Here is a 60,948-nt window from a genome sequence, read left to right as displayed (position 1 = left end):
AAGTGGGCGTTTCCTGCAAATGTCATTTCTCACAAAATCAGGTGATAATGTTCGCCCAGCAATGCAACTATCTCTTTATCTATAGAGACAAAAGAAAGATATTACAGAATGATCACTCTGAATGGCCGCCCATCCATGTAAATATCTCTATTTGTAAAGACAAAAGAATGAGGTTTAATCACCGTCTTAATGTGTAGTGACTGGGTTTATTTGTGAAGATACTGATGAATGAAAACATGGTGCAACCCAAAAGAAAACCTGTCAGCTTGAGCTTTATTTTATATAGCTTTGTTCTTTCAACTTTATGTACAAAAGCAAATAGAAATAACTATATTTTTTAAAAATAAATTCCTGAATTTTGCGCCATCTGGCTTTCTCTATGGTTCCCTACTGCCATCTAACTCCACCTGCCACCTGAAAGAAAAAAATAATAAATTTAAAGGAAGCAAGGAGCCACAAACCGTAGAGGCTAAGCGAAGAAGACCTTCATCGACGTCGAACTCTACCTGCCGCCATATACCGCCATATACCGCCAACCCACCGCCATATAGCTCAAACCTACCACCTGAAAGAAAAAATAAATGTAACAGTAACAATGAGCCACGAGCTCGTCCTCGTGAAATCCTTTGAAACCAACCAAGCCTGTAAAATCAAAGCGCTATTCATTGTATGGGGGCGAGGGAATCTCCTCAACCACCACCATCTGGATGATGGACTAAAACCCACAGTAGGAAAAAAAGAGCAAGTAATCATATAAGAATGATAAGAAATCCAGAAAACTTTGAGATTATCACTTGTCACCTTACAGGAAAATAAAGCCATGAATATGAGAACCTGTATTAAACTAAATCGATCAACCAATTTTTAAAAATTATTATTTCATTCATTTCTTTAACATTTTTGATTAAACACTGACCTTTACTTTCATTGAATAGACTTATTATTTATTGTAGGCTGAATGTTTAAATGTTAGCAATTACCGCAGACGTTAGCAAAAAGTGGGCGTTTCCTGCAAATGTCATTTCTCACAAAATCAGGTGATAATGTTCGCCCAGCAATGCAACTATCTCTTTATCTATAGAGACAAAAGAAAGATATTACAGAATGATCACTCTGAATGGCCGCCCATCCATGTAAATATCTCTATTTGTAAAGACAAAAGAATGAGGTTTAATCACCGTCTTAATGTGTAGTGACTGGGTTTATTTGTGAAGATACTGATGAATGAAAACATGGTGCAACCCAAAAGAAAACCTGTCAGCTTGAGCTTTATTTTATATAGCTTTGTTCTTTCAACTTTATGTACAAAAGCAAATAGAAATAACTATATTTTTTTAAAATAAATTCCTGAATTTTGCGCCATCTGGCTTTCTCTATGGTTCCCTACTGCCATCTAACTCCACCTGCCACCTGAAAGAAAAAAATAATAAATTTAAAGGAAGCAAGGAGCCACAAACCGTAGAGGCTAAGCGAAGAAGACCTTCATCGACGTCGAACTCTACCTGCCGCCATATACCGCCATATACCGCCAACCCACCGCCATATAGCTCAAACCTACCACCTGAAAGAAAAAATAAATGTAACAGTAACAATGAGCCACGAGCTCGTCCTCGTGAAATCCTTTGAAACCAACCAAGCCTGTAAAATCAAAGCGCTATTCATTGTATGGGGGCGAGGGAATCTCCTCAACCACCACCATCTGGATGATGGACTAAAACCCACAGTAGGAAAAAAAGAGCAAGTAATCATATAAGAATGATAAGAAATCCAGAAAACTTTGAGATTATCACTTGTCACCTTACAGGAAAATAAAGCCATGAATATGAGAACCTGTATTAAACTAAATCGATCAACCAATTTTTAAAAATTATTATTTCATTCATTTCTTTAACATTTTTGATTAAACACTGACCTTTACTTTCATTGAATAGACTTATTATTTATTGTAGGCTGAATGTTTAAATGTTAGCAATTACCGCAGACGTTAGCAAAAAGTGGGCGTTTCCTGCAAAGTCATTTCTCACAAAATCAGGTGATAATGTTCGCCCAGCAATGCAACTATCTCTTTATCTATAGAGACAAAAGAAAGATATTACAGAATGATCACTCTGAATGGCCGCCCATCCATGTAAATATCTCTATTTGTAAAGACAAAAGAATGAGGTTTAATCACCGTCTTAATGTGTAGTGACTGGGTTTATTTGTGAAGATACTGATGAATGAAAACATGGTGCAACCCAAAAGAAAACCTGTCAGCTTGAGCTTTATTTTATATAGCTTTGTTCTTTCAACTTTATGTACAAAAGCAAATAGAAATAACTATATATATTTTTTTAAAAAATTCCTGAATTTTGCGCCATCTGGCTTTCTCTATGGTTCCCTACTGCCGTCTAACTCCACCTGCCACCTGAAAGAAAAAAATAATAAATTTAAAGGAAGCAAGGAGCCACAAACCGTAGAGGCTTAAAAAGGTGTGGCCTCGCACAAATCAGTGTTTTCTTGGCTATTGCTGGAGGTAGTCCAGCATGGTGTTGGCTTGTCAGTGAATCAGTCCTGAGAATTTGTCTGAAGATAAGAGCATCTCATGGCCCGTACGGGGATCGAACCCGTGACCTTGGCGTTATTAGCACCACGCTCTAACCATCTGCGCTAACCGGCCTAAGGGACACATTAAGACTTTTGCCTGGCTCCGTACCGTGAGCTAGGACGGGGCTAAGCGAAGAAGACCTTCATCGACGTCGAACTCCACCTCCCGCCATATACCGCCATATACCGCCAACCTACCGCCATATAGCTCAAACCTACCGCCGGCTAACTCCACCTGCCACCTGAAAGAAAAAATAAATGTAACAGTAACAATGAGCCACGCGCTCGTCCTCCTAAAATCCTTGGAAACCAACCAAGCCTGTAAAATCAAAGCGCTATTCATTGTATGGGGGCGAGGGAATCTCCTCAACCACCACCATCTGGATGATGGACTAAAACCCACAGCAGGAAAAAAAGAGCAAGTAATCATATAAGAATGATAAGAAATCCAGAAAACTTTCAGAATATCACTTGTCACCTTACAGGAAAATAAAGCCATGAATATGAGAACCTGTATTAAACTAAATCGATCAACCAATTTTTAAAAATTATTATTTCATTCATTTCTTTAACATTTTTGATTAAACACTGACCTTTACTTTCATTGAATAGACTTATTATTTATTGTAGGCTGAATGTTTAAATGTTAGCAATTACCGCAGACGTTAGCAAAAAGTGGGTGTTTCCTGCAAAGTCATTTCTCACAAAATCAGGTGATAATGTTCGCCCAGCAATGCAACTATCTCTTTATCTATAGAGACAAAAGAAAGATATTACAGAATGATCACTCTGAATGGCCGCCCATCCATGTAAATATCTCTATTTGTAAAGACAAAAGAATGAGGTTTAATCACCGTCTTAATGTGTAGTGACTGGGTTTATTTGTGAAGATACTGATGAATGAAAACATGGTGCAACCCAAAAGAAAACCTGTCAGCTTGAGCTTTATTTTATATAGCTTTGTTCTTTCAACTTTATGTACAAGAGCAAATAGAAATAACTATATTTTGTAAAAAAAAATTCCTGAATTTTGCGCCATCTGGCTTTGTCCATGGTTCCCTACTGCCGTCTAACTCCACCTGCCACCTGAAAGAAAAAAATAATAAATTTAAAGGAAGCAAGGAGCCACAAACCGTAGAGGCTAAGCGAAGAAGACCTTAATCGACGTCGAACTCTACCTGCCGCCATATACTGCCATATACCGCCAACCTACCGCCATATAGCTCAAACCTACCACCTGAAAGAAAAAATAAATGTAACAGTAACAATGAGCCACGAGCTCGTCCTCGTAAAATCCTTTGAAACCAACCAAGCCTGTAAAATCAAAGCGCTATTCATTGTATGGGGGCGAGGGAATCTCCTCAACCACCACCATCTGGATGATGGACTAAAACCCACAGTAGGAAAAAAAGAGCAAGTAATCATATAAGAATGATAAGAAATCCAGAAAACTTTGAGATTATCACTTGTCACCTTACAGGAAAATAAAGCCATGAATATGAGAACCTGTATTAAACTAAATTGATTAACCAATTTTTTAAAATTATTATTTCATTCATTTCTTTAACATTTTTGATTAAACACTGACCTTTACTTTCATTGAATAGACTTATTATTTATTGTAGACTGGATGATTAAATGTTAGCAATTACAGCAGACGTTTGCAAAAAGTGGGCGTTTCCTGCAAATGTCATTTCTCACAAAATCAGGTGATAATGTTCGCCCAGCAATGCAACTATCTCTTTATCTATAGAGACAAAAGAAAGATATTACAGAATGATCACTCTGAATGGCCGCCCATCCATGTAAATATCTCTATTTGTAAAGACAAAAGAATGAGGTTTAATCACCGTCTTAATGTGTAGTGACTGTGTTTATTTGTGAAGATACTGATGAATGAAAACATGGTGCAACCCAAAAGAAAACCTGTCAGCTTGAGCTTTATTTTATATAGCTTTGTTCTTTCAACTTTATGTACAAAAGCAAATAGAAATAACTATATTTTTTTAAAATAAATTCCTGAATTTTGCGCCATCTGGCTTTCTCTATGGTTCCCTACTGCCATCTAACTCCACCTGCCACCTGAAAGAAAAAAATAATAAATTTAAAGGAAGCAAGGAGCCACAAACCGTAGAGGCTAAGCGAAGAAGACCTTCATCGACGTCGAACTCTACCTGCCGCCATATACCGCCATATACCGCCAACCCACCGCCATATAGCTCAAACCTACCACCTGAAAGAAAAAATAAATGTAACAGTAACAATGAGCCACGAGCTCGTCCTCGTGAAATCCTTTGAAACCAACCAAGCCTGTAAAATCAAAGCGCTATTCATTGTATGGGGGCGAGGGAATCTCCTCAACCACCACCATCTGGATGATGGACTAAAACCCACAGTAGGAAAAAAAGAGCAAGTAATCATATAAGAATGATAAGAAATCCAGAAAACTTTGAGATTATCACTTGTCACCTTACAGGAAAATAAAGCCATGAATATGAGAACCTGTATTAAACTAAATCGATCAACCAATTTTTAAAAATTATTATTTCATTCATTTCTTTAACATTTTTGATTAAACACTGACCTTTACTTTCATTGAATAGACTTATTATTTATTGTAGGCTGAATGTTTAAATGTTAGCAATTACCGCAGACGTTAGCAAAAAGTGGGCGTTTCCTGCAAATGTCATTTCTCACAAAATCAGGTGATAATGTTCGCCCAGCAATGCAACTATCTCTTTATCTATAGAGACAAAAGAAAGATATTACAGAATGATCACTCTGAATGGCCGCCCATCCATGTAAATATCTCTATTTGTAAAGACAAAAGAATGAGGTTTAATCACCGTCTTAATGTGTAGTGACTGGGTTTATTTGTGAAGATACTGATGAATGAAAACATGGTGCAACCCAAAAGAAAACCTGTCAGCTTGAGCTTTATTTTATATAGCTTTGTTCTTTCAACTTTATGTACAAAAGCAAATAGAAATAACTATATTTTTTTAAAATAAATTCCTGAATTTTGCGCCATCTGGCTTTCTCTATGGTTCCCTACTGCCATCTAACTCCACCTGCCACCTGAAAGAAAAAAATAATAAATTTAAAGGAAGCAAGGAGCCACAAACCGTAGAGGCTAAGCGAAGAAGACCTTCATCGACGTCGAACTCTACCTGCCGCCATATACCGCCATATACCGCCAACCCACCGCCATATAGCTCAAACCTACCACCTGAAAGAAAAAATAAATGTAACAGTAACAATGAGCCACGAGCTCGTCCTCGTGAAATCCTTTGAAACCAACCAAGCCTGTAAAATCAAAGCGCTATTCATTGTATGGGGGCGAGGGAATCTCCTCAACCACCACCATCTGGATGATGGACTAAAACCCACAGTAGGAAAAAAAGAGCAAGTAATCATATAAGAATGATAAGAAATCCAGAAAACTTTGAGATTATCACTTGTCACCTTACAGGAAAATAAAGCCATGAATATGAGAACCTGTATTAAACTAAATCGATCAACCAATTTTTAAAAATTATTATTTCATTCATTTCTTTAACATTTTTGATTAAACACTGACCTTTACTTTCATTGAATAGACTTATTATTTATTGTAGGCTGAATGTTTAAATGTTAGCAATTACCGCAGACGTTAGCAAAAAGTGGGCGTTTCCTGCAAAGTCATTTCTCACAAAATCAGGTGATAATGTTCGCCCAGCAATGCAACTATCTCTTTATCTATAGAGACAAAAGAAAGATATTACAGAATGATCACTCTGAATGGCCGCCCATCCATGTAAATATCTCTATTTGTAAAGACAAAAGAATGAGGTTTAATCACCGTCTTAATGTGTAGTGACTGGGTTTATTTGTGAAGATACTGATGAATGAAAACATGGTGCAACCCAAAAGAAAACCTGTCAGCTTGAGCTTTATTTTATATAGCTTTGTTCTTTCAACTTTATGTACAAAAGCAAATAGAAATAACTATATATTTTTTTTTAAAAATTCCTGAATTTTGCGCCATCTGGCTTTCTCTATGGTTCCCTACTGCCGTCTAACTCCACCTGCCACCTGAAAGAAAAAAATAATAAATTTAAAGGAAGCAAGGAGCCACAAACCGTAGAGGCTTAAAAAGGTGTGGCCTCGCACAAATCAGTGTTTTCTTGGCTATTGCTGGAGGTAGTCCAGCATGGTGTTGGCTTGTCAGTGAATCAGTCCTGAGAATTTGTCTGAAGATAAGAGCATCTCATGGCCCGTACGGGGATCGAACCCGTGTCCTTGGCGTTATTAGCACCACGCTCTAACCATCTGCGCTAACCGGCCTAAGGGACACATTAAGACTTTTGCCTGGCTCCGTACCGTGAGCTAGGACGGGGCTAAGCGAAGAAGACCTTCATCGACGTCGAACTCCACCTCCCGCCATATACCGCCATATACCGCCAACCTACCGCCATATAGCTCAAACCTACCGCCGGCTAACTCCACCTGCCACCTGAAAGAAAAAATAAATGTAACAGTAACAATGAGCCACGCGCTCGTCCTCGTAAAATCCTTGGAAACCAACCAAGCCTGTAAAATCAAAGCGCTATTCATTGTATGGGGAGGAGGGAATCTCCTCAACCACCACCATCTGGATGATGGACTAAAACCCACAGCAGGAAAAAAAGAGCAAGTAATCATATAAGAATGATAAGAAATCCAGAAAACTTTCAGAATATCACTTGTCACCTTACAGGAAAATAAAGCCATGAATATGAGAACCTGTATTAAACTAAATCGATCAACCAATTTTTTTAAATTATTATTTCATTCATTTCTTTAACATTTTTGATTAAACACTGACCTTTACTTTCATTGAATAGACTTATTATTTATTGTAGGCTGAATGTTTAAATGTTAGCAATTACCGCAGACGTTAGCAAAAAGTGGGTGTTTCCTGCAAAGTCATTTCTCACAAAATCAGGTGATAATGTTCGCCCAGCAATGCAACTATCTCTTTATCTATAGAGACAAAAGAAAGATATTACAGAATGATCACTCTGAATGGCCGCCCATCCATGTAAATATCTCTATTTGTAAAGACAAAAGAATGAGGTTTAATCACCGTCTTAATGTGTAGTGACTGGGTTTATTTGTGAAGATACTGATGAATGAAAACATGGTGCAACCCAAAAGAAAACCTGTCAGCTTGAGCTTTATTTTATATAGCTTTGTTCTTTCAACTTTATGTACAAAAGCAAATAGAAATAACTATATTTTGTAAAAAAAAAATTCCTGAATTTTGCGCCATCTGGCTTTGTCCATGGTTCCCTACTACCGTCTAACTCCACCTGCCACCTGAAAGAAAAAAATAATAAATTTAAAGGAAGCAAGGAGCCACAAACCGTAGAGGCTAAGCGAAGAAGACCTTAATCGACGTCGAACTCTACCTGCCGCCATATACTGCCATATACCGCCAACCTACCGCCATATAGCTCAAACCTACCACCTGAAAGAAAAAATAAATGTAACAGTAACAATGAGCCACGAGCTCGTCCTCGTAAAATCCTTTGAAACCAACCAAGCCTGTAAAATCAAAGCGCTATTCATTGTATGGGGGCGAGGGAATCTCCTCAACCACCACCATCTGGATGATGGACTAAAACCCACAGTAGGAAAAAAAGAGCAAGTAATCATATAAGAATGATAAGAAATCCAGAAAACTTTGAGATTATCACTTGTCACCTTACAGGAAAATAAAGCCATGAATATGAGAACCTGTATTAAACTAAATTGATTAACCAATTTTTTAAAATTATTATTTCATTCATTTCTTTAACATTTTTGATTAAACACTGACCTTTACTTTCATTGAATAGACTTATTATTTATTGTAGACTGGATGATTAAATGTTAGCAATTACAGCAGACGTTTGCAAAAAGTGGGCGTTTCCTGCAAATGTCATTTCTCACAAAATCAGGTGATAATGTTCGCCCAGCAATGCAACTATCTCTTTATCTATAGAGACAAAAGAAAGATATTACAGAATGATCACTCTGAATGGCCGCCCATCCATGTAAATATCTCTATTTGTAAAGACAAAAGAATGAGGTTTAATCACCGTCTTAATGTGTAGTGACTGGGTTTATTTGTGAAGATACTGATGAATGAAAACATGGTGCAACCCAAAAGAAAACCTGTCAGCTTGAGCTTTATTTTATATAGCTTTGTTCTTTCAACTTTATGTACAAAAGCAAATAGAAATAACTATATTTTTTTAAAATAAATTCCTGAATTTTGCGCCATCTGGCTTTCTCTATGGTTCCCTACTGCCATCTAACTCCACCTGCCACCTGAAAGAAAAAAATAATAAATTTAAAGGAAGCAAGGAGCCACAAACCGTAGAGGCTAAGCGAAGAAGACCTTCATCGACGTCGAACTCTACCTGCCGCCATATACCGCCATATACCGCCAACCCACCGCCATATAGCTCAAACCTACCACCTGAAAGAAAAAATAAATGTAACAGTAACAATGAGCCACGAGCTCGTCCTCGTGAAATCCTTTGAAACCAACCAAGCCTGTAAAATCAAAGCGCTATTCATTGTATGGGGGCGAGGGAATCTCCTCAACCACCACCATCTGGATGATGGACTAAAACCCACAGTAGGAAAAAAAGAGCAAGTAATCATATAAGAATGATAAGAAATCCAGAAAACTTTGAGATTATCACTTGTCACCTTACAGGAAAATAAAGCCATGAATATGAGAACCTGTATTAAACTAAATCGATCAACCAATTTTTAAAAATTATTATTTCATTCATTTCTTTAACATTTTTGATTAAACACTGACCTTTACTTTCATTGAATAGACTTATTATTTATTGTAGGCTGAATGTTTAAATGTTAGCAATTACCGCAGACGTTAGCAAAAAGTGGGCGTTTCCTGCAAATGTCATTTCTCACAAAATCAGGTGATAATGTTCGCCCAGCAATGCAACTATCTCTTTATCTATAGAGACAAAAGAAAGATATTACAGAATGATCACTCTGAATGGCCGCCCATCCATGTAAATATCTCTATTTGTAAAGACAAAAGAATGAGGTTTAATCACCGTCTTAATGTGTAGTGACTGGGTTTATTTGTGAAGATACTGATGAATGAAAACATGGTGCAACCCAAAAGAAAACCTGTCAGCTTGAGCTTTATTTTATATAGCTTTGTTCTTTCAACTTTATGTACAAAAGCAAATAGAAATAACTATATTTTTTTAAAATAAATTCCTGAATTTTGCGCCATCTGGCTTTCTCTATGGTTCCCTACTGCCATCTAACTCCACCTGCCACCTGAAAGAAAAAAATAATAAATTTAAAGGAAGCAAGGAGCCACAAACCGTAGAGGCTAAGCGAAGAAGACCTTCATCGACGTCGAACTCTACCTGCCGCCATATACCGCCATATACCGCCAACCCACCGCCATATAGCTCAAACCTACCACCTGAAAGAAAAAATAAATGTAACAGTAACAATGAGCCACGAGCTCGTCCTCGTGAAATCCTTTGAAACCAACCAAGCCTGTAAAATCAAAGCGCTATTCATTGTATGGGGGCGAGGGAATCTCCTCAACCACCACCATCTGGATGATGGACTAAAACCCACAGTAGGAAAAAAAGAGCAAGTAATCATATAAGAATGATAAGAAATCCAGAAAACTTTGAGATTATCACTTGTCACCTTACAGGAAAATAAAGCCATGAATATGAGAACCTGTATTAAACTAAATCGATCAACCAATTTTTAAAAATTATTATTTCATTCATTTCTTTAACATTTTTGATTAAACACTGACCTTTACTTTCATTGAATAGACTTATTATTTATTGTAGGCTGAATGTTTAAATGTTAGCAATTACCGCAGACGTTAGCAAAAAGTGGGCGTTTCCTGCAAAGTCATTTCTCACAAAATCAGGTGATAATGTTCGCCCAGCAATGCAACTATCTCTTTATCTATAGAGACAAAAGAAAGATATTACAGAATGATCACTCTGTATGGCCGCCCATCCATGTAAATATCTCTATTTGTAAAGACAAAAGAATGAGGTTTAATCACCGTCTTAATGTGTAGTGACTGGGTTTATTTGTGAAGATACTGATGAATGAAAACATGGTGCAACCCAAAAGAAAACCTGTCAGCTTGAGCTTTATTTTATATAGCTTTGTTCTTTCAACTTTATGTACAAAAGCAAATAGAAATAACTATATATATTTTTTTAAAAAATTCCTGAATTTTGCGCCATCTGGCTTTCTCTATGGTTCCCTACTGCCGTCTAACTCCACCTGCCACCTGAAAGAAAAAAATAATAAATTTAAAGGAAGCAAGGAGCCACAAACCGTAGAGGCTTAAAAAGGTGTGGCCTCGCACAAATCAGTGTTTTCTTGGCTATTGCTGGAGGTAGTCCAGCATGGTGTTGGCTTGTCAGTGAATCAGTCCTGAGAATTTGTCTGAAGATAAGAGCATCTCATGGCCCGTACGGGGATCGAACCCGTGACCTTGGCGTTATTAGCACCACGCTCTAACCATCTGCGCTAACCGGCCTAAGGGACACATTAAGACTTTTGCCTGGCTCCGTACCGTGAGCTAGGACGGGGCTAAGCGAAGAAGACCTTCATCGACGTCGAACTCCACCTCCCGCCATATACCGCCATATACCGCCAACCTACCGCCATATAGCTCAAACCTACCGCCGGCTAACTCCACCTGCCACCTGAAAGAAAAAATAAATGTAACAGTAACAATGAGCCACGCGCTCGTCCTCCTAAAATCCTTGGAAACCAACCAAGCCTGTAAAATCAAAGCGCTATTCATTGTATGGGGGCGAGGGAATCTCCTCAACCACCACCATCTGGATGATGGACTAAAACCCACAGCAGGAAAAAAAGAGCAAGTAATCATATAAGAATGATAAGAAATCCAGAAAACTTTCAGAATATCACTTGTCACCTTACAGGAAAATAAAGCCATGAATATGAGAACCTGTATTAAACTAAATCGATCAACCAATTTTTAAAAATTATTATTTCATTCATTTCTTTAACATTTTTGATTAAACACTGACCTTTACTTTCATTGAATAGACTTATTATTTATTGTAGGCTGAATGTTTAAATGTTAGCAATTACCGCAGACGTTAGCAAAAAGTGGGTGTTTCCTGCAAAGTCATTTCTCACAAAATCAGGTGATAATGTTCGCCCAGCAATGCAACTATCTCTTTATCTATAGAGACAAAAGAAAGATATTACAGAATGATCACTCTGAATGGCCGCCCATCCATGTAAATATCTCTATTTGTAAAGACAAAAGAATGAGGTTTAATCACCGTCTTAATGTGTAGTGACTGGGTTTATTTGTGAAGATACTGATGAATGAAAACATGGTGCAACCCAAAAGAAAACCTGTCAGCTTGAGCTTTATTTTATATAGCTTTGTTCTTTCAACTTTATGTACAAGAGCAAATAGAAATAACTATATTTTGTAAAAAAAAAATTCCTGAATTTTGCGCCATCTGGCTTTGTCCATGGTTCCCTACTGCCGTCTAACTCCACCTGCCACCTGAAAGAAAAAAATAATAAATTTAAAGGAAGCAAGGAGCCACAAACCGTAGAGGCTAAGCGAAGAAGACCTTCATCGACGTCGAACTCTACCTGCCGCCATATACCGCCATATACCGCCAACCCACCGCCATATAGCTCAAACCTACCACCTGAAAGAAAAAATAAATGTAACAGTAACAATGAGCCACGAGCTCGTCCTCGTGAAATCCTTTGAAACCAACCAAGCCTGTAAAATCAAAGCGCTATTCATTGTATGGGGGCGAGGGAATCTCCTCAACCACCACCATCTGGATGATGGACTAAAACCCACAGTAGGAAAAAAAGAGCAAGTAATCATATAAGAATGATAAGAAATCCAGAAAACTTTGAGATTATCACTTGTCACCTTACAGGAAAATAAAGCCATGAATATGAGAACCTGTATTAAACTAAATCGATCAACCAATTTTTAAAAATTATTATTTCATTCATTTCTTTAACATTTTTGATTAAACACTGACCTTTACTTTCATTGAATAGACTTATTATTTATTGTAGGCTGAATGTTTAAATGTTAGCAATTACCGCAGACGTTAGCAAAAAGTGGGCGTTTCCTGCAAAGTCATTTCTCACAAAATCAGGTGATAATGTTCGCCCAGCAATGCAACTATCTCTTTATCTATAGAGACAAAAGAAAGATATTACAGAATGATCACTCTGAATGGCCGCCCATCCATGTAAATATCTCTATTTGTAAAGACAAAAGAATGAGGTTTAATCACCGTCTTAATGTGTAGTGACTGGGTTTATTTGTGAAGATACTGATGAATGAAAACATGGTGCAACCCAAAAGAAAACCTGTCAGCTTGAGCTTTATTTTATATAGCTTTGTTCTTTCAACTTTATGTACAAAAGCAAATAGAAATAACTATATATTTTTTTTTAAAAATTCCTGAATTTTGCGCCATCTGGCTTTCTCTATGGTTCCCTACTGCCGTCTAACTCCACCTGCCACCTGAAAGAAAAAAATAATAAATTTAAAGGAAGCAAGGAGCCACAAACCGTAGAGGCTTAAAAAGGTGTGGCCTCGCACAAATCAGTGTTTTCTTGGCTATTGCTGGAGGTAGTCGAGCACCGTGTTGGCTTGTCAGTGAATCAGTCCTGAGAATTTGTCTGAAGATAAGAGCATCTCATGGCCCGTACGGGGATCGAACCCGTGACCTTGGCGTTATTAGCACCACGCTCTAACCATCTGAGCTAACCGGCCTAAGGGACACATTAAGACTTTTGCCTGGCTCCGTACCGTGAGCTAGGACGGGGCTAAGCGAAGAAGACCTTCATCGACGTCGAACTCCACCTCCCGCCATATACCGCCATATACCGCCAACCTACCGCCATATAGCTCAAACCTACCGCCGGCTAACTCCACCTGCCACCTGAAAGAAAAAGTAAATGTAACAGTAACAATGAGCCACGCGCTCGTCCTCCTAAAATCCTTGGAAACCAACCAAGCCTGTAAAATCAAAGCGCTATTCATTGTATGGGGGCGAGGGAATCTCCTCAACCACCACCATCTGGATGATGGACTAAAACCCACAGCAGGAAAAAAAGAGCAAGTAATCATATAAGAATGATAAGAAATCCAGAAAACTTTCAGAATATCACTTGTCACCTTACAGGAAAATAAAGCCATGAATATGAGAACCTGTATTAAACTAAATCGATCAACCAATTTTTTTAAATTATTATTTCATTCATTTCTTTAACATTTTTGATTAAACACTGACCTTTACTTTCATTGAATAGACTTATTATTTATTGTAGGCTGAATGTTTAAATGTTAGCAATTACCGCAGACGTTAGCAAAAAGTGGGTGTTTCCTGCAAAGTCATTTCTCACAAAATCAGGTGATAATGTTCGCCCAGCAATGCAACTATCTCTTTATCTATAGAGACAAAAGAAAGATATTACAGAATGATCACTCTGAATGGCCGCCCATCCATGTAAATATCTCTATTTGTAAAGACAAAAGAATGAGGTTTAATCACCGTCTTAATGTGTAGTGACTGGGTTTATTTGTGAAGATACTGATGAATGAAAACATGGTGCAACCCAAAAGAAAACCTGTCAGCTTGAGCTTTATTTTATATAGCTTTGTTCTTTCAACTTTATGTACAAGAGCAAATAGAAATAACTATATTTTGTAAAAAAAAATTCCTGAATTTTGCGCCATCTGGCTTTGTCCATGGTTCCCTACTGCCGTCTAACTCCACCTGCCACCTGAAAGAAAAAAATAATAAATTTAAAGGAAGCAAGGAGCCACAAACCGTAGAGGCTAAGCGAAGAAGACCTTAATCGACGTCGAACTCTACCTGCCGCCATATACTGCCATATACCGCCAACCTACCGCCATATAGCTCAAACCTACCACCTGAAAGAAAAAATAAATGTAACAGTAACAATGAGCCACGAGCTCGTCCTCGTAAAATCCTTTGAAACCAACCAAGCCTGTAAAATCAAAGCGCTATTCATTGTATGGGGGCGAGGGAATCTCCTCAACCACCACCATCTGGATGATGGACTAAAACCCACAGTAGGAAAAAAAGAGCAAGTAATCATATAAGAATGATAAGAAATCCAGAAAACTTTGAGATTATCACTTGTCACCTTACAGGAAAATAAAGCCATGAATATGAGAACCTGTATTAAACTAAATTGATTAACCAATTTTTTAAAATTATTATTTCATTCATTTCTTTAACATTTTTGATTAAACACTGACCTTTACTTTCATTGAATAGACTTATTATTTATTGTAGACTGGATGATTAAATGTTAGCAATTACAGCAGACGTTTGCAAAAAGTGGGCGTTTCCTGCAAATGTCATTTCTCACAAAATCAGGTGATAATGTTCGCCCAGCAATGCAACTATCTCTTTATCTATAGAGACAAAAGAAAGATATTACAGAATGATCACTCTGAATGGCCGCCCATCCATGTAAATATCTCTATTTGTAAAGACAAAAGAATGAGGTTTAATCACCGTCTTAATGTGTAGTGACTGGGTTTATTTGTGAAGATACTGATGAATGAAAACATGGTGCAACCCAAAAGAAAACCTGTCAGCTTGAGCTTTATTTTATATAGCTTTGTTCTTTCAACTTTATGTACAAAAGCAAATAGAAATAACTATATTTTTTTAAAATAAATTCCTGAATTTTGCGCCATCTGGCTTTCTCTATGGTTCCCTACTGCCATCTAACTCCACCTGCCACCTGAAAGAAAAAAATAATAAATTTAAAGGAAGCAAGGAGCCACAAACCGTAGAGGCTAAGCGAAGAAGACCTTCATCGACGTCGAACTCTACCTGCCGCCATATACCGCCATATACCGCCAACCCACCGCCATATAGCTCAAACCTACCACCTGAAAGAAAAAATAAATGTAACAGTAACAATGAGCCACGAGCTCGTCCTCGTGAAATCCTTTGAAACCAACCAAGCCTGTAAAATCAAAGCGCTATTCATTGTATGGGGGCGAGGGAATCTCCTCAACCACCACCATCTGGATGATGGACTAAAACCCACAGTAGGAAAAAAAGAGCAAGTAATCATATAAGAATGATAAGAAATCCAGAAAACTTTGAGATTATCACTTGTCACCTTACAGGAAAATAAAGCCATGAATATGAGAACCTGTATTAAACTAAATCGATCAACCAATTTTTAAAAATTATTATTTCATTCATTTCTTTAACATTTTTGATTAAACACTGACCTTTACTTTCATTGAATAGACTTATTATTTATTGTAGGCTGAATGTTTAAATGTTAGCAATTACCGCAGACGTTAGCAAAAAGTGGGCGTTTCCTGCAAATGTCATTTCTCACAAAATCAGGTGATAATGTTCGCCCAGCAATGCAACTATCTCTTTATCTATAGAGACAAAAGAAAGATATTACAGAATGATCACTCTGAATGGCCGCCCATCCATGTAAATATCTCTATTTGTAAAGACAAAAGAATGAGGTTTAATCACCGTCTTAATGTGTAGTGACTGGGTTTATTTGTGAAGATACTGATGAATGAAAACATGGTGCAACCCAAAAGAAAACCTGTCAGCTTGAGCTTTATTTTATATAGCTTTGTTCTTTCAACTTTATGTACAAAAGCAAATAGAAATAACTATATTTTTTTAAAATAAATTCCTGAATTTTGCGCCATCTGGCTTTCTCTATGGTTCCCTACTGCCATCTAACTCCACCTGCCACCTGAAAGAAAAAAATAATAAATTTAAAGGAAGCAAGGAGCCACAAACCGTAGAGGCTAAGCGAAGAAGACCTTCATCGACGTCGAACTCTACCTGCCGCCATATACCGCCATATACCGCCAACCCACCGCCATATAGCTCAAACCTACCACCTGAAAGAAAAAATAAATGTAACAGTAACAATGAGCCACGAGCTCGTCCTCGTGAAATCCTTTGAAACCAACCAAGCCTGTAAAATCAAAGCGCTATTCATTGTATGGGGGCGAGGGAATCTCCTCAACCACCACCATCTGGATGATGGACTAAAACCCACAGTAGGAAAAAAAGAGCAAGTAATCATATAAGAATGATAAGAAATCCAGAAAACTTTGAGATTATCACTTGTCACCTTACAGGAAAATAAAGCCATGAATATGAGAACCTGTATTAAACTAAATCGATCAACCAATTTTTAAAAATTATTATTTCATTCATTTCTTTAACATTTTTGATTAAACACTGACCTTTACTTTCATTGAATAGACTTATTATTTATTGTAGGCTGAATGTTTAAATGTTAGCAATTACCGCAGACGTTAGCAAAAAGTGGGCGTTTCCTGCAAAGTCATTTCTCACAAAATCAGGTGATAATGTTCGCCCAGCAATGCAACTATCTCTTTATCTATAGAGACAAAAGAAAGATATTACAGAATGATCACTCTGAATGGCCGCCCATCCATGTAAATATCTCTATTTGTAAAGACAAAAGAATGAGGTTTAATCACCGTCTTAATGTGTAGTGACTGGGTTTATTTGTGAAGATACTGATGAATGAAAACATGGTGCAACCCAAAAGAAAACCTGTCAGCTTGAGCTTTATTTTATATAGCTTTGTTCTTTCAACTTTATGTACAAAAGCAAATAGAAATAACTATATATATTTTTTTTAAAAATTCCTGAATTTTGCGCCATCTGGCTTTCTCTATGGTTCCCTACTGCCGTCTAACTCCACCTGCCACCTGAAAGAAAAAAATAATAAATTTAAAGGAAGCAAGGAGCCACAAACCGTAGAGGCTTAAAAAGGTGTGGCCTCGCACAAATCAGTGTTTTCTTGGCTATTGCTGGAGGTAGTCCAGCATGGTGTTGGCTTGTCAGTGAATCAGTCCTGAGAATTTGTCTGAAGATAAGAGCATCTCATGGCCCGTACGGGGATCGAACCCGTGACCTTGGCGTTATTAGCACCACGCTCTAACCATCTGCGCTAACCGGCCTAAGGGACACATTAAGACTTTTGCCTGGCTCCGTACCGTGAGCTAGGACGGGGCTAAGCGAAGAAGACCTTCATCGACGTCGAACTCCACCTCCCGCCATATACCGCCATATACCGCCAACCTACCGCCATATAGCTCAAACCTACCGCCGGCTAACTCCACCTGCCACCTGAAAGAAAAAATAAATGTAACAGTAACAATGAGCCACGCGCTCGTCCTCCTAAAATCCTTGGAAACCAACCAAGCCTGTAAAATCAAAGCGCTATTCATTGTATGGGGGCGAGGGAATCTCCTCAACCACCACCATCTGGATGATGGACTAAAACCCACAGCAGGAAAAAAAGAGCAAGTAATCATATAAGAATGATAAGAAATCCAGAAAACTTTCAGAATATCACTTGTCACCTTACAGGAAAATAAAGCCATGAATATGAGAACCTGTATTAAACTAAATCGATCAACCAATTTTTAAAAATTATTATTTCATTCATTTCTTTAACATTTTTGATTAAACACTGACCTTTACTTTCATTGAATAGACTTATTATTTATTGTAGGCTGAATGTTTAAATGTTAGCAATTACCGCAGACGTTAGCAAAAAGTGGGTGTTTCCTGCAAAGTCATTTCTCACAAAATCAGGTGATAATGTTCGCCCAGCAATGCAACTATCTCTTTATCTATAGAGACAAAAGAAAGATATTACAGAATGATCACTCTGAATGGCCGCCCATCCATGTAAATATCTCTATTTGTAAAGACAAAAGAATGAGGTTTAATCACCGTCTTAATGTGTAGTGACTGGGTTTATTTGTGAAGATACTGATGAATGAAAACATGGTGCAACCCAAAAGAAAACCTGTCAGCTTGAGCTTTATTTTATATAGCTTTGTTCTTTCAACTTTATGTACAAGAGCAAATAGAAATAACTATATTTTGTAAAAAAAAAATTCCTGAATTTTGCGCCATCTGGCTTTGTCCATGGTTCCCTACTGCCGTCTAACTCCACCTGCCACCTGAAAGAAAAAAATAATAAATTTAAAGGAAGCAAGGAGCCACAAACCGTAGAGGCTAAGCGAAGAAGACCTTCATCGACGTCGAACTCTACCTGCCGCCATATACCGCCATATACCGCCAACCCACCGCCATATAGCTCAAACCTACCACCTGAAAGAAAAAATAAATGTAACAGTAACAATGAGCCACGAGCTCGTCCTCGTGAAATCCTTTGAAACCAACCAAGCCTGTAAAATCAAAGCGCTATTCATTGTATGGGGGCGAGGGAATCTCCTCAACCACCACCATCTGGATGATGGACTAAAACCCACAGTAGGAAAAAAAGAGCAAGTAATCATATAAGAATGATAAGAAATCCAGAAAACTTTGAGATTATCACTTGTCACCTTACAGGAAAATAAAGCCATGAATATGAGAACCTGTATTAAACTAAATCGATCAACCAATTTTTAAAAATTATTATTTCATTCATTTCTTTAACATTTTTGATTAAACACTGACCTTTACTTTCATTGAATAGACTTATTATTTATTGTAGGCTGAATGTTTAAATGTTAGCAATTACCGCAGACGTTAGCAAAAAGTGGGCGTTTCCTGCAAAGTCATTTCTCACAAAATCAGGTGATAATGTTCGCCCAGCAATGCAACTATCTCTTTATCTATAGAGACAAAAGAAAGATATTACAGAATGATCACTCTGAATGGCCGCCCATCCATGTAAATATCTCTATTTGTAAAGACAAAAGAATGAGGTTTAATCACCGTCTTAATGTGTAGTGACTGGGTTTATTTGTGAAGATACTGATGAATGAAAACATGGTGCAACCCAAAAGAAAACCTGTCAGCTTGAGCTTTATTTTATATAGCTTTGTTCTTTCAACTTTATGTACAAGAGCAAATAGAAATAACTATATTTTGTAAAAAAAAAATTCCTGAATTTTGCGCCATCTGGCTTTGTCCATGGTTCCCTACTACCGTCTAACTCCACCTGCCACCTGAAAGAAAAAAATAATAAATTTAAAGGAAGCAAGGAGCCACAAACCGTAGAGGCTAAGCGAAGAAGACCTTAATCGACGTCGAACTCTACCTGCCGCCATATACTGCCATATACCGCCAACCTACCGCCATATAGCTCAAACCTACCACCTGAAAGAAAAAATAAATGTAACAGTAACAATGAGCCACGAGCTCGTCCTCGTAAAATCCTTTGAAACCAACCAAGCCTGTAAAATCAAAGCGCTATTCATTGTATGGGGGCGAGGGAATCTCCTCAACCACCACCATCTGGATGATGGACTAAAACCCACAGTAGGAAAAAAAGAGCAAGTAATCATATAAGAATGATAAGAAATCCAGAAAACTTTGAGATTATCACTTGTCACCTTACAGGAAAATAAAGCCATGAATATGAGAACCTGTATTAAACTAAATTGATTAACCAATTTTTTAAAATTATTATTTCATTCATTTCTTTAACATTTTTGATTAAACACTGACCTTTACTTTCATTGAATAGACTTATTATTTATTGTAGACTGGATGATTAAATGTTAGCAATTACAGCAGACGTTTGCAAAAAGTGGGCGTTTCCTGCAAATGTCATTTCTCACAAAATCAGGTGATAATGTTCGCCCAGCAATGCAACTATCTCTTTATCTATAGAGACAAAAGAAAGATATTACAGAATGATCACTCTGAATGGCCGCCCATCCATGTAAATATCTCTATTTGTAAAGACAAAAGAATGAGGTTTAATCACCGTCTTAATGTGTAGTGACTGGGTTTATTTGTGAAGATACTGATGAATGAAAACATGGTGCAACCCAAAAGAAAACCTGTCAGCTTGAGCTTTATTTTATATAGCTTTGTTCTTTCAACTTTATGTACAAAAGCAAATAGAAATAACTATATATTTTTTTTAAAAAATTCCTGAATTTTGCGCCATCTGGCTTTCTCTATGGTTCCCTACTGCCGTCTAACTCCACCTGCCACCTGAAAGAAAAAAATAATAAATTTAAAGGAAGCAAGGAGCCACAAACCGTAGAGGCTTAAAAAGGTGTGGCCTCGCACAAATCAGTGTTTTCTTGGCTATTGCTGGAGGTAGTCCAGCATGGTGTTGGCTTGTCAGTGAATCAGTCCTGAGAATTTGTCTGAAGATAAGAGCATCTCATGGCCCGTACGGGGATCGAACCCGTGACCTTGGCGTTATTAGCACCACGCTCTAACCATCTGCGCTAACCGGCCTAAGGGACACATTAAGACTTTTGCCTGGCTCCGTACCGTGAGCTAGGACGGGGCTAAGCGAAGAAGACCTTCATCGACGTCGAACTCCACCTCCCGCCATATACCGCCATATACCGCCAACCTACCGCCATATAGCTCAAACCTACCGCCGGCTAACTCCACCTGCCACCTGAAAGAAAAAGTAAATGTAACAGTAACAATGAGCCACGCGCTCGTCCTCCTAAAATCCTTGGAAACCAACCAAGCCTGTAAAATCAAAGCGCTATTCATTGTATGGGGGCGAGGGAATCTCCTCAACCACCACCATCTGGATGATGGACTAAAACCCACAGCAGGAAAAAAAGAGCAAGTAATCATATAAGAATGATAAGAAATCCAGAAAACTTTGAGAATATCACTTGTCACCTTACAGGAAAATAAAGCCATGAATATGAGAACCTGTATTAAACTAAATCGATCAACCAATTTTTAAAAATTATTATTTCATTCATTTCTTTAACATTTTTGATTAAACACTGACCTTTACTTTCATTGAATAGACTTATTATTTATTGTAGGCTGAATGTTTAAATGTTAGCAATTACCGCAGACGTTAGCAAAAAGTGGGTGTTTCCTGCAAAGTCATTTCTCACAAAATCAGGTGATAATGTTCGCCCAGCAATGCAACTATCTCTTTATCTATAGAGACAAAAGAAAGATATTACAGAATGATCACTCTGAATGGCCGCCCATCCATGTAAATATCTCTATTTGTAAAGACAAAAGAATGAGGTTTAATCACCGTCTTAATGTGTAGTGACTGGGTTTATTTGTGAAGATACTGATGAATGAAAACATGGTGCAACCCAAAAGAAAACCTGTCAGCTTGAGCTTTATTTTATATAGCTTTGTTCTTTCAACTTTATGTACAAGAGCAAATAGAAATAACTATATTTTGTAAAAAAAAAATTCCTGAATTTTGCGCCATCTGGCTTTGTCCATGGTTCCCTACTGCCGTCTAACTCCACCTGCCACCTGAAAGAAAAAAATAATAAATTTAAAGGAAGCAAGGAGCCACAAACCGTAGAGGCTAAGCGAAGAAGACCTTAATCGACGTCGAACTCTACCTGCCGCCATATACTGCCATATACCGCCAACCTACCGCCATATAGCTCAAACCTACCACCTGAAAGAAAAAATAAATGTAACAGTAACAATGAGCCACGAGCTCGTCCTCGTAAAATCCTTTGAAACCAACCAAGCCTGTAAAATCAAAGCGCTATTCATTGTATGGGGGCGAGGGAATCTCCTCAACCACCACCATCTGGATGATGGACTAAAACCCACAGTAGGAAAAAAAGAGCAAGTAATCATATAAGAATGATAAGAAATCCAGAAAACTTTGAGATTATCACTTGTCACCTTACAGGAAAATAAAGCCATGAATATGAGAACCTGTATTAAACTAAATTGATTAACCAATTTTTTAAAATTATTATTTCATTCATTTCTTTAACATTTTTGATTAAACACTGACCTTTACTTTCATTGAATAGACTTATTATTTATTGTAGACTGGATGATTAAATGTTAGCAATTACAGCAGACGTTTGCAAAAAGTGGGCGTTTCCTGCAAATGTCATTTCTCACAAAATCAGGTGATAATGTTCGCCCAGCAATGCAACTATCTCTTTATCTATAGAGACAAAAGAAAGATATTACAGAATGATCACTCTGAATGGCCGCCCATCCATGTAAATATCTCTATTTGTAAAGACAAAAGAATGAGGTTTAATCACCGTCTTAATGTGTAGTGACTGGGTTTATTTGTGAAGATACTGATGAATGAAAACATGGTGCAACCCAAAAGAAAACCTGTCAGCTTGAGCTTTATTTTATATAGCTTTGTTCTTTCAACTTTATGTACAAAAGCAAATAGAAATAACTATATTTTTTTAAAATAAATTCCTGAATTTTGCGCCATCTGGCTTTCTCTATGGTTCCCTACTGCCATCTAACTCCACCTGCCACCTGAAAGAAAAAAATAATAAATTTAAAGGAAGCAAGGAGCCACAAACCGTAGAGGCTAAGCGAAGAAGACCTTCATCGACGTCGAACTCTACCTGCCGCCATATACCGCCATATACCGCCAACCCACCGCCATATAGCTCAAACCTACCACCTGAAAGAAAAAATAAATGTAACAGTAACAATGAGCCACGAGCTCGTCCTCGTGAAATACTTTGAAACCAACCAAGCCTGTAAAATCAAAGCGCTATTCATTGTATGGGGGCGAGGGAATCTCCTCAACCACCACCATCTGGATGATGGACTAAAACCCACAGTAGGAAAAAAAGAGCAAGTAATCATATAAGAATGATAAGAAATCCAGAAAACTTTGAGATTATCACTTGTCACCTTACAGGAAAATAAAGCCATGAATATGAGAACCTGTATTAAACTAAATCGATCAACCAATTTTTAAAAATTATTATTTCATTCATTTCTTTAACATTTTTGATTAAACACTGACCTTTACTTTCATTGAATAGACTTATTATTTATTGGTGGCTGAATGTTTAAATGTTAGCAATTACCGCAGACGTTAGCAAAAAGTGGGCGTTTCCTGCAAAGTCATTTCTCACAAAATCAGGTGATAATGTTCGCCCAGCAATGCAACTATCTCTTTATCTATAGAGACAAAAGAAAGATATTACAGAATGATCACTCTGAATGGCCGCCCATCCATGTAAATATCTCTATTTGTAAAGACAAAAGAATGAGGTTTAATCACCGTCTTAATGTGTAGTGACTGGGTTTATTTGTGAAGATACTGATGAATGAAAACATGGTGCAACCGAAAAGAAAACCTGTCAGCTTGAGCTTTATTTTATATAGCTTTGTACTTTCAACTTTATGTACAAAAGCAAATAGAAATAACTATATTTTTTTTAAAAAAATTCCTGAATTTTGCGCCATCTGGCTTTCTCTATGGTTCCCTACTGCCGTCTAACTCCACCTGCCACCTGAAAGAAAAAAATAATAAATTTAAAGGAAGCAAGGAGCCACAAACCGTAGAGGCTAAGCGAAGAAGACCTTCATCGACGTCGAACTCTACCTGCCGCCATATACCGCCATATACCGCCAACCCACCGCCATATAGCTCAAACCTACCACCTGAAAGAAAAAATAAATGTAACAGTAACAATGAGCCACGAGCTCGTCCTCGTGAAATCCTTTGAAACCAACCAAGCCTGTAAAATCAAAGCGCTATTCATTGTATGGGGGCGAGGGAATCTCCTCAACCACCACCATCTGGATGATGGACTAAAACCCACAGTAGGAAAAAAAGAGCAAGTAATCATATAAGAATGATAAGAAATCCAGAAAACTTTGAGATTATCACTTGTCACCTTACAGGAAAATAAAGCCATGAATATGAGAACCTGTATTAAACTAAATCGATCAACCAATTTTTAAAAATTATTATTTCATTCATTTCTTTAACATTTTTGATTAAACACTGACCTTTACTTTCATTGAATAGACTTATTATTTATTGTAGGCTGAATGTTTAAATGTTAGCAATTACCGCAGACGTTAGCAAAAAGTGGGCGTTTCCTGCAAAGTCATTTCTCACAAAATCAGGTGATAATGTTCGCCCAGCAATGCAACTATCTCTTTATCTATAGAGACAAAAGAAAGATATTACAGAATGATCACTCTGAATGGCCGCCCATCCATGTAAATATCTCTATTTGTAAAGACAAAAGAATGAGGTTTAATCACCGTCTTAATGTGTAGTGACTGGGTTTATTTGTGAAGATACTGATGAATGAAAACATGGTGCAACCCAAAAGAAAACCTGTCAGCTTGAGCTTTATTTTATATAGCTTTGTACTTTCAACTTTATGTACAAAAGCAAATAGAAATAACTATATTTTGTAAAAAAAAATTCCTGAATTTTGCGCCATCTGGCTTTCTCTATGGTTCCCTACTGCCGTCTAACTCCACCTGCCACCTGAAAGAAAAAAATAATAAATTTAAAGGAAGCAAGGAGCCACAAACCGTAGAGGCTAAGCGAAGAAGACCTTAATCGACGTCGAACTCTACCTGCCGCCATATACTGCCATATACCGCCAACCTACCGCCATATAGCTCAAACCTACCACCTGAAAGAAAAAATAAATGTAACAGTAACAATGAGCCACGAGCTCGTCCTCGTAAAATCCTTTGAAACCAACCAAGCCTGTAAAATCAAAGCGCTATTCATTGTATGGGGGCGAGGGAATCTCCTCAACCACCACCATCTGGATGATGGACTAAAACCCACAGTAGGAAAAAAAGAGCAAGTAATCATATAAGAATGATAAGAAATCCAGAAAACTTTGAGATTATCACTTGTCACCTTACAGGAAAATAAAGCCATGAATATGAGAACCTGTATTAAACTAAATTGATTAACCAATTTTTTAAAATTATTATTTCATTCATTTCTTTAACATTTTTGATTAAACACTGACCTTTACTTTCATTGAATAGACTTATTATTTATTGTAGACTGGATGATTAAATGTTAGCAATTACAGCAGACGTTTGCAAAAAGTGGGCGTTTCCTGCAAATGTCATTTCTCACAAAATCAGGTGATAATGTTCGCCCAGCAATGCAACTATCTCTTTATCTATAGAGACAAAAGAAAGATATTACAGAATGATCACTCTGAATGGCCGCCCATCCATGTAAATATCTCTATTTGTAAAGACAAAAGAATGAGGTTTAATCACCGTCTTAATGTGTAGTGACTGGGTTTATTTGTGAAGATACTGATGAATGAAAACATGGTGCAACCCAAAAGAAAACCTGTCAGCTTGAGCTTTATTTTATATAGCTTTGTTCTTTCAACTTTATGTACAAAAGCAAATAGAAATAACTATATTTTTTTAAAATAAATTCCTGAATTTTGCGCCATCTGGCTTTCTCTATGGTTCCCTACTGCCATCTAACTCCACCTGCCACCTGAAAGAAAAAAATAATAAATTTAAAGGAAGCAAGGAGCCACAAACCGTAGAGGCTAAGCGAAGAAGACCTTCATCGACGTCGAACTCTACCTGCCGCCATATACCGCCATATACCGCCAACCCACCGCCATATAGCTCAAACCTACCACCTGAAAGAAAAAATAAATGTAACAGTAACAATGAGCCACGAGCTCGTCCTCGTGAAATCCTTTGAAACCAACCAAGCCTGTAAAATCAAAGCGCTATTCATTGTATGGGGGCGAGGGAATCTCCTCAACCACCACCATCTGGATGATGGACTAAAACCCACAGTAGGAAAAAAAGAGCAAGTAATCATATAAGAATGATAAGAAATCCAGAAAACTTTGAGATTATCACTTGTCACCTTACAGGAAAATAAAGCCATGAATATGAGAACCTGTATTAAACTAAATCGATCAACAAATTTTTAAAAATTATTATTTCATTCATTTCTTTAACTTTTTTGATTAAACACTGACCTTTACTTTCATTGAATAGACTTATTATTTATTGTAGGCTGAATGTTTAAATGTTAGCAATTACCGCAGACGTTAGCAAAAAGTGGGTGTTTCCTGCAAAGTCATTTCTCACAAAATCAGGTGATAATGTTCGCCCAGCAATGCAACTATCTCTTTATCTATAGAGACAAAAGAAAGATATTACAGAATGATCACTCTGAATGGCCGCCCATCCATGTAAATATCTCTATTTGTAAAGACAAAAGAATGAGGTTTAATCACCGTCTTAATGTGTAGTGACTGGGTTTATTTGTGAAGATACTGATGAATGAAAACATGGTGCAGCCCAAAAGAAAACCTGTCAGCTTGAGCTTTATTTTATATAGCTTTGTTCTTTCAACTTTATGTACAAGAGCAAATAGAAATAACTATATTTTGTAAAAAAAATTTCCTGAATTTTGCGCCATCTGGCTTTGTCCATGGTTCCCTACTGCCGTCTAACTCCACCTGCCACCTGAAAGAAAAAAATAATAAATTTAAAGGAAGCAAGGAGCCACAAACCGTAGAGGCTAAGTGAAGAAGACCTTAATCGACGTCGAACTCTACCTGCCGCCATATACCGCCATATACCGCCAACCCACCGCCATATAGCTCAAACCTACCACCTGAAAGAAAAAATAAATGTAACAGTAACAATGAGCCACGAGCTCGTCCTCGTGAAATCCTTTGAAACCAACCAAGCCTGTAAAATCAAAGCGCTATTCATTGTATGGGGGCGAGGGAATCTCCTCAACCACCACCATCTGGATGATGGACTAAAACCCACAGTAGGAAAAAAAGAGCAAGTAATCATATAAGAATGATAAGAAATCCAGAAAACTTTGAGATTATCACTTGTCACCTTACAGGAAAATAAAGCCATGAATATGAGAACCTGTATTAAACTAAATCGATCAACCAATTTTTAAAAATTATTATTTCATTCATTTCTTTAACATTTTTGATTAAACACTGACCTTTACTTTCATTGAATAGACTTATTATTTATTGTAGGCTGAATGTTTAAATGTTAGCAATTACCGCAGACGTTAGCAAAAAGTGGGTGTTTCCTGCAAAGTCATTTCTCACAAAATCAGGTGATAATGTTCGCCCAGCAATGCAACTATCTCTTTATCTATAGAGACAAAAGAAAGATATTACAGAATGATCACTCTGAATGGCCGCCCATCCATGTAAATATCTCTATTTGTAAAGACAAAAGAATGAGGTTTAATCACCGTCTTAATGTGTAGTGACTGGGTTTATTTGTGAAGATACTGATGAATGAAAACATGGTGCAGCCCAAAAGAAAACCTGTCAGCTTGAGCTTTATTTTATATAGCTTTGTTCTTTCAACTTTATGTACAAGAGCAAATAGAAATAACTATATTTTGTAAAAAAAATTTCCTGAATTTTGCGCCATCTGGCTTTGTCCATGGTTCCCTACTGCCGTCTAACTCCACCTGCCACCTGAAAGAAAAAAATAATAAATTTAAAGGAAGCAAGGAGCCACAAACCGTAGAGGCTAAGTGAAGAAGACCTTAATCGACGTCGAACTCTACCTGCCGCCATATACCGCCATATACCGCCAACCCACCGCCATATAGCTCAAACCTACCACCTGAAAGAAAAAATAAATGTAACAGTAACAATGAGCCACGAGCTCGTCCTCGTGAAATCCTTTGAAACCAACCAAGCCTGTAAAATCAAAGCGCTATTCATTGTATGGGGGCGAGGGAATCTCCTCAACCACCACCATCTGGATGATGGACTAAAACCCACAGTAGGAAAAAAAGAGCAAGTAATCATATAAGAATGATAAGAAATCCAGAAAACTTTGAGATTATCACTTGTCACCTTACAGGAAAATAAAGCCATGAATATGAGAACCTGTATTAAACTAAATTGATTAACCAATTTTTTAAAATTATTATTTCATTCATTTCTTTAACATTTTTGATTAAACACTGACCTTTACTTTCATTGAATAGACTTATTATTTATTGTAGACTGGATGATTAAATGTTAGCAATTACAGCAGACGTTTGCAAAAAGTGGGCGTTTCCTGCAAATGTCATTTCTCACAAAATCAGGTGATAATGTTCGCCCAGCAATGCAACTATCTCTTTATCTATAGAGACAAAAGAAAGATATTACAGAATGATCACTCTGAATGGCCGCCCATCCATGTAAATATCTCTATTTGTAAAGACAAAAGAATGAGGTTTAATCACCGTCTTAATGTGTAGTGACTGGGTTTATTTGTGAAGATACTGATGAATGAAAACATGGTGCAACCCAAAAGAAAACCTGTCAGCTTGAGCTTTATTTTATATAGCTTTGTTCTTTCAACTTTATGTACAAAAGCAAATAGAAATAACTATATTTTTTTAAAATAAATTCCTGAATTTTGCGCCATCTGGCTTTCTCTATGGTTCCCTACTGCCATCTAACTCCACCTGCCACCTGAAAGAAAAAAATAATAAATTTAAAGGAAGCAAGGAGCCACAAACCGTAGAGGCTAAGCGAAGAAGACCTTCATCGACGTCGAACTCTACCTGCCGCCATATACCGCCATATACCGCCAACCCACCGCCATATAGCTCAAACCTACCACCTGAAAGAAAAAATAAATGTAACAGTAACAATGAGCCACGAGCTCGTCCTCGTGAAATCCTTTGAAACCAACCAAGCCTGTAAAATCAAAGCGCTATTCATTGTATGGGGGCGAGGGAATCTCCTCAACCACCACCATCTGGATGATGGACTAAAACCCACAGTAGGAAAAAAAGAGCAAGTAATCATATAAGAATGATAAGAAATCCAGAAAACTTTGAGATTATCACTTGTCACCTTACAGGAAAATAAAGCCATGAATATGAGAACCTGTATTAAACTAAATCGATCAACAAATTTTTAAAAATTATTATTTCATTCATTTCTTTAACTTTTTTGATTAAACACTGACCTTTACTTTCATTGAATAGACTTATTATTTATTGTAGGCTGAATGTTTAAATGTTAGCAATTACCGCAGACGTTAGCAAAAAGTGGGTGTTTCCTGCAAAGTCATTTCTCACAAAATCAGGTGATAATGTTCGCCCAGCAATGCAACTATCTCTTTATCTATAGAGACAAAAGAAAGATATTACAGAATGATCACTCTGAATGGCCGCCCATCCATGTAAATATCTCTATTTGTAAAGACAAAAGAATGAGGTTTAATCACCGTCTTAATGTGTAGTGACTGGGTTTATTTGTGAAGATACTGATGAATGAAAACATGGTGCAGCCCAAAAGAAAACCTGTCAGCTTGAGCTTTATTTTATATAGCTTTGTTCTTTCAACTTTATGTACAAGAGCAAATAGAAATAACTATATTTTGTAAAAAAAATTTCCTGAATTTTGCGCCATCTGGCTTTGTCCATGGTTCCCTACTGCCGTCTAACTCCACCTGCCACCTGAAAGAAAAAAATAATAAATTTAAAGGAAGCAAGGAGCCACAAACCGTAGAGGCTAAGTGAAGAAGACCTTAATCGACGTCGAACTCTACCTGCCGCCATATACCGCCATATACCGCCAACCCACCGCCATATAGCTCAAACCTACCACCTGAAAGAAAAAATAAATGTAACAGTAACAATGAGCCACGAGCTCGTCCTCGTGAAATCCTTTGAAACCAACCAAGCCTGTAAAATCAAAGCGCTATTCATTGTATGGGGGCGAGGGAATCTCCTCAACCACCACCATCTGGATGATGGACTAAAACCCACAGTAGGAAAAAAAGAGCAAGTAATCATATAAGAATGATAAGAAATCCAGAAAACTTTGAGATTATCACTTGTCACCTTACAGGAAAATAAAGCCATGAATATGAGAACCTGTATTAAACTAAATTGATTAACCAATTTTTTAAAATTATTATTTCATTCATTTCTTTAACATTTTTGATTAAACACTGACCTTTACTTTCATTGAATAGACTTATTATTTATTGTAGACTGGATGTTTAAATGTTAGCAATTAAAGCAGACGTTTGCAAAAAGTGGGCGTTTCCTGCAAATGTCATTTCTCACAAAATCAGGTGATAATGTTCGCCCAGCAATGCAACTATCTCTTTATCTATAGAGACAAAAGAAAGATATTACAGAATGATCACTCTGAATGGCCGCCCATCCATGTAAATATCTCTATTTGTAAAGACAAATGAATGAGGTTTAATCACCGTCTTAATGTGTAGTGACAGGGTTTATTTGTGAAGATACTGATGAATGAAAACATGGTTCAACCCAAAAGAAAACCTGTCAGCTTGAGCTTTATTTTATATAGCTTTGTTCTTTCAACTTTATGTACAAAAGCAAATAGAAATAACTATATATTTTTAAAAAAATTCCTGAATTTTGCGCCATCTGGCTTTCTCTATGGTTCCCTACTGCCGTCTAACTCCACCTGCCACCTGAAAGAAAAAAATAATAAATTTAAAGGAAGCAAGGAGCCACAAACCGTAGAGGCTTAAAAAGGTGTGGCCTCGCACAAATCAGTGTTTTCTTGGCTATTGCTGGAGGTAGTCCAGCATGGTGTTGGCTTGTCAGTGAATCAGTCCTGAGAATTTGTCTGAAGATAAGAGCATCTCATGGCCCGTACGGGGATCGAACCCGTGACCTTGGCGTTATTAGCACCACGCTCTAACCATCTGCGCTAACCGGCCTAAGGGACACATTAAGACTTTTGCCTGGCTCCGTACCGTGAGCTAGGACGGGGCTAAGCGAAGAAGACCTTCATCGACGTCGAACTCCACCTCCCGCCATATACCGCCATATACCGCCAACCTACCGCCATATAGCTCAAACCTACCGCCGGCTAACTCCACCTGCCACCTGAAAGAAAAAATAAATGTAACAGTAACAATGAGCCACGCGCTCGTCCTCCTAAAATCCTTGGAAACCAACCAAGCCTGTAAAATCAAAGCGCTATTCATTGTATGGGGGCGAGGGAATCTCCTCAACCACCACCATCTGGATGATGGACTAAAACCCACAGCAGGAAAAAAAGAGCAAGTAATCATATAAGAATGATAAGAAATCCAGAAAACTTTCAGAATATCACTTGTCACCTTACAGGAAAATAAAGCCATGAATATGAGAACCTGTATTAAACTAAATCGATCAACCAATTTTTTTAAATTATTATTTCATTCATTTCTTTAACATTTTTGATTAAACACTGACCTTTACTTTCATTGAATAGACTTATTATTTATTGTAGGCTGAATGTTTAAATGTTAGCAATTACCGCAGACGTTAGAAAAAAGTGGGTGTTTCCTGCAAAGTCATTTCTCACAAAATCAGGTGATAATGTTCGCCCAGCAATGCAACTATCTCTTTATCTATAGAGACAAAAGAAAGATATTACAGAATGATCACTCTGAATGGCCGCCCATCCATGTAAATATCTCTATTTGTAAAGACAAAAGAATGAGGTTTAATCACCGTCTTAATGTGTAGTGACTGGGTTTATTTGTGAAGATACTGATGAATGAAAACATGGTGCAACCCAAAAGAAAACCTGTCAGCTTGAGCTTTATTTTATATAGCTTTGTTCTTTCAACTTTATGTACAAGAGCAAATAGAAATAACTATATTTTGTAAAAAAAAAATTCCTGAATTTTGCGCCATCTGGCTTTGTCCATGGTTCCCTACTACCGTCTAACTCCACCTGCCACCTGAAAGAAAAAAATAATAAATTTAAAGGAAGCAAGGAGCCACAAACCGTAGAGGCTAAGCGAAGAAGACCTTAATCGACGTCGAACTCTACCTGCCGCCATATACTGCCATATACCGCCAACCTACCGCCATATAGCTCAAACCTACCACCTGAAAGAAAAAATAAATGTAACAGTAACAATGAGCCACGAGCTCGTCCTCGTAAAATCCTTTGAAACCAACCAAGCCTGTAAAATCAAAGCGCTATTCATTGTATGGGGGCGAGGGAATCTCCTCAACCACCACCATCTGGATGATGGACTAAAACCCACAGTAGGAAAAAAAGAGCAAGTAATCATATAAGAATGATAAGAAATCCAGAAAACTTTGAGATTATCACTTGTCACCTTACAGGAAAATAAAGCCATGAATATGAGAACCTGTATTAAACTAAATTGATTAACCAATTTTTTAAAATTATTATTTCATTCATTTCTTTAACATTTTTGATTAAACACTGACCTTTACTTTCATTGAATAGACTTATTATTTATTGTAGACTGGATGATTAAATGTTAGCAATTACAGCAGACGTTTGCAAAAAGTGGGCGTTTCCTGCAAATGTCATTTCTCACAAAATCAGGTGATAATGTTCGCCCAGCAATGCAACTATCTCTTTATCTATAGAGACAAAAGAAAGATATTACAGAATGATCACTCTGAATGGCCGCCCATCCATGTAAATATCTCTATTTGTAAAGACAAAAGAATGAGGTTTAATCACCGTCTTAATGTGTAGTGACTGGGTTTATTTGTGAAGATACTGATGAATGAAAACATGGTGCAACCCAAAAGAAAACCTGTCAGCTTGAGCTTTATTTTATATAGCTTTGTTCTTTCAACTTTATGTACAAAAGCAAATAGAAATAACTATATTTTTTTAAAATAAATTCCTGAATTTTGCGCCATCTGGCTTTCTCTATGGTTCCCTACTGCCATCTAACTCCACCTGCCACCTGAAAGAAAAAAATAATAAATTTAAAGGAAGCAAGGAGCCACAAACCGTAGAGGCTAAGCGAAGAAGACCTTCATCGACGTCGAACTCTACCTGCCGCCATATACCGCCATATACCGCCAACCCACCGCCATATAGCTCAAACCTACCACCTGAAAGAAAAAATAAATGTAACAGTAACAATGAGCCACGAGCTCGTCCTCGTGAAATCCTTTGAAACCAACCAAGCCTGTAAAATCAAAGCGCTATTCATTGTATGGGGGCGAGGGAATCTCCTCAACCACCACCATCTGGATGATGGACTAAAACCCACAGTAGGAAAAAAAGAGCAAGTAATCATATAAGAATGATAAGAAATCCAGAAAACTTTGAGATTATCACTTGTCACCTTACAGGAAAATAAAGCCATGAATATGAGAACCTGTATTAAACTAAATCGATCAACCAATTTTTAAAAATTATTATTTCATTCATTTCTTTAACATTTTTGATTAAACACTGACCTTTACTTTCATTGAATAGACTTATTATTTATTGTAGGCTGAATGTTTAAATGTTAGCAATTACCGCAGACGTTAGCAAAAAGTGGGCGTTTCCTGCAAATGTCATTTCTCACAAAATCAGGTGATAATGTTCGCCCAGCAATGCAACTATCTCTTTATCTATAGAGACAAAAGAAAGATATTACAGAATGATCACTCTGAATGGCCGCCCATCCATGTAAATATCTCTATTTGTAAAGACAAAAGAATGAGGTTTAATCACCGTCTTAATGTGTAGTGACTGGGTTTATTTGTGAAGATACTGATGAATGAAAACATGGTGCAACCCAAAAGAAAACCTGTCAGCTTGAGCTTTATTTTATATAGCTTTGTTCTTTCAACTTTATGTACAAAAGCAAATAGAAATAACTATATTTTTTTAAAATAAATTCCTGAATTTTGCGCCATCTGGCTTTCTCTATGGTTCCCTACTGCCATCTAACTCCACCTGCCACCTGAAAGAAAAAAATAATAAATTTAAAGGAAGCAAGGAGCCACAAACCGTAGAGGCTAAGCGAAGAAGACCTTCATCGACGTCGAACTCTACCTGCCGCCATATACCGCCATATACCGCCAACCCACCGCCATATAGCTCAAACCTACCACCTGAAAGAAAAAATAAATGTAACAGTAACAATGAGCCACGAGCTCGTCCTCGTGAAATCCTTTGAAACCAACCAAGCCTGTAAAATCAAAGCGCTATTCATTGTATGGGGGCGAGGGAATCTCCTCAACCACCACCATCTGGATGATGGACTAAAACCCACAGTAGGAAAAAAAGAGCAAGTAATCATATAAGAATGATAAGAAATCCAGAAAACTTTGAGATTATCACTTGTCACCTTACAGGAAAATAAAGCCATGAATATGAGAACCTGTATTAAACTAAATCGATCAACCAATTTTTAAAAATTATTATTTCATTCATTTCTTTAACATTTTTGATTAAACACTGACCTTTACTTTCATTGAATAGACTTATTATTTATTGTAGGCTGAATGTTTAAATGTTAGCAATTACCGCAGACGTTAGCAAAAAGTGGGCGTTTCCTGCAAAGTCATTTCTCACAAAATCAGGTGATAATGTTCGCCCAGCAATGCAACTATCTCTTTATCTATAGAGACAAAAGAAAGATATTACAGAATGATCACTCTGTATGGCCGCCCATCCATGTAAATATCTCTATTTGTAAAGACAAAAGAATGAGGTTTAATCACCGTCTTAATGTGTAGTGACTGGGTTTATTTGTGAAGATACTGATGAATGAAAACATGGTGCAACCCAAAAGAAAACCTGTCAGCTTGAGCTTTATTTTATATAGCTTTGTTCTTTCAACTTTATGTACAAAAGCAAATAGAAATAACTATATATATTTTTTTTAAAAATTCCTGAATTTTGCGCCATCTGGCTTTCTCTATGGTTCCCTACTGCCGTCTAACTCCACCTGCCACCTGAAAGAAAAAAATAATAAATTTAAAGGAAGCAAGGAGCCACAAACCGTAGAGGCTTAAAAAGGTGTGGCCTCGCACAAATCAGTGTTTTCTTGGCTATTGCTGGAGGTAGTCCAGCATGGTGTTGGCTTGTCAGTGAATCAGTCCTGAGAATTTGTCTGAAGATAAGAGCATCTCATGGCCCGTACGGGGATCGAACCCGTGACCTTGGCGTTATTAGCACCACGCTCTAACCATCTGCGCTAACCGGCCTAAGGGACACATTAAGACTTTTGCCTGGCTCCGTACCGTGAGCTAGGACGGGGCTAAGCGAAGAAGACCTTCATCGACGTCGAACTCCACCTCCCGCCATATACCGCCATATACCGCCAACCTACCGCCATATAGCTCAAACCTACCGCCGGCTAACTCCACCTGCCACCTGAAAGAAAAAATAAATGTAACAGTAACAATGAGCCACGCGCTCGTCCTCCTAAAATCCTTGGAAACCAACCAAGCCTGTAAAATCAAAGCGCTATTCATTGTATGGGGGCGAGGGAATCTCCTCAACCACCACCATCTGGATGATGGACTAAAACCCACAGCAGGAAAAAAAGAGCAAGTAATCATATAAGAATGATAAGAAATCCAGAAAACTTTCAGAATATCACTTGTCACCTTACAGGAAAATAAAGCCATGAATATGAGAACCTGTATTAAACTAAATCGATCAACCAATTTTTAAAAATTATTATTTCATTCATTTCTTTAACATTTTTGATTAAACACTGACCTTTACTTTCATTGAATAGACTTATTATTTATTGTAGGCTGAATGTTTAAATGTTAGCAATTACCGCAGACGTTAGCAAAAAGTGGGTGTTTCCTGCAAAGTCATTTCTCACAAAATCAGGTGATAATGTTCGCCCAGCAATGCAACTATCTCTTTATCTATAGAGACAAAAGAAAGATATTACAGAATGATCACTCTGAATGGCCGCCCATCCATGTAAATATCTCTATTTGTAAAGACAAAAGAATGAGGTTTAATCACCGTCTTAATGTGTAGTGACTGGGTTTATTTGTGAAGATACTGATGAATGAAAACATGGTGCAACCCAAAAGAAAACCTGTCAGCTTGAGCTTTATTTTATATAGCTTTGTTCTTTCAACTTTATGTACAAGAGCAAATAGAAATAACTATATTTTGTAAAAAAAAAATTCCTGAATTTTGCGCCATCTGGCTTTGTCCATGGTTCCCTACTGCCGTCTAACTCCACCTGCCACCTGAAAGAAAAAAATAATAAATTTAAAGGAAGCAAGGAGCCACAAACCGTAGAGGCTAAGCGAAGAAGACCTTCATCGACGTCGAACTCTACCTGCCGCCATATACCGCCATATACCGCCAACCCACCGCCATATAGCTCAAACCTACCACCTGAAAGAAAAAATAAATGTAACAGTAACAATGAGCCACGAGCTCGTCCTCGTGAAATCCTTTGAAACCAACCAAGCCTGTAAAATCAAAGCGCTATTCATTGTATGGGGGCGAGGGAATCTCCTCAACCACCACCATCTGGATGATGGACTAAAACCCACAGTAGGAAAAAAAGAGCAAGTAATCATATAAGAATGATAAGAAATCCAGAAAACTTTGAGATTATCACTTGTCACCTTACAGGAAAATAAAGCCATGAATATGAGAACCTGTATTAAACTAAATCGATCAACCAATTTTTAAAAATTATTATTTCATTCATTTCTTTAACATTTTTGATTAAACACTGACCTTTACTTTCATTGAATAGACTTATTATTTATTGTAGGCTGAATGTTTAAATGTTAGCAATTACCGCAGACGTTAGCAAAAAGTGGGCGTTTCCTGCAAAGTCATTTCTCACAAAATCAGGTGATAATGTTCGCCCAGCAATGCAACTATCTCTTTATCTATAGAGACAAAAGAAAGATATTACAGAATGATCACTCTGAATGGCCGCCCATCCATGTAAATATCTCTATTTGTAAAGACAAAAGAATGAGGTTTAATCACCGTCTTAATGTGTAGTGACTGGGTTTATTTGTGAAGATACTGATGAATGAAAACATGGTGCAACCCAAAAGAAAACCTGTCAGCTTGAGCTTTATTTTATATAGCTTTGTTCTTTCAACTTTATGTACAAAAGCAAATAGAAATAACTATATATTTTTTTTTAAAAATTCCTGAATTTTGCGCCATCTGGCTTTCTCTATGGTTCCCTACTGCCGTCTAACTCCACCTGCCACCTGAAAGAAAAAAATAATAAATTTAAAGGAAGCAAGGAGCCACAAACCGTAGAGGCTTAAAAAGGTGTGGCCTCGCACAAATCAGTGTTTTCTTGGCTATTGCTGAAGGCAGTCGAGCACCGTGTTGGCTTGTCAGTGAATCAGTCCTGAGAATTTGTCTGAAGATAAGAGCATCTCATGGCCCGTACGGGGATCGAACCCGTGACCTTGGCGTTATTAGCACCACGCTCTAACCATCTGAGCTAACCGGCCTAAGGGACACATTAAGACTTTTGCCTGGCTCCGTACCGTGAGCTAGGACGGGGCTAAGCGAAGAAGACCTTCATCGACGTCGAACTCCACCTCCCGCCATATACCGCCATATACCGCCAACCTACCGCCATATAGCTCAAACCTACCGCCGGCTAACTCCACCTGCCACCTGAAAGAAAAAATAAATGTAACAGTAACAATGAGCCACGCGCTCGTCCTCCTAAAATCCTTGGAAACCAACCAAGCCTGTAAAATCAAAGCGCTATTCATTGTATGGGGGCGAGGGAATCTCCTCAACCACCACCATCTGGATGATGGACTAAAACCCACAGCAGGAAAAAAAGAGCAAGTAATCATATAAGAATGATAAGAAATCCAGAAAACTTTCAGAATATCACTTGTCACCTTACAGGAAAATAAAGCCATGAATATGAGAACCTGTATTAAACTAAATCGATCAACCAATTTTTTTAAATTATTATTTCATTCATTTCTTTAACATTTTTGATTAAACACTGACCTTTACTTTCATTGAATAGACTTATTATTTATTGTAGGCTGAATGTTTAAATGTTAGCAATTACCGCAGACGTTAGCAAAAAGTGGGTGTTTCCTGCAAAGTCATTTCTCACAAAATCAGGTGATAATGTTCGCCCAGCAATGCAACTATCTCTTTATCTATAGAGACAAAAGAAAGATATTACAGAATGATCACTCTGAATGGCCGCCCATCCATGTAAATATCTCTATTTGTAAAGACAAAAGAATGAGGTTTAATCACCGTCTTAATGTGTAGTGACTGGGTTTATTTGTGAAGATACTGATGAATGAAAACATGGTGCAACCCAAAAGAAAACCTGTCAGCTTGAGCTTTATTTTATATAGCTTTGTTCTTTCAACTTTATGTACAAGAGCAAATAGAAATAACTATATTTTGTAAAAAAAAATTCCTGAATTTTGCGCCATCTGGCTTTGTCCATGGTTCCCTACTGCCGTCTAACTCCACCTGCCACCTGAAAGAAAAAAATAATAAATTTAAAGGAAGCAAGGAGCCACAAACCGTAGAGGCTAAGCGAAGAAGACCTTAATCGACGTCGAACTCTACCTGCCGCCATATACTGCCATATACCGCCAACCTACCGCCATATAGCTCAAACCTACCACCTGAAAGAAAAAATAAATGTAACAGTAACAATGAGCCACGAGCTCGTCCTCGTAAAATCCTTTGAAACCAACCAAGCCTGTAAAATCAAAGCGCTATTCATTGTATGGGGGCGAGGGAATCTCCTCAACCACCACCATCTGGATGATGGACTAAAACCCACAGTAGGAAAAAAAGAGCAAGTAATCATATAAGAATGATAAGAAATCCAGAAAACTTTGAGATTATCACTTGTCACCTTACAGGAAAATAAAGCCATGAATATGAGAACCTGTATTAAACTAAATCGATTAACCAATTTTTTAAAATTATTATTTCATTCATTTCTTTAACATTTTTGATTAAACACTGACCTTTACTTTCATTGAATAGACTTATTATTTATTGTAGACTGGATGATTAAATGTTAGCAATTACAGCAGACGTTTGCAAAAAGTGGGCGTTTCCTGCAAATGTCATTTCTCACAAAATCAGGTGATAATGTTCGCCCAGCAATGCAACTATCTCTTTATCTATAGAGACAAAAGAAAGATATTACAGAATGATCACTCTGAATGGCCGCCCATCCATGTAAATATCTCTATTTGTAAAGACAAAAGAATGAGGTTTAATCACCGTCTTAATGTGTAGTGACTGGGTTTATTTGTGAAGATACTGATGAATGAAAACATGGTGCAACCCAAAAGAAAACCTGTCAGCTTGAGCTTTATTTTATATAGCTTTGTTCTTTCAACTTTATGTACAAAAGCAAATAGAAATAACTATATTTTTTTAAAATAAATTCCTGAATTTTGCGCCATCTGGCTTTCTCTATGGTTCCCTACTGCCATCTAACTCCACCTGCCACCTGAAAGAAAAAAATAATAAATTTAAAGGAAGCAAGGAGCCACAAACCGTAGAGGCTAAGCGAAGAAGACCTTCATCGACGTCGAACTCTACCTGCCGCCATATACCGCCATATACCGCCAACCCACCGCCATATAGCTCAAACCTACCACCTGAAAGAAAAAATAAATGTAACAGTAACAATGAGCCACGAGCTCGTCCTCGTGAAATCCTTTGAAACCAACCAAGCCTGTAAAATCAAAGCGCTATTCATTGTATGGGGGCGAGGGAATCTCCTCAACCACCACCATCTGGATGATGGACTAAAACCCACAGTAGGAAAAAAAGAGCAAGTAATCATATAAGAATGATAAGAAATCCAGAAAACTTTGAGATTATCACTTGTCACCTTACAGGAAAATAAAGCCATGAATATGAGAACCTGTATTAAACTAAATCGATCAACCAATTTTTAAAAATTATTATTTCATTCATTTCTTTAACATTTTTGATTAAACACTGACCTTTACTTTCATTGAATAGACTTATTATTTATTGTAGGCTGAATGTTTAAATGTTAGCAATTACCGCAGACGTTAGCAAAAAGTGGGCGTTTCCTGCAAATGTCATTTCTCACAAAATCAGGTGATAATGTTCGCCCAGCAATGCAACTATCTCTTTATCTATAGAGACAAAAGAAAGATATTACAGAATGATCACTCTGAATGGCCGCCCATCCATGTAAATATCTCTATTTGTAAAGACAAAAGAATGAGGTTTAATCACCGTCTTAATGTGTAGTGACTGGGTTTATTTGTGAAGATACTGATGAATGAAAACATGGTGCAACCCAAAAGAAAACCTGTCAGCTTGAGCTTTATTTTATATAGCTTTGTTCTTTCAACTTTATGTACAAAAGCAAATAGAAATAACTATATTTTTTTAAAATAAATTCCTGAATTTTGCGCCATCTGGCTTTCTCTATGGTTCCCTACTGCCATCTAACTCCACCTGCCACCTGAAAGAAAAAAATAATAAATTTAAAGGAAGCAAGGAGCCACAAACCGTAGAGGCTAAGCGAAGAAGACCTTCATCGACGTCGAACTCTACCTGCCGCCATATACCGCCATATACCGCCAACCCACCGCCATATAGCTCAAACCTACCACCTGAAAGAAAAAATAAATGTAACAGTAACAATGAGCCACGAGCTCGTCCTCGTGAAATCCTTTGAAACCAACCAAGCCTGTAAAATCAAAGCGCTATTCATTGTATGGGGGCGAGGGAATCTCCTCAACCACCACCATCTGGATGATGGACTAAAACCCACAGTAGGAAAAAAAGAGCAAGTAATCATATAAGAATGATAAGAAATCCAGAAAACTTTGAGATTATCACTTGTCACCTTACAGGAAAATAAAGCCATGAATATGAGAACCTGTATTAAACTAAATCGATCAACCAATTTTTAAAAATTATTATTTCATTCATTTCTTTAACATTTTTGATTAAACACTGACCTTTACTTTCATTGAATAGACTTATTATTTATTGTAGGCTGAATGTTTAAATGTTAGCAATTACCGCAGACGTTAGCAAAAAGTGGGCGTTTCCTGCAAAGTCATTTCTCACAAAATCAGGTGATAATGTTCGCCCAGCAATGCAACTATCTCTTTATCTATAGAGACAAAAGAAAGATATTACAGAATGATCACTCTGAATGGCCGCCCATCCATGTAAATATCTCTATTTGTAAAGACAAAAGAATGAGGTTTAATCACCGTCTTAATGTGTAGTGACTGGGTTTATTTGTGAAGATACTGATGAATGAAAACATGGTGCAACCCAAAAGAAAACCTGTCAGCTTGAGCTTTATTTTATATAGCTTTGTTCTTTCAACTTTATGTACAAAAGCAAATAGAAATAACTATATATTTTTTTTTAAAAATTCCTGAATTTTGCGCCATCTGGCTTTCTCTATGGTTCCCTACTGCCGTCTAACTCCACCTGCCACCTGAAAGAAAAAAATAATAAATTTAAAGGAAGCAAGGAGCCACAAACCGTAGAGGCTTAAAAAGGTGTGGCCTCGCACAAATCAGTGTTTTCTTGGCTATTGCTGAAGGTAGTCGAGCACCGTGTTGGCTTGTCAGTGAATCAGTCCTGAGAATTTGTCTGAAGATAAGAGCATCTCATGGCCCGTACGGGGATCGAACCCGTGACCTTGGCGTTATTAGCACCACGCTCTAACCATCTGAGCTAACCGGCCTAAGGGACACATTAAGACTTTTGCCTGGCTCCGTACCGTGAGCTAGGACGGGGCTAAGCGAAGAAGACCTTCATCGACGTCGAACTCCACCTCCCGCCATATACCGCCATATACCGCCAACCTACCGCCATATAGCTCAAACCTACCGCCGGCTAACTCCACCTGCCACCTGAAAGAAAAAATAAATGTAACAGTAACAATGAGCCACGCGCTCGTCCTCCTAAAATCCTTGGAAACCAACCAAGCCTGTAAAATCAAAGCGCTATTCATTGTATGGGGGCGAGGGAATCTCCTCAACCACCACCATCTGGATGATGGACTAAAACCCACAGCAGGAAAAAAAGAGCAAGTAATCATATAAGAATGATAAGAAATCCAGAAAACTTTCAGAATATCACTTGTCACCTTACAGGAAAATAAAGCCATGAATATGAGAACCTGTATTAAACTAAATCGATCAACCAATTTTTTTAAATTATTATTTCATTCATTTCTTTAACATTTTTGATTAAACACTGACCTTTACTTTCATTGAATAGACTTATTATTTATTGTAGGCTGAATGTTTAAATGTTAGCAATTACCGCAGACGTTAGCAAAAAGTGGGTGTTTCCTGCAAAGTCATTTCTCACAAAATCAGGTGATAATGTTCGCCCAGCAATGCAACTATCTCTTTATCTATAGAGACAAAAGAAAGATATTACAGAATGATCACTCTGAATGGCCGCCCATCCATGTAAATATCTCTATTTGTAAAGACAAAAGAATGAGGTTTAATCACCGTCTTAATGTGTAGTGACTGGGTTTATTTGTGAAGATACTGATGAATGAAAACATGGTGCAACCCAAAAGAAAACCTGTCAGCTTGAGCTTTATTTTATATAGCTTTGTTCTTTCAACTTTATGTACAAGAGCAAATAGAAATAACTATATTTTGTAAAAAAAAATTCCTGAATTTTGCGCCATCTGGCTTTGTCCATGGTTCCCTACTGCCGTCTAACTCCACCTGCCACCTGAAAGAAAAAAATAATAAATTTAAAGGAAGCAAGGAGCCACAAACCGTAGAGGCTAAGCGAAGAAGACCTTAATCGACGTCGAACTCTACCTGCCGCCATATACTGCCATATACCGCCAACCTACCGCCATATAGCTCAAACCTACCACCTGAAAGAAAAAATAAATGTAACAGTAACAATGAGCCACGAGCTCGTCCTCGTAAAATCCTTTGAAACCAACCAAGCCTGTAAAATCAAAGCGCTATTCATTGTATGGGGGCGAGGGAATCTCCTCAACCACCACCATCTGGATGATGGACTAAAACCCACAGTAGGAAAAAAAGAGCAAGTAATCATATAAGAATGATAAGAAATCCAGAAAACTTTGAGATTATCACTTGTCACCTTACAGGAAAATAAAGCCATGAATATGAGAACCTGTATTAAACTAAATCGATTAACCAATTTTTTAAAATTATTATTTCATTCATTTCTTTAACATTTTTGATTAAACACTGACCTTTACTTTCATTGAATAGACTTATTATTTATTGTAGACTGGATGATTAAATGTTAGCAATTACAGCAGACGTTTGCAAAAAGTGGGCGTTTCCTGCAAATGTCATTTCTCACAAAATCAGGTGATAATGTTCGCCCAGCAATGCAACTATCTCTTTATCTATAGAGACAAAAGAAAGATATTACAGAATGATCACTCTGAATGGCCGCCCATCCATGTAAATATCTCTATTTGTAAAGACAAAAGAATGAGGTTTAATCACCGTCTTAATGTGTAGTGACTGGGTTTATTTGTGAAGATACTGATGAATGAAAACATGGTGCAACCCAAAAGAAAACCTGTCAGCTTGAGCTTTATTTTATATAGCTTTGTTCTTTCAACTTTATGTACAAAAGCAAATAGAAATAACTATATTTTTTTAAAATAAATTCCTGAATTTTGCGCCATCTGGCTTTCTCTATGGTTCCCTACTGCCATCTAACTCCACCTGCCACCTGAAAGAAAAAAATAATAAATTTAAAGGAAGCAAGGAGCCACAAACCGTAGAGGCTAAGCGAAGAAGACCTTCATCGACGTCGAACTCTACCTGCCGCCATATACCGCCATATACCGCCAACCCACCGCCATATAGCTCAAACCTACCACCTGAAAGAAAAAATAAATGTAACAGTAACAATGAGCCACGAGCTCGTCCTCGTGAAATCCTTTGAAACCAACCAAGCCTGTAAAATCAAAGCGCTATTCATTGTATGGGGGCGAGGGAATCTCCTCAACCACCACCATCTGGATGATGGACTAAAACCCACAGTAGGAAAAAAAGAGCAAGTAATCATATAAGAATGATAAGAAATCCAGAAAACTTTGAGATTATCACTTGTCACCTTACAGGAAAATAAAGCCATGAATATGAGAACCTGTATTAAACTAAATCGATCAACCAATTTTTAAAAATTATTATTTCATTCATTTCTTTAACATTTTTGATTAAACACTGACCTTTACTTTCATTGAATAGACTTATTATTTATTGTAGGCTGAATGTTTAAATGTTAGCAATTACCGCAGACGTTAGCAAAAAGTGGGCGTTTCCTGCAAATGTCATTTCTCACAAAATCAGGTGATAATGTTCGCCCAGCAATGCAACTATCTCTTTATCTATAGAGACAAAAGAAAGATATTACAGAATGATCACTCTGAATGGCCGCCCATCCATGTAAATATCTCTATTTGTAAAGACAAAAGAATGAGGTTTAATCACCGTCTTAATGTGTAGTGACTGGGTTTATTTGTGAAGATACTGATGAATGAAAACATGGTGCAACCCAAAAGAAAACCTGTCAGCTTGAGCTTTATTTTATATAGCTTTGTTCTTTCAACTTTATGTACAAAAGCAAATAGAAATAACTATATTTTTTTAAAATAAATTCCTGAATTTTGCGCCATCTGGCTTTCTCTATGGTTCCCTACTGCCATCTAACTCCACCTGCCACCTGAAAGAAAAAAATAATAAATTTAAAGGAAGCAAGGAGCCACAAACCGTAGAGGCTAAGCGAAGAAGACCTTCATCGACGTCGAACTCTACCTGCCGCCATATACCGCCATATACCGCCAACCCACCGCCATATAGCTCAAACCTACCACCTGAAAGAAAAAATAAATGTAACAGTAACAATGAGCCACGAGCTCGTCCTCGTGAAATCCTTTGAAACCAACCAAGCCTGTAAAATCAAAGCGCTATTCATTGTATGGGGGCGAGGGAATCTCCTCAACCACCACCATCTGGATGATGGACTAAAACCCACAGTAGGAAAAAAAGAGCAAGTAATCATATAAGAATGATAAGAAATCCAGAAAACTTTGAGATTATCACTTGTCACCTTACAGGAAAATAAAGCCATGAATATGAGAACCTGTATTAAACTAAATCGATCAACCAATTTTTAAAAATTATTATTTCATTCATTTCTTTAACATTTTTGATTAAACACTGACCTTTACTTTCATTGAATAGACTTATTATTTATTGTAGGCTGAATGTTTAAATGTTAGCAATTACCGCAGACGTTAGCAAAAAGTGGGCGTTTCCTGCAAAGTCATTTCTCACAAAATCAGGTGATAATGTTCGCCCAGCAATGCAACTATCTCTTTATCTATAGAGACAAAAGAAAGATATTACAGAATGATCACTCTGAATGGCCGCCCATCCATGTAAATATCTCTATTTGTAAAGACAAAAGAATGAGGTTTAATCACCGTCTTAATGTGTAGTGACTGGGTTTATTTGTGAAGATACTGATGAATGAAAACATGGTGCAACCCAAAAGAAAACCTGTCAGCTTGAGCTTTATTTTATATAGCTTTGTTCTTTCAACTTTATGTACAAAAGCAAATAGAAATAACTATATTTTTTTAAAATAAATTCCTGAATTTTGCGCCATCTGGCTTTCTCTATGGTTCCCTACTGCCATCTAACTCCACCTGCCACCTGAAAGAAAAAAATAATAAATTTAAAGGAAGCAAGGAGCCACAAACCGTAGAGGCTAAGCGAAGAAGACCTTCATCGACGTCGAACTCTACCTGCCGCCATATACTGCCATATACCGCCAACCTACCGCCATATAGCTCAAACCTACCACCTGAAAGAAAAAATAAATGTAACAGTAACAATGAGCCACGAGCTCGTCCTCGTAAAATCCTTTGAAACCAACCAAGCCTGTAAAATCAAAGCGCTATTCATTGTATGGGGGCGAGGGAATCTCCTCAACCACCACCATCTGGATGATGGACTAAAACCCACAGTAGGAAAAAAAGAGCAAGTAATCATATAAGAATGATAAGAAATCCAGAAAACTTTGAGATTATCACTTGTCACCTTACAGGAAAATAAAGCCATGAATATGAGAACCTGTATTAAACTAAATCGATCAACCAATTTTTAAAAATTATTATTTCATTCATTTCTTTAACATTTTTGATTAAACACTGACCTTTACTTTCATTGAATAGACTTATTATTTATTGTAGGCTGAATGTTTAAATGTTAGCAATTACCGCAGACGTTAGCAAAAAGTGGGCGTTTCCTGCAAATGTCATTTCTCACAAAATCAGGTGATAATGTTCGCCCAGCAATGCAACTATCTCTTTATCTATAGAGACAAAAGAAAGATATTACAGAATGATCACTCTGAATGGCCGCCCATCCATGTAAATATCTCTATTTGTAAAGACAAAAGAATGAGGTTTAATCACCGTCTTAATGTGTAGTGACTGGGTTTATTTGTGAAGATACTGATGAATGAAAACATGGTGCAACCCAAAAGAAAACCTGTCAGCTTGAGCTTTATTTTATATAGCTTTGTTCTTTCAACTTTATGTACAAAAGCAAATAGAAATAACTATATTTTTTTAAAATAAATTCCTGAATTTTGCGCCATCTGGCTTTCTCTATGGTTCCCTACTGCCATCTAACTCCACCTGCCACCTGAAAGAAAAAAATAATAAATTTAAAGGAAGCAAGGAGCCACAAACCGTAGAGGCTAAGCGAAGAAGACCTTCATCGACGTCGAACTCTACCTGCCGCCATATACCGCCATATACCGCCAACCCACCGCCATATAGCTCAAACCTACCACCTGAAAGAAAAAATAAATGTAACAGTAACAATGAGCCACGAGCTCGTCCTCGTGAAATCCTTTGAAACCAACCAAGCCTGTAAAATCAAAGCGCTATTCATTGTATGGGGGCGAGGGAATCTCCTCAACCACCACCATCTGGATGATGGACTAAAACCCACAGTAGGAAAAAAAGAGCAAGTAATCATATAAGAATGATAAGAAATCCAGAAAACTTTGAGATTATCACTTGTCACCTTACAGGAAAATAAAGCCATGAATATGAGAACCTGTATTAAACTAAATCGATCAACCAATTTTTAAAAATTATTATTTCATTCATTTCTTTAACATTTTTGATTAAACACTGACCTTTACTTTCATTGAATAGACTTATTATTTATTGTAGGCTGAATGTTTAAATGTTAGCAATTACCGCAGACGTTAGCAAAAAGTGGGCGTTTCCTGCAAAGTCATTTCTCACAAAATCAGGTGATAATGTTCGCCCAGCAATGCAACTATCTCTTTATCTATAGAGACAAAAGAAAGATATTACAGAATGATCACTCTGAATGGCCGCCCATCCATGTAAATATCTCTATTTGTAAAGACAAAAGAATGAGGTTTAATCACCGTCTTAATGTGTAGTGACTGGGTTTATTTGTGAAGATACTGATGAATGAAAACATGGTGCAACCCAAAAGAAAACCTGTCAGCTTGAGCTTTATTTTATATAGCTTTGTTCTTTCAACTTTATGTACAAAAGCAAATAGAAATAACTATATTTTTTTAAAATAAATTCCTGAATTTTGCGCCATCTGGCTTTCTCTATGGTTCCCTACTGCCATCTAACTCCACCTGCCACCTGAAAGAAAAAAATAATAAATTTAAAGGAAGCAAGGAGCCACAAACCGTAGAGGCTAAGCGAAGAAGACCTTCATCGACGTCGAACTCTACCTGCCGCCATATACCGCCATATACCGCCAACCCACCGCCATATAGCTCAAACCTACCACCTGAAAGAAAAAATAAATGTAACAGTAACAATGAGCCACGAGCTCGTCCTCGTAAAATCCTTTGAAACCAACCAAGCCTGTAAAATCAAAGCGCTATTCATTGTATGGGGGCGAGGGAATCTCCTCAACCACCACCATCTGGATGATGGACTAAAACCCACAGTAGGAAAAAAAGAGCAAGTAATCATATAAGAATGATAAGAAATCCAGAAAACTTTGAGATTATCACTTGTCACCTTACAGGAAAATAAAGCCATGAATATGAGAACCTGTATTAAACTAAATTGATTAACCAATTTTTTAAAATTATTATTTCATTCATTTCTTTAACATTTTTGATTAAACACTGACCTTTACTTTCATTGAATAGACTTATTATTTATTGTAGACTGGATGATTAAATGTTAGCAATTACAGCAGACGTTTGCAAAAAGTGGGCGTTTCCTGCAAATGTCATTTCTCACAAAATCAGGTGATAATGTTCGCCCAGCAATGCAACTATCTCTTTATCTATAGAGACAAAAGAAAGATATTACAGAATGATCACTCTGAATGGCCGCCCATCCATGTAAATATCTCTATTTGTAAAGACAAAAGAATGAGGTTTAATCACCGTCTTAATGTGTAGTGACTGGGTTTATTTGTGAAGATACTGATGAATGAAAACATGGTGCAACCCAAAAGAAAACCTGTCAGCTTGAGCTTTATTTTATATAGCTTTGTTCTTTCAACTTTATGTACAAAAGCAAATAGAAATAACTATATATTTTTTTTAAAAAATTCCTGAATTTTGCGCCATCTGGCTTTCTCTATGGTTCCCTACTGCCGTCTAACTCCACCTGCCACCTGAAAGAAAAAAATAATAAATTTAAAGGAAGCAAGGAGCCACAAACCGTAGAGGCTAAAAAAGGTGTGGCCTCGCACAAATCAGTGTTTTCTTGGCTATTGCTGGAGGTAGTCCAGCATGGTGTTGGCTTGTCAGTGAATCAGTCCTGAGAATTTGTCTGAAGATAAGAGCATCTCATGGCCCGTACGGGGATCGAACCCGTGACCTTGGCGTTATTAGCACCACGCTCTAACCATCTGCGCTAACCGGCCTAAGGGACACATTAAGACTTTTGCCTGGCTCCGTACCGTGAGCTAGGACGGGGCTAAGCGAAGAAGACCTTCATCGACGTCGAACTCCACCTCCCGCCATATACCGCCATATACCGCCAACCTACCGCCATATAGCTCAAACCTACCGCCGGCTAACTCCACCTGCCACCTGAAAGAAAAAATAAATGTAACAGTAACAATGAGCCACGCGCTCGTCCTCCTAAAATCCTTGGAAACCAACCAAGCCTGTAAAATCAAAGCGCTATTCATTGTATGGGGGCGAGGGAATCTCCTCAACCACCACCATCTGGATGATGGACTAAAACCCACAGCAGGAAAAAAAGAGCAAGTAATCATATAAGAATGATAAGAAATCCAGAAAACTTTCAGAATATCACTTGTCACCTTACAGGAAAATAAAGCCATGAATATGAGAACCTGTATTAAACTAAATCGATCAACCAATTTTTAAAAATTATTATTTCATTCATTTCTTTAACATTTTTGATTAAACACTGACCTTTACTTTCATTGAATAGACTTATTATTTATTGTAGGCTGAATGTTTAAATGTTAGCAATTACCGCAGACGTTAGCAAAAAGTGGGTGTTTCCTGCAAAGTCATTTCTCACAAAATCAGGTGATAATGTTCGCCCAGCAATGCAACTATCTCTTTATCTATAGAGACAAAAGAAAGATATTACAGAATGATCACTCTGAATGGCCGCCCATCCATGTAAATATCTCTATTTGTAAAGACAAAAGAATGAGGTTTAATCACCGTCTTAATGTGTAGTGACTGGGTTTATTTGTGAAGATACTGATGAATGAAAACATGGTGCAACCCAAAAGAAAACCTGTCAGCTTGAGCTTTATTTTATATAGCTTTGTTCTTTCAACTTTATGTACAAGAGCAAATAGAAATAACTATATTTTGTAAAAAAAAAATTCCTGAATTTTGCGCCATCTGGCTTTGTCCATGGTTCCCTACTGCCGTCTAACTCCACCTGCCACCTGAAAGAAAAAAATAATAAATTTAAAGGAAGCAAGGAGCCACAAACCGTAGAGGCTAAGCGAAGAAGACCTTCATCGACGTCGAACTCTACCTGCCGCCATATACCGCCATATACCGCCAACCCACCGCCATATAGCTCAAACCTACCACCTGAAAGAAAAAATAAATGTAACAGTAACAATGAGCCACGAGCTCGTCCTCGTGAAATCCTTTGAAACCAACCAAGCCTGTAAAATCAAAGCGCTATTCATTGTATGGGGGCGAGGGAATCTCCTCAACCACCACCATCTGGATGATGGACTAAAACCCACAGTAGGAAAAAAAGAGCAAGTAATCATATAAGAATGATAAGAAATCCAGAAAACTTTGAGATTATCACTTGTCACCTTACAGGAAAATAAAGCCATGAATATGAGAACCTGTATTAAACTAAATCGATCAACCAATTTTTAAAAATTATTATTTCATTCATTTCTTTAACATTTTTGATTAAACACTGACCTTTACTTTCATTGAATAGACTTATTATTTATTGTAGGCTGAATGTTTAAATGTTAGCAATTACCGCAGACGTTAGCAAAAAGTGGGCGTTTCCTGCAAAGTCATTTCTCACAAAATCAGGTGATAATGTTCGCCCAGCAATGCAACTATCTCTTTATCTATAGAGACAAAAGAAAGATATTACAGAATGATCACTCTGAATGGCCGCCCATCCATGTAAATATCTCTATTTGTAAAGACAAAAGAATGAGGTTTAATCACCGTCTTAATGTGTAGTGACTGGGTTTATTTGTGAAGATACTGATGAATGAAAACATGGTGCAACCCAAAAGAAAACCTGTCAGCTTGAGCTTTATTTTATATAGCTTTGTTCTTTCAACTTTATGTACAAAAGCAAATAGAAATAACTATATATTTTTTTTAAAAAATTCCTGAATTTTGCGCCATCTGGCTTTCTCTATGGTTCCCTACTGCCGTCTAACTCCACCTGCCACCTGAAAGAAAAAAATAATAAATTTAAAGGAAGCAAGGAGCCACAAACCGTAGAGGCTTAAAAAGGTGTGGCCTCGCACAAATCAGTGTTTTCTTGGCTATTGCTGGAGGTAGTCGAGCACCGTGTTGGCTTGTCAGTGAATCAGTCCTGAGAATTTGTCTGAAGATAAGAGCATCTCATGGCCCGTACGGGGATCGAACCCGTGACCTTGGAGTTATTAGCACCACGCTCTAACCATCTGAGCTAACCGGCCTAAGGGACACATTAAGACTTTTGCCTGGCTCCGTACCGTGAGCTAGGACGGGGCTAAGCGAAGAAGACCTTCATCGACGTCGAACTCCACCTCCCGCCATATACCGCCATATACCGCCAACCTACCGCCATATAGCTCAAACCTACCGCCGGCTAACTCCACCTGCCACCTGAAAGAAAAAATAAATGTAACAGTAACAATGAGCCACGCGCTCGTCCTCCTAAAATCCTTGGAAACCAACCAAGCCTGTAAAATCAAAGCGCTATTCATTGTATGGGGGCGAGGGAATCTCCTCAACCACCACCATCTGGATGATGGACTAAAACCCACAGCAGGAAAAAAAGAGCAAGTAATCATATAAGAATGATAAGAAATCCAGAAAACTTTCAGAATATCACTTGTCACCTTACAGGAAAATAAAGCCATGAATATGAGAACCTGTATTAAACTAAATCGATCAACCAATTTTTTTAAATTATTATTTCATTCATTTCTTTAACATTTTTGATTAAACACTGACCTTTACTTTCATTGAATAGACTTATTATTTATTGTAGGCTGAATGTTTAAATGTTAGCAATTACCGCAGACGTTAGCAAAAAGTGGGTGTTTCCTGCAAAGTCATTTCTCACAAAATCAGGTGATAATGTTCGCCCAGCAATGCAACTATCTCTTTATCTATAGAGACAAAAGAAAGATATTACAGAATGATCACTCTGAATGGCCGCCCATCCATGTAAATATCTCTATTTGTAAAGACAAAAGAATGAGGTTTAATCACCGTCTTAATGTGTAGTGACTGGGTTTATTTGTGAAGATACTGATGAATGAAAACATGGTGCAACCCAAAAGAAAACCTGTCAGCTTGAGCTTTATTTTATATAGCTTTGTTCTTTCAACTTTATGTACAAGAGCAAATAGAAATAACTATATTTTGTAAAAAAAAATTCCTGAATTTTGCGCCATCTGGCTTTGTCCATGGTTCCCTACTGCCGTCTAACTCCACCTGCCACCTGAAAGAAAAAAATAATAAATTTAAAGGAAGCAAGGAGCCACAAACCGTAGAGGCTAAGCGAAGAAGACCTTAATCGACGTCGAACTCTACCTGCCGCCATATACTGCCATATACCGCCAACCTACCGCCATATAGCTCAAACCTACCACCTGAAAGAAAAAATAAATGTAACAGTAACAATGAGCCACGAGCTCGTCCTCGTAAAATCCTTTGAAACCAACCAAGCCTGTAAAATCAAAGCGCTATTCATTGTATGGGGGCGAGGGAATCTCCTCAACCACCACCATCTGGATGATGGACTAAAACCCACAGTAGGAAAAAAAGAGCAAGTAATCATATAAGAATGATAAGAAATCCAGAAAACTTTGAGATTATCACTTGTCACCTTACAGGAAAATAAAGCCATGAATATGAGAACCTGTATTAAACTAAATCGATTAACCAATTTTTTAAAATTATTATTTCATTCATTTCTTTAACATTTTTGATTAAACACTGACCTTTACTTTCATTGAATAGACTTATTATTTATTGTAGACTGGATGATTAAATGTTAGCAATTACAGCAGACGTTTGCAAAAAGTGGGCGTTTCCTGCAAATGTCATTTCTCACAAAATCAGGTGATAATGTTCGCCCAGCAATGCAACTATCTCTTTATCTATAGAGACAAAAGAAAGATATTACAGAATGATCACTCTGAATGGCCGCCCATCCATGTAAATATCTCTATTTGTAAAGACAAAAGAATGAGGTTTAATCACCGTCTTAATGTGTAGTGACTGGGTTTATTTGTGAAGATACTGATGAATGAAAACATGGTGCAACCCAAAAGAAAACCTGTCAGCTTGAGCTTTATTTTATATAGCTTTGTTCTTTCAACTTTATGTACAAAAGCAAATAGAAATAACTATATTTTTTTAAAATAAATTCCTGAATTTTGCGCCATCTGGCTTTCTCTATGGTTCCCTACTGCCATCTAACTCCACCTGCCACCTGAAAGAAAAAAATAATAAATTTAAAGGAAGCAAGGAGCCACAAACCGTAGAGGCTAAGCGAAGAAGACCTTCATCGACGTCGAACTCTACCTGCCGCCATATACCGCCATATACCGCCAACCCACCGCCATATAGCTCAAACCTACCACCTGAAAGAAAAAATAAATGTAACAGTAACAATGAGCCACGAGCTCGTCCTCGTGAAATCCTTTGAAACCAACCAAGCCTGTAAAATCAAAGCGCTATTCATTGTATGGGGGCGAGGGAATCTCCTCAACCACCACCATCTGGATGATGGACTAAAACCCACAGTAGGAAAAAAAGAGCAAGTAATCATATAAGAATGATAAGAAATCCAGAAAACTTTGAGATTATCACTTGTCACCTTACAGGAAAATAAAGCCATGAATATGAGAACCTGTATTAAACTAAATTGATTAACCAATTTTTTAAAATTATTATTTCATTCATTTCTTTAACATTTTTGATTAAACACTGACCTTTACTTTCATTGAATAGACTTATTATTTATTGTAGACTGGATGATTAAATGTTAGCAATTACAGCAGACGTTTGCAAAAAGTGGGCGTTTCCTGCAAATGTCATTTCTCACAAAATCAGGTGATAATGTTCGCCCAGCAATGCAACTATCTCTTTATCTATAGAGACAAAAGAAAGATATTACAGAATGATCACTCTGAATGGCCGCCCATCCATGTAAATATCTCTATTTGTAAAGACAAAAGAATGAGGTTTAATCACCGTCTTAATGTGTAGTGACTGGGTTTATTTGTGAAGATACTGATGAATGAAAACATGGTGCAACCCAAAAGAAAACCTGTCAGCTTGAGCTTTATTTTATATAGCTTTGTTACTTTCAACTTTATGTACAAAAGCAAATAGAAATAACTATATTTTTTTAAAATAAATTCCTGAATTTTGCGCCATCTGGCTTTCTCTATGGTTCCCTACTGCCATCTAACTCCACCTGCCACCTGAAAGAAAAAAATAATAAATTTAAAGGAAGCAAGGAGCCACAAACCGTAGAGGCTAAGCGAAGAAGACCTTCATCGACGTCGAACTCTACCTGCCGCCATATACCTGCCATATACCGCCAACCCTACCGCCATATAGCTCAAACCTACCACCTGAAAGAAAAAATAAATGTAACAGTAACAATGAGCCACGAGCTCGTCCTCGTGAAATCCTTTGAAACCAACCAAGCCTGTAAAATCAAAGCGCTATTCATTGTATGGGGGCGAGGGAATCTCCTCAACCACCACCATCTGGATGATGGACTAAAACCCACAGTAGGAAAAAAAGAGCAAGTAATCATATAAGAATGATAAGAAATCCAGAAAACTTTGAGATTATCACTTGTCACCTTACAGGAAAATAAAGCCATGAATATGAGAACCTGTATTAAACTAAATCGATCAACCAATTTTTTAAAATTATTATTTCATTCATTTCTTTAACATTTTTGATTAAACACTGACCTTTACTTTCATTGAATAGACTTATTATTTATTGTAGACTGGATGATTAAATGTTAGCAATTACAGCAGACGTTTGCAAAAAGTGGGCGTTTCCTGCAAATGTCATTTCTCACAAAATCAGGTGATAATGTTCGCCCAGCAATGCAACTATCTCTTTATCTATAGAGACAAAAGAAAGATATTACAGAATGATCACTCTGAATGGCCGCCCATCCATGTAAATATCTCTATTTGTAAAGACAAAAGAATGAGGTTTAATCACCGTCTTAATGTGTAGTGACTGGGTTTATTTGTGAAGATACTGATGAATGAAAACATGGTGCAACCCAAAAGAAAACCTGTCAGCTTGAGCTTTATTTTATATAGCTTTGTTCTTTCAACTTTATGTACAAAAGCAAATAGAAATAACTATATTTTTTTAAAATAAATTCCTGAATTTTGCGCCATCTGGCTTTCTCTATGGTTCCCTACTGCCATCTAACTCCACCTGCCACCTGAAAGAAAAAAATAATAAATTTAAAGGAAGCAAGGAGCCACAAACCGTAGAGGCTAAGCGAAGAAGACCTTCATCGACGTCGAACTCTACCTGCCGCCATATACCGCCATATACCGCCAACCCACCGCCATATAGCTCAAACCTACCACCTGAAAGAAAAAATAAATGTAACAGTAACAATGAGCCACGAGCTCGTCCTCGTGAAATCCTTTGAAACCAACCAAGCCTGTAAAATCAAAGCGCTATTCATTGTATGGGGGCGAGGGAATCTCCTCAACCACCACCATCTGGATGATGGACTAAAACCCACAGTAGGAAAAAAAGAGCAAGTAATCATATAAGAATGATAAGAAATCCAGAAAACTTTGAGATTATCACTTGTCACCTTACAGGAAAATAAAGCCATGAATATGAGAACCTGTATTAAACTAAATCGATCAACAAATTTTTAAAAATTATTATTTCATTCATTTCTTTAACTTTTTTGATTAAACACTGACCTTTACTTTCATTGAATAGACTTATTATTTATTGTAGGCTGAATGTTTAAATGTTAGCAATTACCGCAGACGTTAGCAAAAAGTGGGTGTTTCCTGCAAAGTCATTTCTCACAAAATCAGGTGATAATGTTCGCCCAGCAATGCAACTATCTCTTTATCTATAGAGACAAAAGAAAGATATTACAGAATGATCACTCTGAATGGCCGCCCATCCATGTAAATATCTCTATTTGTAAAGACAAAAGAATGAGGTTTAATCACCGTCTTAATGTGTAGTGACTGGGTTTATTTGTGAAGATACTGATGAATGAAAACATGGTGCAGCCCAAAAGAAAACCTGTCAGCTTGAGCTTTATTTTATATAGCTTTGTTCTTTCAACTTTATGTACAAGAGCAAATAGAAATAACTATATTTTGTAAAAAAAATTTCCTGAATTTTGCGCCATCTGGCTTTGTCCATGGTTCCCTACTGCCGTCTAACTCCACCTGCCACCTGAAAGAAAAAAATAATAAATTTAAAGGAAGCAAGGAGCCACAAACCGTAGAGGCTAAGCGAAGAAGACCTTAATCGACGTCGAACTCTACCTGCCGCCATATACCGCCATATACCGCCAACCCACCGCCATATAGCTCAAACCTACCACCTGAAAGAAAAAATAAATGTAACAGTAACAATGAGCCACGAGCTCGTCCTCGTGAAATCCTTTGAAACCAACCAAGCCTGTAAAATCAAAGCGCTATTCATTGTATGGGGGCGAGGGAATCTCCTCAACCACCACCATCTGGATGATGGACTAAAACCCACAGTAGGAAAAAAAGAGCAAGTAATCATATAAGAATGATAAGAAATCCAGAAAACTTTGAGATTATCACTTGTCACCTTACAGGAAAATAAAGCCATGAATATGAGAACCTGTATTAAACTAAATTGATTAACCAATTTTTTAAAATTATTATTTCATTCATTTCTTTAACATTTTTGATTAAACACTGACCTTTACTTTCATTGAATAGACTTATTATTTATTGTAGACTGGATGTTTAAATGTTAGCAATTAAAGCAGACGTTTGCAAAAAGTGGGCGTTTCCTGCAAATGTCATTTCTCACAAAATCAGGTGATAATGTTCGCCCAGCAATGCAACTATCTCTTTATCTATAGAGACAAAAGAAAGATATTACAGAATGATCACTCTGAATGGCCGCCCATCCATGTAAATATCTCTATTTGTAAAGACAAATGAATGAGGTTTAATCACCGTCTTAATGTGTAGTGACAGGGTTTATTTGTGAAGATACTGATGAATGAAAACATGGTTCAACCCAAAAGAAAACCTGTCAGCTTGAGCTTTATTTTATATAGCTTTGTTCTTTCAACTTTATGTACAAAAGCAAATAGAAATAACTATATATTTTTTAAAAAATTCCTGAATTTTGCGCCATCTGGCTTTCTCTATGGTTCCCTACTGCCGTCTAACTCCACCTGCCACCTGAAAGAAAAAAATAATAAATTTAAAGGAAGCAAGGAGCCACAAACCGTAGAGGCTTAAAAAGGCGTGGCCTCGCACAAATCAGTGTTTTCTTGGCTATTGCTGGAGGTGGTCCAGCATGGTGTTGGCTTGTCAGTGAATCAGTCTTGAGAATTTGTCCGAAGATCAAAGCATCTCATGGCCCGTACGGGGATCAAACCCGTGACCTTGGCGTTATTAGCACCACGCTCTAACCATCGGAGCTAACCGGCCTAAGGGTCACCTTAAGACTTTTGCCTGGCTCCGTACCGCGAGCTAGGACGGGGCTAAGCGAAGAAGACCTTCATGACGTCGAACTCCACCTCCCGCCATATACCGCCAACCTACCGCCATATAGCTCAAACCTACCGCCAGCTAACTCCACCTGCCACCTGAAAGAAAAAATAAATGTAACAGTAACAATGAGCCACGAGCTCGTCCTCGTAAAATCCTTGGAAACCAACCAAGCCTGTAAAATCAAAGCGCTATTCATTGTATGGGGGCGAGGGAATCTCCTCAACCACCACCATCTGGATGATGGACTAAAACCCACAGTAGGAAAAAAAAGAGCAAGTAATCATATAAGAATGATAAGAAATCCAGAAAACTTTGAGATTATCACTTGTCACCTTACAGGAAAATAAAGCCATGAATATGAGAACCTGTATTAAACTAAATCGATCAACCAATTTTTAAAAATTATTATTTCATTCATTTCTTTAACTTTTTTGATTAAACACTGACCTTTACTTTCATTGAATAGACTTATTATTTATTGTAGGCTGAATGCTTAAATGTTAGCAATTACCGCAGACGTTAGCAAAAAGTGGGCGTTTCCTGCAAAGTCATTTCTCACAAAATCAGGTGATAATGTTCGCCCAGCAATGCAACTATCTCTTTATCTATAGAGACAAAAGAAAGATATTACAGAATGATCACTCTGAATGGCCGCCCATCCATGTAAATATCTCTATTTGTAAAGACAAAAGAATGAGGTTTAATCACCGTCTTAATGTGTAGTGACTGGGTTTATTTGTGAAGATACTGATGAATGAAAACATGGTTCAACCCAAAAGAAAACCTGTCAGCTTGAGCTTTATTTTATATAGCTTTGTTCTTTCAACTTTATGTACAAGAGCAAATAGAAATAACTATATTTTGTAAAAAAAAAATTCCTGAATTTTGCGCCATCTGGCTTTCTCTATGGTTCCCTACTGCCGTCTAACTCCACCTGCCACCTGAAAGAAAAAAATAATAAATTTAAAGGAAGCAAGGAGCCACAAACCGTAGAGGCTAAGAGAAGAAGACCTTCATCGACGTCGAACTCTACCTGCCGCCATATACCGCCATATACCGCCAACCTACCGCCATATAGCTCAAACCTACCACCTGAAAGGAAAAATAAATGTAACAGTAACAATGAGCCACGAGCTCGTCCTCGTAAAATCCTTGGAAACCAACCAAGCCTGTAAAATGAAAGCGCTATTCATTGTATGGGGGCGAGGGAATCTCCTCAACCACCACCATCTGGATGATGGACTAAAACCCACAGTAGGAAAAAAAAGAGCAAGTAATCATATAAGAATGATAAGAAATCCAGAAAACTTTGAGATTATCACTTGTCACCTTACAGGAAAATAAAGCCATGAATATGAGAACCTGTATTAAACTAAATCGATCAACCAATTTTTAAAAATTATTATTTCATTCATTTCTTTAACTTTTTTGATTAAACACTGACCTTTACTTTCATTGAATAGACTTATTATTTATTGTAGGCTGAATGTTTAAATGTTAGCAATTACCGCAGACGTTAGCAAAAAGTGGGTGTTTCCTGCAAAGTCATTTCTCACAAAATCAGGTGATAATGTTCGCCCAGCAATGCAACTATCTCTTTATCTATAGAGACAAAAGAAAGATATTACAGAATGATCACTCTGAATGGCCGCCCATCCATGTAAATATCTCTATTTGTAAAGACAAAAGAATGAGGTTTAATCACCGTCTTAATGTGTAGTGACTGGGTTTATTTGTGAAGATACTGATGAATGAAAACATGGTTCAACCCAAAAGAAAACCTGTCAGCTTGAGCTTTATTTTATATAGCTTTGTTCTTTCAACTTTATGTACAAAAGCAAATAGAAATAACTGTATATTTTTTTTTAAAATTCCTGAATTTTGCGCCATCTGGCTTTCTCTATGGTTCCCTACGGCCGTCTAACTCCACCTGCCACCTGAAAGAAAAAAATAATAAATTTAAAGGAAGCAAGGAGCCACAAACCGTAGAGGCTTAAAAAGCTGTGGCCTCGCACAAATCAGTGTTTTCTTGGCTATTGCTGGAGGTAGTCGAGCACCGTGTTGGCTTGTCAGTGAATCAGTCCTGAGAATTTGTCTGAAGATCGAAGCATCTCATGGCCCGTACGGGGATCGAACCCGTGACCTTGGCGTTATTAGCACCACGCTCTAACCATCTGAGCTAACCGGCCTAAGGGTCCCCTTAAGACTGGCTCCGTACCGTGAGCTAGGACGGGGCTAAGCGAAGAAGACCTTCATCGACGTCGAACTCCACCTCCCGCCATATACCGCCATATACCGCCAACCTACCGCCATATAGCTCAAACCTACCGCCGGCTAACTCCACCTGCCACCTGAAAGAAAAAATAAATGTAACAGTAACAATGAGCCACGCGCTCGTCCTCGTGAAATCCTTTGAAACAAACCAAGCCTGTAAAATCAAAGCGCTATTCATTGTATGGGGGCGAGGGAATCTCCTCAACCACCACCATCTGGATGATGGACTAAAACCCACAGTAGGAAAAAAAGAGCAAGTAATCATATAAGAATGATAAGAAATCCAGAAAACTTTGAGATTATCACTTGTCACCTTACAGGAAAATAAAGCCATGAATATGAGAACCTGTATTAAACTAAATTGATCAACCAATTTTTTAAAATTATTATTTCATTCATTTCTTTAACATTTTTGATTAAACACTGACCTTTACTTTCATTGAATAGACTTATTATTTATTGTAGACTGGATGTTTAAATGTTAGCAATTACAGCAGACGTTTGCAAAAAGTGGGCGTTTCCTGCAAATGTCATTTCTCACAAAATCAGGTGATAATGTTCGCCCAGCAATGCAACTATCTCTTTATCTATAGAGATAAAAGAAAGATATTACAGAATGATCACTCTGAATGGCCGCCCATCCATGTAAATATCTCTATTTGTAAAGACAAAAGAATGAGGTTTAATCACCGTCTTAATGTGTAGTGACTGGGCTTATTTGTGAAGATACTGATGAATGAAAACATGGTGCAACCCAAAAGAAAACCTGTCAGCTTGAGCTTTATTTTATATAGCTTTGTTCTTTCAACTTTATGTACAAAAGCAAATAGAAATAACTATATTTTGTAAAAAAAAATTCCTGAATTTTGCGCCATCTGGCTTTCTCTATGGTTCCCTAATGCCGTCAAACTCCACCTGCCACCTGAA

At 37.5% G+C, this 60,948-nt stretch overlaps 13 non-coding genes across 13 annotated transcripts; all 13 read right to left on the bottom strand.

Moving 5' to 3' along the window:
• Positions 1–2,585: 2,585 nt before the first annotated feature.
• Positions 2,586–2,659, bottom strand: trnai-aau (transfer RNA isoleucine (anticodon AAU)). Its single transcript has one exon. It is a non-coding gene; the product is annotated as a tRNA-Ile (tRNA).
• Positions 2,660–6,838: 4,179 nt separating this feature from the next.
• trnai-aau (transfer RNA isoleucine (anticodon AAU)) lies at positions 6,839–6,912 on the bottom strand. The gene has a single exon. It is a non-coding gene; the product is annotated as a tRNA-Ile (tRNA).
• Positions 6,913–11,093: 4,181 nt separating this feature from the next.
• On the bottom strand, positions 11,094–11,167 carry trnai-aau (transfer RNA isoleucine (anticodon AAU)). Its single transcript has one exon. It is a non-coding gene; the product is annotated as a tRNA-Ile (tRNA).
• Positions 11,168–13,355: 2,188 nt separating this feature from the next.
• Positions 13,356–13,429, bottom strand: trnai-aau (transfer RNA isoleucine (anticodon AAU)). Its single transcript has one exon. It is a non-coding gene; the product is annotated as a tRNA-Ile (tRNA).
• Positions 13,430–17,609: 4,180 nt separating this feature from the next.
• trnai-aau (transfer RNA isoleucine (anticodon AAU)) lies at positions 17,610–17,683 on the bottom strand. The gene has a single exon. It is a non-coding gene; the product is annotated as a tRNA-Ile (tRNA).
• Positions 17,684–20,868: 3,185 nt separating this feature from the next.
• Positions 20,869–20,942, bottom strand: trnai-aau (transfer RNA isoleucine (anticodon AAU)). The gene has a single exon. It is a non-coding gene; the product is annotated as a tRNA-Ile (tRNA).
• Positions 20,943–31,092: 10,150 nt separating this feature from the next.
• trnai-aau (transfer RNA isoleucine (anticodon AAU)) lies at positions 31,093–31,166 on the bottom strand. The gene has a single exon. It is a non-coding gene; the product is annotated as a tRNA-Ile (tRNA).
• A 4,181-nt stretch (positions 31,167–35,347) lies between these two features.
• On the bottom strand, positions 35,348–35,421 carry trnai-aau (transfer RNA isoleucine (anticodon AAU)). The gene has a single exon. It is a non-coding gene; the product is annotated as a tRNA-Ile (tRNA).
• Positions 35,422–37,609: 2,188 nt separating this feature from the next.
• trnai-aau (transfer RNA isoleucine (anticodon AAU)) lies at positions 37,610–37,683 on the bottom strand. The gene has a single exon. It is a non-coding gene; the product is annotated as a tRNA-Ile (tRNA).
• A 4,179-nt stretch (positions 37,684–41,862) lies between these two features.
• trnai-aau (transfer RNA isoleucine (anticodon AAU)) lies at positions 41,863–41,936 on the bottom strand. Its single transcript has one exon. It is a non-coding gene; the product is annotated as a tRNA-Ile (tRNA).
• A 7,166-nt stretch (positions 41,937–49,102) lies between these two features.
• Positions 49,103–49,176, bottom strand: trnai-aau (transfer RNA isoleucine (anticodon AAU)). The gene has a single exon. It is a non-coding gene; the product is annotated as a tRNA-Ile (tRNA).
• Positions 49,177–51,364: 2,188 nt separating this feature from the next.
• Positions 51,365–51,438, bottom strand: trnai-aau (transfer RNA isoleucine (anticodon AAU)). Its single transcript has one exon. It is a non-coding gene; the product is annotated as a tRNA-Ile (tRNA).
• An 8,424-nt stretch (positions 51,439–59,862) lies between these two features.
• Positions 59,863–59,936, bottom strand: trnai-aau (transfer RNA isoleucine (anticodon AAU)). Its single transcript has one exon. It is a non-coding gene; the product is annotated as a tRNA-Ile (tRNA).
• Positions 59,937–60,948: the final 1,012 nt, after the last annotated feature.

This window comes from Ictalurus punctatus, chromosome 2 (assembly GCF_001660625.3).
Source record: "Ictalurus punctatus breed USDA103 chromosome 2, Coco_2.0, whole genome shotgun sequence".
NCBI lineage: Eukaryota > Metazoa > Chordata > Actinopteri > Siluriformes > Ictaluridae > Ictalurus > Ictalurus punctatus.
The sequence above is the reverse complement of the archived record's forward strand: the minus strand, read 5'-3'. Positions and strand labels throughout refer to the sequence as shown.